Below are 63,246 nucleotides of genomic sequence, written 5' to 3' on the forward strand. Positions count from 1 at the left end.
GTGTGTTATCCACAGGCTGCTATCCGGAAGGAGCTGAACGAGTTCAAGTCCCGCGAGATGGACGTTCATGAAGACAGCCGGCATCTGACCAGGTAAACAAACACACAATCACATGCACGCATGTACACACACACACACGCGCGCGCGCGCATGTATGTATCCACACACGCTCATGCACACTCTCATACACACACACACACACACGCATGCATGCACACACACGCATGCATGCTCACACATACACACACACACACAGGCACACACGCACGCTCACACACACAATGAACAATTGTTAATAATAAATAATAAAGTACTTGATACATAGTTAGTACTGTGCAATGGTGTAGTTCACAAGAGGGAATGCTGTTTTCTTTCATCTTTATCAAAACTCGTAACTAAAACTGATATAACTCTCTCTGATGATTAATGAAAGGGTAAAGCTGTTCCCTCAGATTGTTTACAAAAGGTTGATTGTCTTCTCTCTGATCCTTAAAAAAAACTAAATGCTGTTCCTCTCTGATCTTTAACAAAAGGTAAATGCTGTTCCTCTCTGATCTTTAACAAAAGGTAAATGCTGTTCCTCTCTGATCTTTAACAAAAGGTTAATGCTGTTCTCTCTGATCCTTAATGGGTGGTTGGCGGGTGCTCTGGTGTGGTTTGCTTCTTCTTTCCTATCAAACATCTATCGTCCTTTTCTCCCCTCCTTCTTTTTTATGTTTGTTACTCTCTTGTAACACCTCTAATCTTCTGGCGCTCATATGACCTTATGCAATTGCGAGTGCCGTAAAACCTCTACTAAAACTAAACTAAGATCCTTAACAAAGACTTAATGCTGTTCTCTCTGATCTTTAATGGTTAAAGCTGTTCTCTCTGATCCTTTACGGTTAAAGCTGTTCTCTCTGATCCTTAATGGTTAAAGCTGTTCTCTCTGATCCTTAATGGTTAAAGCTGTTCTCTCTGATCCTTAATGTTAAAGCTGTTCTCTCTGATCCTTTATGGTTAAAGCTGTTCTCTCTGATCCTTTATGGTTAAAGCTGTTCTCTCTGATCCTTTATGGTTAAAGCTGTTCTCTCTGATCCTTAATGTTATTAAAGCTGTTCTCTCTGATCCTTAACAAAAGGGTAATGCTGTTCTCTCTATCTCCCTCCCTCCCCAGGTTCCACAAGCCTTGACCTCAGCTGGACCTAATCCTCCTCCAACTGGCCATAATCCTGTACAGACCTGCCTGCCTCTCTGAGCCCGCGCTAAACCCTGTCCTTGACCCGCCCTCTTGTCTACCGCAGCTGCAGCTGTTCCTGTCCTCGCAGCTGTTGCAACTGTCGTGTCGTCGCAGCTGTCGTGTTGTCACAGTTGTCATGCCATCGCAGCTATCACAGCTGTCTTGTCATCGAAGCAGTTGTGTCGTCACAGCAGCTGCAGCTGTCATGTTGTCGCAGCAGTTGTTGTCAACACAGCTGTCGTGTCGTCACTGCTGTCGTGTCATCACAGCTGTTGTGTCGTCGCAGTTGTCATGTCGTGGCAGCAGTTGCAGCTGACGTCCTGCCTGTCTAAATGAGGTGATCCAGCACCTACTCTTCAACGGCTGGGGTTCGAATCCTCAGGCTCTCAGATGGGAGTCCTGAAGGATTTTCTTCTGATGCCCCTTCTCATCCTAGAATTCTAATGTCAGACGGGATTCCCCTCACCCCCTCTCCCTAAAGCCAGTGGTGCAGTTTTTCGTACAGGTCCCGAACCTGAGACCCCCCTGGATTATATAGTGTGTTATCTCTACATGATGCACGCGGCTGTGAAAGATGTCCGAATGACTCGTGTTGTTTTGTCAGATGTTTCTGTGAGTCCAAACTTTTGTCCCCCGCATTTGTCTGCTGAACATATCTCTGGGACTCTGTGCTACAGATCTTATCAATGATTTCTGGGGGAAATTTCACTTTCTTTGACCTGAGGAAGTGTGGACGTGGTGCGCTGTGGATGTGTCACTGTGTTACTTGGAGGCTTTGAGAATGTCATACCTTGAAGATGTACCCCCCCCCCAGAGTATGTAGTGTGTGTTGTGAGAAAGGGGAGGCAAAGACAGACAGAGAGAGAGAGAGAAAGAAGTTCAAGATAAGAGAATTTTCTTTGTTTAGTTTCCTCCTTTTAAGTCTGAGGTCTAGAGTAAAATGTCAGGCTAGTCTGCGTGTTGGGCATCAATGCATTTCAACCCCATCAAATCCTCCCCCAGCTCAAAGCCTCTTTCTGTATCGTCGCCCAGAATTTTTCTCTCCTTTTATTCCTCCAGTTCAATTTTTTTTTTTCGAGGAATGGTGAACAAATTCCAGCCGAGAAGTAATCAAGTTTTTCAAGATGATTGTTGCAGTGGTTGTGCTTCTGCAACCGAGGGAGGAAATTTAGCATTTAAGTCTTTGTGCATTGTACATCGGTGAAGGCGTGAATGGAGCTATGTACATGTGTGTGCCTGGCGCTCGGTGTGTCACGATTGCTGCGCTCTTCTTGTGGACATGGGAGAGCAGATGCGTGCGTCATCAGTCTCATGGTTGCCTGGGAAACGGCAGAGAGAGAACAAATACAACCTCATAGTCATAACACAAAGCCATCCATTGATATTGCTGTGTTAAGCAGTACAAAAGGTTATCCTTATGACTTTTGCAAGGTGAAGATATCTCATTGATTTGATTTTTAGTACATGAAACACAACCCTATAACAGTGGTCCTTTTAAAGCAAATGCGGTTAATGCAAAAACTACGGTGAACTGTAGAATCAAATTCCTGATTTTCTATTTCTTTTACTTTAGAATTATTTTTTTTAAACTATTTGCACAAACTCCCTTTACCGAAAACCTAGCTTTAAGCGGTCTGCACTGAATGTATTGGGGATTTTTATTGGATACCATACCAGCTTCTAGTCTAGAGAACTGAAAAAAAATTACTTTGGCATTAGTGTTATGACTGTGACAAATATATGAACAATGTTGGGACATGGGATCAGTTCCAGAACAAGATATGGCTGAAATTCTCTGCCTGGTTTTGTTCCTTTTATGTCAGAATTTTGTGGCAGCCAGTACTGGCCTATTGTGCTATTCTCAGTTGTCTTTTCATCACCCTTTCTTCTAATGTAGGTCAAATTAGCCCCTTGCATATTTTTGTTCTCAGAAGGCTGAAAGGAGGGGAGTGGTGGGGTGGAAGAAAGATTCATATAATCTGCATCTGCTCAATGGGTTTGTGTGAGAATTTCATGGTATTTTAGAAGCAAATTGTTTGATGTGAATGAAATCAAAACGTGCACGTTTCTTGGGCATTTCCTCTTTTTTTCTTACTGTCTGTTCAGACAGTCAAGTCCACAGAATGAATTTTACGAAAGGTTTCTCATGCGAGGCTATATATAGTGCAAATTTTCTGTTTCTGTTGATGGCATTTGTCCTCAAGCATTGCTTGTAGATCTCACCGTGGCATTAGAAGGAAAAAGTTACAGTAGAGTCCGCTAAAACCCTACACGGTTTATCGGAAAACTGGGGTAAACTGAAATGAAGAGAATCCGTAATTTTTCTCTCTGCTGTTTAAGCAATATCTCTCTGAACTGTAAACATCTATACCAGAAGGAAATCTGGCAGTCCGGCAGATAACAGTTTCAGTGGACCCCACTGAGTTGCTTTTGCTTTTTCCCAGCTCTTTGGTACTTGTAATGGTAAGTTCATCTTGACAAGAAGAGACGCAATGTCTCCTTCTCCACTGCTTGGCGTAAGTCTCCGTTATACTGGGGTATGTCTCTACCTGTGCTTCCGTCTCTATTTCTGTCTCCATCTGGTCTGTATCTATTCCGTCTCTGTTTTTGTCTGTGTCTCTGTCTCTGTCTTTGTCTTTGTCTCCATCTGGTCTGTGCCTACTCTGCCTGTGTGTACATCCTCTCCTAGGGTTTTCCTCAGTCCCTGGTTTTGCTCAAAACAAAGATGGACACGACAGCTCTTGTGTGCTTGGTGACTTTAAGTAGACAAACTTTTACATCTTTGAGGTCGATTGTTTTTTTAATACACTCTAGGCTATTCCAAGAATGGAAAAAAAGAACTTCTGAACTGCTAATCTTGCCTGTGCAAACTTTTAGCATGTGTAGCATATCAGCATATTTAGATTTTTTACCAGAATGTTTTTTTCACTTTGATTGTAAACATACAAGCAAAAAAATGTAGACAAATGTTTGAATGGTAGCAGCAGAAGTTAATTCTTTTCATAGAGAAACCAGTGGGAAACAGTCGCTGACATTAGCCTGCGATCAGGCGAGTTCGCTGCAACACTGCACGGGTCGAGATAAGCTCCGTGCTGCACACAGATTGTTCACCTATTGTTGTTGAATATTTCTCCCTTCTTTTGTCGACTCATTGAGGGCTCGCACTCTGGTTACTCAACAGCGCTGGAAGATCTTTGAAGACGCTTTGTTTTGGGGCATTTTTAAAAGAAGAAATGCAACTTCGTCGTTATTCACACAGATTTTTTAAAATAATTTTGTTTCCTTTACCTGAAACATGAAAAGGCAGACAACAACATGCATACTATGGAATATGCAAACTCATGTTTCTGATTCATATGTTTTGATGTTGGAAATGTGCGTCAACATCGCCTTTGGTCTGCTGCTGATAGAACATATTATATATAAAATATATATATATATATATATATTATGTGTGTGTGTCACGACGCAATGGAATCAGGCGCTCGTCAATTTTAGGGCACGTGGAGTTATTGGTATCATTATAAAGCTAGTTAATTTGTCTTGCTTGTGATAAAAAAATTACCCATCTATCTTAAATACAAGTGGAGATATTTGCAATTGAAGGAGGTGGTGTCGCCGGTTTTTAGAGGTAGAATTAGCGAGAAAATGGCCACCAAAGTCTGATGTCTTAAATGATAGCTTGAGAGACCTTGAAAACAAATAATTTACATTTTTTGGTGTTTTTTATCAACTTTTTCTTTGAAGTTGTCACAGAAATGTGTTTTTTCAATAGATATAAAAGCTGTTGAACCAAAAAACAAGAATTTGAAAAAAAAATTGCAAAACCAACAGAAAAATGCAGATTTCTCTGATTTCATTATTTTGACGAGCGCTTCATTTCACCATGATGCCTCACATATATGTATATGTCTGCTGCGTCCTTACAGAGTTGGGTTCTAGTTTTCAGCTGTGTGGGGAGGAAGAAGAGCAACGAGGCAAGTGGGTGGGGCAGTGATGCCGTCTTTCTGGTTTCCTTAGTTATTTCCGTGATCTTCTCTAGAAGAATAGTTATTGTTCTAAGTATTTGTTTTTCTGTTATACTCCGTATGAGATATAATGTCTGATAACTCTTTTTGTTTGCCAATGTAAACTCTGTCAACTTTTCGTTATTTTTACAAAATCCCATTGACCTCCCTGGGGGGGGGGAAGAGAAGAGATGTTCAGAATGTACGGAGAACCCTCCACCCACATGTGTCAGGTCCTGTACTTTTTGTGTAGGTCAAGGGGTTCCACAGCTTGTTCTTGGGCTGTTGTAAAGTTCCTAGGTACTTTTGGGAGACATGCTAAATTTATGATCTCTCTTGCATTTAGAATTGTTTTTCCCCCCCATCTCTAGCTAGCTCATTCATGCTTCAGGGTGGTCTCTTCCTGTTCTCGTAATATCTTATGATGGGAGAAATTCATGATACGAACAAATCCCCCATAAATATCTACCATTCATAATAATCATTATCTATGCATGCAAAGATTTATAGTTTGTTGTAGTTGTACTCATTATTATGAATTGTCTAAGAAAAAACAATCGAATTGGCTAAAATGTTTGCACATTAAAAAAATCTCTGTGTCTTCTTGTTGTCTTGAGTCTCATAGTTGTTTTTTTTTACAGATTTTCTTTAATAGGAGAGGTGATTTTTTTATTCACTTGGGATGAAAAGTGTTCAGTTCTCAAGAACTTAGTCTGAAGAATGATCCAGAGTAGTAATCCTTGGTGGGTCTGTGGGAAGTGGGCATGTCCTTTTGTCCTGAGCTACACCCTGACATGGTGAACTACAAGCCACTAAAGGAAACACTTAGAAGTGCTGAAGTCCCTCGCGTGATTACTGAGCTTATGTAGACAGTGGTTTTGTTATCGCACTTTTGGTGGTGCTGGAAAAAGAAAGTTTCGGAAAGAAGATGGGTGTTTGAGGTTTGGTTTCACAATGTAGTAATTTACCAGAGTTGTCTGAATATTTTTAAAAATGTTTTGTTTGTGTGTGTGTTAGGTAGATGTAAGAGAGTTGAGCAAGAAGCGTGTGGTCTGTGCTCACTATGCTGAGAACGACCGCGTGAAGCTGGTTACAGTACAGCCGCTGCTGCCTCGTCCCACAATGCCTTGTTGTTATCGCTGTGTTTCTTTCCGTCATGGTCTTGTTGTAACACAATAGTTCTGAGTTGATTCTCAAACTGTCAATTGTAATGACACTTTTTGAGATGTAAAGAGACATAGAGAATAGGGCTGAGAATGTGACGATAAGTCTGTGCATGTTCAGTAAGCCCTATGTGCGTTGTCCGCAATGAGAATGAAGTCTCGTTGAAATATTTATGTTATGGCCTATTAGAAATGAGAAACTTGAGTGACTCTACCACCACATTACCACTAGCAAAATTGTCACCCGTGCACCATGTATGTTCTATTGGGTTGTAATGAATAAGCTGTGAGGTGTGGACGCGTTGGGTCTGTCCCTCCCCGTTCTTCCATCCGTCTCTCCTCCCGTACGACTGTCTCTGTATTCAGAGACTTGCTGGATCAGGCTTCAGGAGGGTTGTCGCTCCTGCCCCGAGTCTCTCGGAAATCTTTGTCCCGAAAAGAAAAACAAAACATCCTGCCATTCCCCTCTGATGATGAACCATTTTGTCAAAAGTCACAATAAAGATGAAAATTGTAGTACAATGTGGTCGTTGCTATCTTTTTCTGCCGATGTTATCTCATGGGTTTTGTTTGAGAAAATATTTTTGTTTTATTTTGTTCTCTTTGTCACACTTCAGAGAAGTTTCTTGTTCCTGCAGTTGTTCTGTTTGTCTTTTCGTTGATTGTCGGTGACGTCCATAGTTGTGAGGTTTGGCGAGTCACTGGCCTGGTCAACGATTGTCGGTGATTTAAGGAGGTGTGAGCTTTGGTGGGTGGATCAGGGACCTGGTCAACGATTGTCGGTGTATGGTAGTCCTGAGGTGTGAAGTTTGGTGGGTGGCTCAGGGACCTGGTGTAAAACCTTCTCCCCAGTAGTGTCTGTCTGTGTGACCTCTACACCGTATGTCTCACCCTATGTCTTACCCTATGTCTCACCCTTTGTCTCACCCCTGTACTGTATCCCAAGTGGTTGGCGGGTGCTCTGGTGTGGTCTGCTCCTTCTTTCCTACCAAACATCTATAGAATCCTGATCCATCCTTCTTTTTTTGTGTTTGTTACTCTCTTGTAAAGCCTCTAAATTTCAGCACTTTTTGACCTCATTGTGTTGCCAGTGCCGTAAAACTCTTACTAAAACAAATCCTCGGCACTTATATGACCTAGTTGTGTTGCAAGTGCTGTAAAATTCTGACTGCAGGATCAATACTGGGACCATTACATTTTATGATGAGGATACTTTTACTTTTGTTTTGAAGTATTTTCCCAAAGTTTCAACCCATGTACGATACATCCTCCTCGCCTTTATAAGCATGATGTAAACCACAATCGTGTGGGTGGTTGGTGGATGCTCTGGTGCAGTTTGCTCCGTCTTTCCTATCGAAATGAATCGTTCTTATCTCTCTTTCTTCTATTCTTTGTATGTTACTTTCTAGTAACATCTCACTTTTTATATGACCTAACTGTTGCAAGTGCTGTAAAACTCTTACTAATTACTAAAAAAAAATTTTTTAATGACAAATACGTAGTGGCTCCAGATGAGTTTGAAATTGATTTGTTTAATGTTTTGCCACTTGACTAACCACAGACCCTGAAATGTCTTCACTGAAACCTGTTTAGGAAGTGGCTGGGGATTTGAAAGCTTCACGGGGGTAGGTCCTACTTCTTTACTTTCCCTCTGTCGTTCTTGTCTTCCTTTTTTAACTTGCACTTGATGACCCTTATTGAGTGGATGTGCTTCTTTTTGCTCAAACACATGAAGCTAGAACTAGAATGTCAACGACATATGTCCTTGTTCTGTCTTTCCTATCAGAAGTCTATCCTTCTTATCTCTCTTCTTTCTGTTCTTTGTATGTTACTGTCTAGTACTTCATGCAGTCACGAGCGCCGTAAAACACTTACTAAAACTAAACTTATCTGTCTAGTAGTAGCATCTTTAATCTTCGGCACTTACATGACGTAATTGCATTGCAAGTGCCGTAAAATTCTTACTGAAACTTAATGACACGTCCAGCTGCTTGTGGTGATGCTATGTGGGTCATTTAGGAAAATTGGAATTGGACTATTTGGGAATCTCGTTGTTTTTCAGAATGTTGTTGTATTTGTGTTCCTGTGTTGGGGAAAAATTACTGTGGGAGCAGAAGTTTGGAATTTCCTTGTAGTTGCGGGAGATAATCAGCGTTTGTCGTTGCACCTCTTTGTGTATGGTTTGGAGTTCAGATCTTTGTGTATGTGACATGATCAGACAGATGAGGGAGGAGACTTGGGGTTATACCATGTGATGGATGGTTTGGGGTTCAGATCTCGTGCTGGTCACACATGGTGAAAGTGGCTAGGAGCTGCGCTGCACGATTCTTGGGGGCTCGTTTTGTGTTCATTTCTCTCGTTGTTTATTTCTGGTTCATGTAATGAATTACTGGGTTTTTTTCATCTCTTTTTTTCCTGTACAGTTTTCATTTTGTTATCAGTTTGTATTTCTGAATTGTATAGTGTTATCTTGTACATACTTACTTGTGCAACGTTGGACTGTACGCATCATGTGTGGACATGTAGAAGGGACAGCTGTACGTGGGTGGGAGTTTTATGTTGTTGTGGCAAGCCTGAGGGCTGGCTGAGAGAGACGAGGCACTTGTGGCCCACACACTGGTGGGATGTACACAGACTGCTGTTTGAACTGAAAACCCTGATTGTGTTGCAAGTGCTGTAAAACTCTTACTTTAAAACTGACAGAACTGAAAATTTAAGAGTCTCACAAAGCAATGGTTTCTCTCAAATTTTCCTTACTTCACTCAGGTGGGAATGGTTACACAACTATAGACAGTTCAAGTTCTTGTCAATTTTTTCATATTTAGAGTTCTTAACAGACTTTTTGCACTGTACACTTCTTGGAAAGCTGAGAATGTTTCGGATGGCTCTTGGGTCTGCTGGAGTTATAACATAATTGAATAATTGTAAAGCATGCAGAGTTTACTGTTTAGTAAAGGTATGTGCTGTAAAAGTAGGCTATACAAATGCTATTATTATTTTGAAATTGATTTAAAAAGTGATTTTAAGTTATAACTTGTCTTCAAATTGTGCAGTCTCAATTGTATTTAATTTGCTTATTTGTTGAATATTTAGCTTTTGATATGACATAGAGGTATAAAGATATGAGTATGTTCACTTGAATTTTCATTTAATCTCTGTAAAGTTGATTCAAGCCTGACTTGCTCACTCGGTTTTTCCTTCCAACAGCAGCGTGCATCATCATAGGTGGGGCCGTGAGCCAGTTGTTAGAACAAGATATATAATTTGTATATTCTATATATGCAATTGAACATGTTTCATTCTGTTGCTCACGTTGATGTATTATTTCAATCTTCTTTACTTTGTTCTGTTGTTATATGACATTGTTAGCTCCTTGGGGGGACTTTGTTGTTGGGTGCACAGTTGGGAGGTTCGCTTTGGGAGCACGTTAGTAGTTAGATGCGGATAATATGTGGATTCATGGGGCTGATGTGTGGATGGGTGGGCCTAACCCATTGTGTCGAGTTAATCCAACGGTGCAGAGTTGGGTGGTTCGCTCTGTTAACATGTGAGTAAAGCTAGATGGATGTGGATAATTTGTGGATTCATGGGGCTAACGTGTGGATGGGTATGGCTAACCTGCGTTGAGTTAATCCAATGGTGCAGAGTTGGGTGGTTTACTCTCTGAACATTGTGGTGGTAGATGGCAGGAGCTAGTGTGTGGATGGGTGCGGCAAACCAAAAATGTTGATCCAATTATGTGTCCATACGGTAGCTCCAATGTGTCCATGATTTAGCCGAACATGTCAGAGAGGGAATCGTCTAAGTCTGTACTACAACCGGCCTGCGTGAAACTTCTCAACTTTTATCCAATGTTGTGGGGGGGTTTTTGGGGGGGGAGTGTTTTATTTGTCCTTGTTCTTCGAGGTGTTTGTACAGACATAGCAGTGTTTGGAATGCTAAGGCAGCACGCAGTGCTAGGCGATGACACTCTCCAGACATATCATTCTTGTTTTTATATATATGTAAGTACAAACATGTGTGTGTGTCTTTCTGTCTGTGTGTGTGTGTGTCTCTTTCTGTCTGTGTGTGTGTGTGTTTGTGTGGTGTGTGTGTTTGTGTGTTTGTGTCTTTGTAATTGTTTCTATACATACATGAAGGGCTCCATAGCCAAATCGGCTGTCTCCAAAATTCTTGGATTGTGAGAAAATGAAAATATGAATATATAAGTCGTTCTGATCTTATGCAAAAAGATGTCATAGAAAAATGAGAAGATGTGAATATGTTTTAAACAATTAGTTCCATTCTAATGAAAAAAATGATAACTCACACAAATGAAGTAGATTGTAATGAGTTTTGGACTTTGAACATTGTTCATGTCAGAACCAAAGCTGTAGCGAAAAGGGCATTACCGGTGCTCTTTTTTTTTCCCCTTCCTCCCTCAAATCTTTAGATTTGGTGTACTTTTCTGGTTTTGCTTTGGAGCTCTTCATTTATTTTTTAAAATGCGGGTGAGATTTTTTTGTGTATGACTGACGGATTGTTTGATTGTGAAAATGCGTTATTGGTGTGCTGTTTATGTATGGGCGCATGTGTCTGTTCTGTGTGTGCTTGTTTGTTTTTAATGGGTAACTTGGAACACCTATGGCCGAGACTACGGGGTAATTAAAGTCACACACGCACAAACACACACACAGACACACATGCACGCGCACACACACAAACACACACACACACATTTGGTCTTCAGATTTTAGTGGTGCTGTGTGTTGTATGTGTACGGTCAAGTGTTGTACCTGAATCTTGTTGTGTTTTGTGTGTGTGTGTGTGTGTGTGTGTGTATATATTATATATGTATATATATACACAATTCATGTATACACACCTTCAACATACGTGCCTGTACTATAAAGTTCAACACAAAATTCCTGTCAACACGAAAGGATTTCAAATCCCCATTTGTTTGTTTTTTTAACCCTCTTTATGCTATGCATTGCAACTTCCCTTTACGAGATTAAAAAATAAATGAATAAATTCCCTCGAATCTGGATAACATGAATGCATTTTGGTCTGTCCGTGTCCTAGTCTAACCCTACAAGTACGTGAACCGGCACGTGAATCTTACAGGAGAGACAAAAAACGAGTTTAGACCTACTCTACTTGATGCTCTTCTTACAGTGTGACTACTGTGTCAGGGCAAAGCTTTGGCTCCTTCTTTCCTACCATACATCTATCGTCCTTATCTCTCCTTTTTTTTTGGTGTTTGTTACTCTCTTGTAACACTTCTATTCTTCGGCACTTATATAACCTTATTGTGTTGCAAGTGCCGTAAAACTCTTACTCAAACTATAAGCTTTAGCAACACTCTAAATAAGGCCACCTTGTGTAAGAGACATTTCTTTGCCTTTTGAAGTTTAAGCGAATTTTAAAATGTTGGAGAAATTTGGTGCTTTCTGCGTTTAGACAAGGCCGATAGGATTTTTTCCGAGTTCTGGTTGCAAAAAAAATAGTTAGAATGGAGTCGACTTCCCGTTTTTGTTCTTTTCGTTAGTGCTCGATTTAACATGAAGAAATTCTCTGGTCGTGTGAAGTTGGTGTTATCAGGGATTTACTGTATGTGGCATGCGTGTTATGTACATCATGGTTTGTGTATGTGTGTATGTGTATGTATATATATATATATACTTTGGCAAGATTGTCCTGTGTGTTTATACAGTGGCATGTGGTCACTGCGTGGTCTGTGGGCTTCTAGAAATGTCTTCACAAAAGAGAAAGAGTTGTCGTCGGCAATTTGGGTTCAGGTTCAAGTAAATCAACATTACTATTATTATTATGCTGTTCATCTTTCCTCTATGTTTTCTTGATTTAATTTGAGGGGTTTTATTTTATTTTTTTTTGCATATAAGTTAAGTGCCTTTGAACTAAAGAATTCTGTGATTTAAGTCCTTTTAGAACAGAAGAAATGAGATCAGATTTAGCTGTAGGAATTTGGTTGGGTTCTGAAAATAAACTATGAAGGTTGCGGGATCCGGGATGAGGGTAGGGATTCCAGTGCCAGTGCAGTGATTCAGTGAATATATTTGAAAAATAAAAATAGGCTGATAGTATTGCGGTGTGCAGAGAACACAAGAGACACTGGCATCTGTGGTACTGTAGTAGTAGTTATGCACTTTGCCGTCACATGTGGGAAACCAGAGTTCAATTCTGGAGTGGGGAGAATTTTTATCGAGTTCCGTCTCAGTCTTTCTGCTGGGGTGTTGTATCCCTCTCAGTCTGGGTTGGCCGTGACAGTGACCGGCAGGCTTGAAGCCCACCTCCTTAAATGATCTAAATTTCATTGATAGGGGTGTAAAAAACATCTACATAAATGTTTGTTGTTGGGTTTTTTTAATTTAAAGAGCCAAAAAAAGAATGGATGTTAATGTTTGAGTTGGGAGCCGCCCAGGTCTGTGACCACTTATTTGGCAGGTGAGGGGATTACCACCACGATGTCAGAAAAATGGCTTTGTGAGAAACCTGAGTTTACCGTAGCGGAATCTTCTCAAAGACAAATCTCTACCAGCATCTCTCCACTAACGTCGGGATCAGCTTTTGACGTTTTGAGGAAATTGGAGAGAAAAAAAAGCGCCCAAATCAAAACCATGACTCGAGCATTCTTGATCTTTCTATTAAAACTAGGAAGGAAATAATGACACAAAACAAAACTGTTTTGTACGATATCCTTGGATGTCCTAATTATTTGAATACATGTGTAATATTAATAACTAATATCTTTATCTGGAAACTTGACAAATACAGTTGGGTGGTTGTAGAATGGTAGTGAGGAAATGTACTCTTGTCTTGTAGTAGTGTGATTCCAGGCTAGAAGACCAGTAGAAAGCTTTGTAATGTAAGACGCAGACTATTATAATTATAATATTAGTGTAAGGCTTTCATATAGTGGCGGCTTTGCAATGAGATCAATATAAAGTCTTAGGTGAGGATTATTTAGCTGAATATCCCAATCATCGTTGTGGTGTTTGGGAGGGGAGTGGGGGTTTGGTAGCCAGAAAATAAAATATGATCTTTTATGAGTAACAGAGACGTTAAACATGCACGGCAAAAACCAAAGCGATGGACATCAGAACGGATTTTTTCTCCTCATCCTATTCCTGTTCAAATACCAGATTTCCAGACAGACAATTTGGCTGTCTCCAATAACCTTTCCGATTTTCTCAATTTGGCTATATTATCATAGCAGTCATTGCATGCAGTGATTCTTTCCATCAGAAATACATGACTATTTACAGATGTTAGTACTGATGTGTGTGTGTCTGCGTGGTTTTTTTTTTCATTTGGCGGTGTAGATGTTTCAACCTCGAGGACTGTCACCACTGCCAGTTCTTCAAATGGTGAAATTTGCTGAAAGACACCCACAGAGGCTTGGTATCTGCCTAAAATACTCAGAGATGGGGGGAAAAAACGTTCTTGCCATAACTCAGAAACTGTGACTTGCAAAATGCTTTAAAATACTAACAGATAAGATTGCTTATTTAGGGGATTATGAACCATGTCTTGAGTTGTCGTCACCGCACAGTCCAAACTTAGAATTAGAAGCTTCTCCATTTTTCTTCACCTACTCCACCCCCCCCCCCCCCCCCCCCCATGCTACTGCTAGTTTCTTCTTGAGACGTTTTCTGCAGAATTTAATGGCTGGATTTAAAATTCTGTCAAGTCCCCCCTGCATTATAATTACAGCTTCAACCAAAACCATCTTGCTAGATTTCTCTGATAGAAAAGGACCGAAATCTAGACCCCCCCTTTCTGAAACAGAACCAGCGGTAGAATAGGGTCCAATAATGGTCCTGTTGAATTAGTGTTTTATTTTCATATCCCCATCCCCCCCCCCCTCCTCCTCCTTTTCCTTATTTTCCTATTTCATGTCCTTAGCACAAATGTATGCACTGTGATGGCTAGCACACACAAACTATGTATTTATAAATAAAGTACTATTTTTATCAAAGAATCTGATCCTATTATTATCATCAACATCATCCCAACACCATAAATAAATGGTCGCCTTTAGGGACAAGCGGGCTAGTCCAGATTTCGGGGGTTTCCAGAAATCTTGACCTACACCAAACGTGGCCATTGCCTTACCTATAGATGTTTGGTTTCATTGGTGCGTGTATTTGTTTGGTTATAGAGAAAACTCTCCTCGTCTTTTAAAGAAAATGAACAAGGGGCAAAAACTTTACCTTCGATTTTCTCAAGACAGCATTTTTCGGGATAGCCCCCTTGTGCCTAAAAGCGACCAAATCTGCCTCGTTGTTCCATGTGCACTGTGCTATACGTTGAAACAAACGACTGCATTTTCCTTTGACACAGTGACGGGAGAGCGTGTCGTAGGATGTCTGTCTGTGCATATCTTGTATGATGTTTATCACGTATGAGTTTCATTATGATGTAATAATAATAATATTGTTCCTTTGACCCTCTTTTTTATATGATCATCTTCAGGATCCCCCTCCCCCCCTCCCCAAGACATTTTCTTATTGCTTGGAAGAATATTTCTGCCTTTATGAAACTGTGCCCTTGTGTTAATGTGATCGGGAAGTTCCTCATCAATAAATGTTACCTGTGCACATACATTGCTGAGTTTGTCTTCACTGGCTGCTTCCCAAATGTGACAGTTTCAAGTAACCGCACTCCCCCCCCCTCGGCGGTGCCACTGACTGAAGTTGTCTATAGGCCATTCCTATAGGGGGGTTATGCTTTTTCTTTCCTTATCCTTACTATTGTCATTTTTTGCTTTACTTCTTTTGTTTGTTTGTCACTCTCTTGTGAATTGATATTTCTGGGGTGCCTTGGTAGTCGAAGCAGACTGCTGTTGAAGCTAGAGAGGTGAGCAGAGTAAGCCTGATTCCATTTTGGACTTCTCAGTTGACATCCACCCCTTGGCTCTCATATGTTCTTTATTATATTTTATTATAGTAGAGGGTTTTACGGCGCTCGCAATTGCACATGGTTATATGAGCGCCAAGGGGTGGGTGTTGGGTGTCAACAGAGGTCTTTACAGCGAACCTACTGCAACGGCCACCTGGCTAAGAAGAAGACAATCACCTTTTCAAATCACTACATTCTATCTTGTGAGAGGGTTTTCTTCCTATATTACTGTGACACCACTTTTCTCCTTGACGATCAGTAACCATTCTTAGACAGTTTCAACTGGTTATTCTATCTTGTGAGGGTGTTTTCTTCCTATATTACTGTGACACCACTTTTCTCCTTGACGATCAGTAACCATTCTTAGACAGTTTCAACTGGTTATTCTATCTTGTGAGGGTGTTTTCTTCCTATATTACTGTGACACCACTTTTCTCCTTGACAATCAGTAACCATTCTTAGACAGTTTCAACTGGTTAAAAATAGTAAATGTCCCCCATTGACACACTTGCCATTTTGAAAGTGGGCTGCTTTGACCCTGCCTGTCAGAGCCCATCTGTGTCAAGAGGGAAACAACGCCCCAGCAATACTTGACCTCTTCCCAGCAGACAGCAGCAATACTTGACCTCTTCCCAGCAGACAGCAGCAATACTTGACCTCTTCCCAGCAGACAGCAGCAATACTTGACCTCTTCCCAGCAGACAGCAGCAATACTTGACCTCTTCCCAGCAGACAGCAGCAATACTTGACCTCTTCCCAGCAGACAGCAGCAATACTTGACCTCTTCCCAGCAGACAGCAGCAATACTTGACCTCTTCCCAGCAGACAGCAGCAATACTTGACCTCTTCCCAGCAGACAGCAGCAATACTTGACTTTGTTATACCTCGTCCCAGCAGACAGACAGCAATACTATACCTCCTTTCTGCCTGTAACAGCAAAGAGCCCAAACAGTACACCTCCCACACAGCATTTTATTTTGTATTTGTTTTAGTAAAGTTTTTACGGCGCTCGCAACTGCATAAGGTCATATGATTACCCTTGACCGTCATCAGTGACTACAAAGCACTGGCAACAAACACAAGTGTCTTGACTTATTATAAGGAAATTTAATATTACAAATAAATTAATACACAAAGTACAGGTACAATATCTTGCCAAACAGTAACAAACTATGGACAAATTCAAGTAAGAAGTTTTTTTAACACATAATGCATTTCAATTTGATCCATTCCTGTAGAAACTATCAACTATTTGTTCTCACCCTCTGTTGTGCACCAAGGTAAACAAATCCATGAACAAGAAAAAGTGGAACAGAAAAGCAGGAACTTTCGCAACTTGCCTTGGCACAGTGAGCACCACGCAAACTCTCACAAAGGGAACAAAATGTGGAATATCAATTTGTGGAATAACAATTCTTTCTAATATTCTGTGTGTGTGTACAGCATTTGGTATTTGCGAGTGTGTGTCGCGGTGGTGGTATCAGTAGTTCGCGACCCCAATGCTTTCTTGTCCTACTCCTATCTCCATCATTACTTTAGTTTTAGTAGAGGTTTTACTGCGCTCGCAACTGCATAAGGTCATATGAGCGCCAATCTCCATTTTTAATAACCCTGCATATAGTTCATAACAAAGAGTGAGCTTTATGCGACAAGAAAGCACCAGGGTTGCGAGTTGTGGACCAGCAGTATACAAAACTGAGCGTCTACTATGACCACAACAACAAAAAAACACTACTGTACTAACTATAACCATCTCTACAGGAACAGGTAAGAAAATTCTGCAGTGGACAGTGAGAAGTTTCACATGCCCTCAGAACAACCAGCAACCACCCATGCCCAGATTAGATTTAGTAAGAGTCTTACGGCACTTGCAACACAATAAGGTCATACGTGCCGAAGATAGGAGATGTTACAAGAGAGTAACAAACTAATAAAAAGGAGGAGAGATAAAGACGATAGTTGTTTGATAGGAAAGAAGGAGCAAAACCACACACCAGAACACCCGCCAACCACCCACAACCATTACTCCTCTAACATTCCTGCGCATCATGTTTATTTCAAAACCGGAAAGCGATTTTCATCCATTTTAATATTCAGTGTATTTTTATTATCAATCACAAGTGAAAAACATTTCGCTAACAACAGTGAAAAGACTAAATGCCGAAATACAAAATTTTCTAAACTTGAGACCTTTGCTTAAGGACATGGGGAAAAATTTCATCTAAAATGATAGGGGAAAATTTCCATCTAAAATGATAGGGGAAAATACAGAAAAGACAAGAATAAAACCAAATCCATTTGGGTATGTAAATTACTGGTTATGTAGGGACACCAAATACAAATTGAACATTGTAAGGAGCACAAAACCCTCATTCATACATAAAAATGACAAACTAAAAATTGAAATAAATACAAAACATTCATTCTTCTAACCACACACACACACACATCTAATAAAATAGTTTAATTTAGTTTTAGTTTTAGTAAGCGTTTTACTGCACTTGCAACACAATAAGGTCATATTATAAGTGCCAAAGATTTAGAGTTGTTACGAGAGAGTGAGTAACAAACACACAAAAAAGAGGAAAGATAAGGACGATAGATGTCTGAGAGGAAAGAAGAAGCAAACCACACCAGAGTACCCGCCAACCACCCACATACATCAAATGAAATAATAGTGGGGAAAAAAATGGAAGACTGATTTACTCTTGGATAGAAATTGCATCACACGAAACAAGGAGAGAGTGAGTCGACTCAGCCACTTCTACCCCATCTGTCCGGGCTTGCCCCCGGGGCTGGGTGGGAGACAACGTCTCAGCACACAAAATCACAGAGAAATTTTTCACCAACCCCTGAACTTTGACGGTCAATCAGAGTGATACTATCGTACCCGTAAATATTGCGCGCGCACCCCCCCCCCCCCCCCCCCCCCCCCCCCAACCTTTCCACATCAGTTTAAAAAATGCAAAATACATCAAAATATCTTCCGCATGATGTGAACAAACTGTCTTCAAAATGCGTTCCTCATTCGCAAACCGAAGACGGAAGATTGGAAGAAGAGGGGAAAGGTCAGTTCCGGTTCATCTCCAATCAAAGGAGAGTGCATGTTTTCTACACTGTCCATGACTTTCTTTTTTCGCCGAGCCGCCTCACTTGCATCCGGTCAGCGATAGGCCGAGCTTAGTCGAATCCGCAGATCGTAGGGCGCTTTAGGGCCAATCTCGGGCTACGCAAGGCCTTCCACAGCCTGACTTGAGGCCGTGACGGAACGACCGCGGAGCAGATTTTAGGAGGAAGTTCTCGCAACTGCGGAAAATCGCAAATCCACGGAAAACTGTGATCCCTGCACAACTTCCTCAGTAAAAAATCCGGTTCATCTCCAATCAAAGGATTTTCCCTGCACAGGAAAAGAACTCAGGTCTTCTGTGTGCACCAGCGGAGAGCATAACTGCAACACCACAGTCTCAAGGGCGCCCCCCCCACAATGTTTGTTTTAGTAAGGTTTTACAGCACTCGAAACTGCATACGGTCATTTGAGCACCAAGGGGTGGATGTCAACAGAGAAGTCTTTACAGGGAAATCAGACTTACTCTGCTCACCTCTCTAGCCTCAACAACACAGTCTGCTTCGACTATCAAGGCACCCCAGAAATAGCAGTTCACAAGAGAGTGACAAACATACAAAAGAAGTAGAAGAAAAAATGACGACAGTAAGGATGAGGAAAGAAAAAAGCAGCAGTTCCCCCTACGTTGTTCCAGCACAGTTTGAGAATGACACTGGCAAATCAGCCCATTTACAATTCTACTGTGTATAAGAACAAGTTAATGTCCTTTGGGAATGGCCTTCTAAAGATACTTCAGTCAGTAGCACCCCCCCCACTTTGGTTTTGATCATCACACACACTCTCATCAAAAGGGGTTACCCATGAGGCAACGCTACCTGTTCCACTCTCAGTCTCAATCACGCAAATCATTTCACAGCAAATCTTCAACATACATTACAATATTGTACAAAAAAAAGAAAAGAAAACCCAGTCAAGATATGTACAACAACTCATCATGATTACAGGGGGGGGGGGGGGGTACAGGTGAAAGAATTGCTGCCGTCAAGAAGAAAACATGAGCCACCATGTTATCATTGTATCACAAATGTCTTTATGAGGATGAGAACACTTAGTTAATTGACTGCTATACATACAGGAGGGGGAGACATCCCACCTTCCACACATCATCATCATCATGCACACACACACACACACACAGCACAAACCCACCCCAGCAAAGGCAAAATACAAGCAGTAACAATCCTTTCCCCACGACTATCTCTTGGCATGGGGGGGGGGTTGTAACTATAACTTCAGATGCCGCCAAACAATTGCCTGGACAAAAGCACAGCAAGCTTGGATTTCACCAATTTATCCTCCCAATAGAGAAATTAAAAAATCAAGCATAAGCACCTACAATAGTGTGGTCAACCTTCAGCTAACCTGGCCACAAGATAATTATTTCAAGTCAACGTCTTCCAGCCTCCATCAATAGAATCTAGATTATTCTTAAGCAGGTGTGCTGCTTTGACCAAAACTTTTCACATGAGAACCAAGCATGCCAGTGGGTTACAACATCCCAGCAGACAGAGATACTCAATTAAAAGGAAAAAAAAGTGTTCCCTTGCAGACATCAAACATATATTCCGTGACAAGCCTAAGCACTCCGCCATAGGGACTTGTGGGAGACACATCCCAGCACAAAAGAAGAGACACTCACAATGAAATATTTTCCCCACATGGGAATCAAACTGTCCTCTTTGACACACAAACTGTGGCCACTCTGGGAGACCTTCAGGGTTCAAGACAATTGGCAAACAATCTGACAAAAAACTATAAGAGAAGAGTGAATCAAGGAAAAAAAACATGTACAAATCTACTGTAAGGTTTTGATCAGACCCCACGTGTAACCATTAGGCATTAAAATCAATAGAATATGACTAGTAATTGCAAATGTTGGGTACAGAGAAAGTATTCACCAATGTTCCCAGACAGGTAGGCCTATGGTATGCAGACACAATGGCATAGCAGGAGTTTTAACGGCCAATTCAACACCCAACATTATTTAAAAGGCAGGATTATTTCCTTCGGGACCAGAAACAATCACACAACTCAAGGTCTATAAAAACTGGACAGGAGCCCCACCCAGGATTATGCACTTGACTTTGAGTTCAAAGAAGCACATTAACACAAGAAACAAACAAAAAAACATTGAAGAACAAAACAATGCATTTACATTTCAATCAAATTGTGACAATGCTTTTTGCCATTTCCCTGCCGTCAGATTTCTCAGAACCCCAAAACGAACTGCTGTAGGTCTGAAGGGTAACTAGGACTTGAAGCAGCTCACTTCATAGCGCTGACATTTTCATTTCTTTCATGAATCCGTCAATCTGCATGTTCAGTAAAGGTCTACTCTCACATTGGTCGCTCTTAAGCACAAAGAGGCTATCCCGAAAAATGCTGTTTTGAGAAAATCGAAGGCAAAGTTTTTTCCCCTTGTTCAGTTCCTTTAAAAGACAAGGAGAGTTTTCCCTATAACCAAACAACTACACACACCAATGAAACCAAACTTCTCCTATAGGTAGGGCAATGCTCACTTTTGGTGTAGGTCAAGATTTCTGGAAGCTCTCAATATCTGGATTAGCCCGCTTATCCTTACAGGCGACCATGTTTTAACACTGTTGTTGCAGAAAATACAAGTCTAAATGCGTCCAAATCCCCAAGCCAAAGAAGCAAAACAGCCCGCCAGACAGACCAGGTAGAGGAATCATGTTCATCACACCTAACTACTCACTCACGCACACAACTTTCAACCTCATTACCACTTCTTTCCAACATAAAGTAGATATATTGCACAAACACAATAAATTAAGGATCAAGTACCTATCATGTGCATGAGCCATGAGGCTGACAGAAGTTTTTTTAAAACTTACAATGGATGCTGGGCTGATTATACTGCTTAATGGGGTTCAACAATGTGAAGACATTGCTATGTACATTATTACTGCTGCTCAAGTCTCCAAAAAGGTGCAATATATCTTAACTCTCTTCTCTCTCTCTATTACCCACACACACCACCTCAGTCTTGATGCACTAGTTATTACTCAATGGGTCGTTTTCAAACATTGCATAAGATCACACATACAAGGTTCAAGGTACACAGCAGTACGACAACTATGAGACACTGGGCCTCATCCAGAAAATATCGCTATGGGAAATGAGGTCTGATCTTTAGCCCTGGTCGTGCAGGAGTTCAAGGCAATGAATGTACTGATAAGCTCGCCAGCCAGGCTGAAATTGGCGGCACTAAGCAATTAGATCCATCAACAGTCATGATAGCATTGACAGTATTGGTTAAACGACCACAGAGAGGATGAAGGTACCACTTCACACACAATGGATAGACTAAGGGAAGCTGATGTCTCTAGAGGATCGAGGAGAGACAGCAACCTGCGTGGAAAAGCGAGAAGAATATCCAACCAGCTGTTGACTGGCACAATCAGCAGGCAGACCCTTTCATGGATCCTGGAGAGGAGGGCGGAGCAGCTATGGCATTGTACCGCCTGCAATGATGTCTATTCTCCAACCAAGTAAGTAAGTAAGGGAAATACGGGAGAAGTCTCCCACAAAGAGATGTCTCAGAGGCTAAGGCCTCCTTGGTAGCCCAACATCTTGTAGTTGACTTTCCTCTTGACTCGCCTCCCGTCCTGCCCCAGCTGCCCGTCACCTTGCCTCGACTTGCTCTCCGTGGCCTCCGACTGTAGAGATAGAAACACATAACAAGCAGCGTTATTGCACTCCTGTCGCAAGTAATTCTCACAATACCCTATTTTACTCAGAATTAATGATCGCATTACCTCTTTTTCATTCAGGATTAACTTTCACATTACTCTATTTCACTTAAGATTTTACATTCACATTACTCGATTTCACTTAAGATTTTACTTTCACATTACTCTATTTCACTTAAGATTTTACTCTCTCATTACCCTAATTCACTCACAATTAACTCTTTGTTCTGTTTGCATAGTAAAAGAAGTAAGATAACACAGTAACTGTCATTCAGTGCAGGGAAACAATAAGAATGGCTGACAACAACAAAAAAACGGGAAAAGACAAGACGTGGTATTCACCCAGAATCCCCTCACCAAATTAGACAAACACAAACAGATTGAAAAGGAAGGAAAAATTAACTCTGAATCATCTGAGATGTCACAGATGAATACAGAATATTTCTAGACCTCAAAACATTTAAAAAGACCTTGCTGTTCAAATATCATTGTCAACAAGCATATATATTTCTTTTCTAGTATTATTTACTTTGAAAAATTTGGGTCCACTTGGAAAGAAAAAGATTTAAAAGGGAAAGCAATTTTCATCTTGCGGGGCTGATTCTTGTTCAGATCCCCAACCCTTCCGGCCAAATCAACCATTTCAAACCAAGATTCACTAATTTTTGCAGAATTTTTAGCAGATAATGGAGACCCTCCTTCAGTTGCTAGTACTTCTAGTAATCTAGTAATTCCGCAGGTAAAGTGGTGCCTGGTCAACTCACCACTTTGGTGAGCACATATCTGGGGATTTCTTCATGCTCCGCCCACAGGTCTTCCCTCTTCGCCTGCAGCTGAGAGCCGTCCTCAAACTCAATCTGGGGACACAAATACCATCTTCAGATCATTCTGTCTGTTCGAGCAAAGACAAGCACATCCACTTAATACCTGTCACTTAGTACAGGGGAGGAGTAAGACAGAGAATCAGACAGAAACAACAGGGGGAACGTGGAATTTACCCGTGGTACCCACTAACCGCCAACTCCTTCTTATTAAGTCAGCACCTCCCATCAACTCACACACGACTCCGAAAACAACTACCTCTAGATGCATCACATCTGCACACCGTTTGACACATTTTGACTTGCCAATAAATACTGAAAAGTTATGGTGGAATCAATTTAACATGCAAAAATACTTCCGATGTTCACAGCAAAACGTTTCGACAGCCTATCAAGCCAGACTTTAAAACAAAGCTCTTCCTACTCAATTCACAGCCCCCATTTTTTTCTCTGCATCATCCATGTACCAATTCCTTGCAATACACAAAATATATGATTTATAACAACTGTGAACACTTAAAACTCAAATCAGCACAGCACGACGGAACATACATCTACTTACGGTATACACATCCTGTTTGTTGACCCTGCGGAAAGTTGCCCCGTACAAATCGCCATCTGTCCAGCGGATGCGGACGTGCTCCCCTTTCTGTGGCGGGCCATCGCGCACACAGTCCCTCCCCTGTCACGGGACACAAAACATAGCACATGATGAGAATAATTATAACAATAATAATAATAATAAAAATAATAAATGACATTTAAATAGCGCACAACCCCGATTAAAGTACACAGGCTCTGAACACTTTACAATACAATACAACAGTTACATAAAACGTTGTGTTCCTACCAAAAGAAAATCACTCCAAATATTCATCCTATTAATTTAAAAACAGAAATGACTTCAGTTGACATTTGAATGAATCAAAAAATTTAAGATAAAATAAAGCGGTGAACACAGAGCAGTCCAATGATGCAGGTACAATCCTGTTAAAAGGAAAGCCTTGGGATGAGCGAGTGAGAGACACACCTCAAGTATTTATCCACAACATGCGTTTTTCTTACAAATACTCGGAATACTGGGAAAACTTTTTACCTTTAATCCAAAACGCAATGATCTAATCAATTTTTTTTATTTCCCCAGATAGCCTACCAATGAGATGTGTAACAAAAATAGGGGGGGGGGGGCCTGCAGCTGAAGGCTATCTCGTGAAGGCTATCTCGCTTATTGGTGGATCAAATATTACCAATTTTCACACATATAACAAGCATAGTATGGAGTCTTAAAATCCGCAATCAAATTTGAGTAAAAAGTTTCGTTTCCATCAAGGACCTTACAACAAATGGACCCTCCTCTCTCTCTTCGCGGCACCGCGCTCAGCACACCTAGTGGATCATACAAAATGGCGCCAATTATGGTCACCCAGCGCGAACTTTTACAAAGGATATATAGTAGGTCTGGGCAGTGAGCTACAGTATGGGAGGGAATGTGTGCAAAAAAGAGGGGTGAAGGTGGTGGGGCGGGCCTGGGAGAGTACGACGGAAAGAGAGAAAGTAAAAAAAAAGAAAGAGAGAGAGAGAGAGAGAGGGGGGGGGGAGGGAGAGAGAGAGAGAGAGGGAGGGAGAGAGAGAGAGAGCGTGTGAGTGTGTGTGTGTGTGTGTGCGTTAGAGAGAGAGAGACTCCAGCTATGCATCCTTTATGGTTAAAAATCAAGCCCTGCTTCTCTCACCGCAACGTCTTCGGGCAGCAGATCCTCACTGTAGGAGCCATCGTCAAAGTCCACCTCATAAAGCCTGTTCCGCAGCACGTGCACGACCTTGGCCTTGTAATAGCGCTTGTTGCGGTGTTTGGCCAGCACCAGGTCGCCGGCGGTCAGCTCCAGCAGCTCTTCCTGTCGCTCCGTGCGGTGCTGCGTGGCCAGGTGGCGGGCGCACGAGATGTAGATGGGCACGGGCCAGTCGCTGATCTCAAACTTCACCCCCGCCGCGTAGGCACAGGTCACGTGGAAGGCTTTGGTGCAGCGGCCCTGGGAGCACTGGACACATGCCGTCTGATGGCTCACTGAGGGCTCCAGCTTGTGGCTGCATAGCGAACATTTCTGGAAATAGAGGGCAAGGGGGCGGGAACATGACGCCTTCTGTAAGAGGATAGAATTGTGCAATACTGGCCATTCAGTGCAGGGAAAAAGGAACACACACAGACAGACATAATAGAAAGACAGAAAGAAAAGATATAGAAACTACCAGTGACACATCTGCAGCTAAGTCATAAAAAGATAACAGAAAAGATCAAGGACCTACCAGTGGCACTAACCCCCCCCCCAAACACCTACATGTCTAAATCAAATAAAAAAGGTAAACATTGTCACTGTCGCAAGTCATGTAGGAAGCTGAGAAGGTTTTGAAATGTTGTTTGGTTTCTTGGGGAAACTAATCAGATGTCAAGCATATTAGAGCCTACTTTCGAGTATGAACATGTACTGGACAAAAACGTTTAACTACCATCATTCTATTATAATTTATCATTACAACCGTCTCCAGCGTCAAAGAACAACCTTACAGCCCAAAACAGTCTCGTCTCCACATACTAGTTTAGCCCGCTCATATGACTTTATGCAGTTGTGAATGCTGAAAAACTCTTACTAAACAAACTAAAACATACCAGTTTAAAGCGTTCAGCTGTGATCTTGGCAATGTTAATGGGAGCCCTTGCTCGGACGTTCTTGAAGAAAGCCTCTCCAATAGCCAGAGCACAAACAATGTGAGCCCAGCGGCCGTCCGTGGTGGGCTTCAGAGCACCTCCTCGCAGGCAGCAAACAGCGCAGAACTGAAAAAGAAAACATCGACAGCTAGAGACAAGAAAAACAATAATAATGATGGCAAGTCCAACATCCTGAACAACCCAGTACAACACTTACATGCAGAGATGCCAACCTAATATGAAAGCTTTTAGCGAGATCCAAGTAAATTTTAAGTGAGATTTGAATTTTTTTAGTGAGACTGCGTAACGGATGATATATGGTATTCAATAAACCCAAAAATCACACAAGACGAGTCTAGAGTAACAATGCCAAAATGCTTCAACACACGGAAAAAGAGGAGAACCAAATACATGATCGGCGATGGCATAATAGGCCCAAATGACTGATCAAAGCTTTGGCGGAAACAGAAGCGGAATTCAATGATGAGTCTTTGTGATTATTACGACCAGTGTCCTAGTGATTTTTATCCCGAATAAGATCCCGTTTAACCCGACCACTGATTTTTGTGAGAGTACACAAAATCGTTGAGGCGTGAGACTGGTCGTGTTTTCATGAGTATCTCGCCAAAATCGTGAGGGTTGGCATCTCTGTACATGGTCATGCTAGATTCAAATGAAGACAAATGTTTTCAGGTTTACACAAAATCAAATTTTAAAGTTAAAAAAACCCACCATATCATGGGAATCATGGGAATAGAACCTTTTATATATTTTTTTACTAGATGTTCCATCTTACCTGCCTTAAGATCACGGGTGTGGAGGCACAAGGAGATACGAGAGAGAGTGATTAGTTGTTTTTTTTAAACTGAGAAGAAGAAAAGATTGAATGAAGAAGAGAAAAGAGGCAAGGAAGAGGTAGCAGAAGAAGAAAAAAAATAGAAGCATAAGATAAAATTGAACATGAAGATACTGACTGGTTTCCGACCCGGTACATTTTGACATGAGAGGCGAGCACTTCTAGACCACATTTCCTCCCCACAAGATAAGATGATAGGATGGTACTTTATTGTACCTGTGGGAAATGCTAAGATACTCACTAAATTACTCATATTCTCCACAGAACGGCACGCAGAACACAGCCAGTCGGCAGGAGAAACGGACTGTAGCTCACCATAGCAACCTGTAGGGGAGATAAAAAATATACTGAGTGTCAGGAAATGGATTACTTGTTGAAGGGAAGGGACATTGAATTCACAGTGAGTACTTAAGACTGAAAGGGAACACAGTACACAGCACAGCGTTAACGTCAACTTTCTGAACCAATTGGTCTGCTAGTGTTCCATCCTTTAGTTTTAGTAAGGTTTTACGGCGCTTGCAACTGCATATGGTCATATGAGCGCCAAGGGGTGGATGTCAACAAAGAAGTCTCAACAGGAAATCAGGTTTACTCAGCTCACCTATCTAACCTCAACAGCACAAAGTCTGCTTCGACTAACATAAAAAAGAAGTAGAGGAAAAATGACAATAGTACGGATTAGGAAAGAAAAAGCAGCAGTTCCACCTATGTTGTTCCGGCACAGTATGAGCATGACATTGATAAATCAGCCCATAAATAATTCTACTGTGCATAAGAACATGTTAATGTCCCCCTTTGGGAATGGCCTGAAGACACTTCAGTCAGTGGCACGACCCGTGGGGGGCAGGAATGCGCAGAGACATCCTACCCGCCCCCGAGTTGTAAAACCAACTGAACAAACCAACAATCAAGTAAAAAAAGGACAAAATAAAACAGAACAAGACGTACTTGCGTGCACACAGACGCAACACCTGCTACAGGTCAACAAGGCACTGAGACCGTCATCGTCCACCGGGGAGTAGTCGCAGAACGGAGTCTTGTTGGAGGCACTGACGGCAAACGAGGCCTCAGGGGTCATTGGCAGGGACCGGGACGGGATTGACGGCGCCCCCTGCAGGATATCATCACTCGTAAACAGATCCAGTTCGGTCTCCGTCTGATGAGGAAGAAAATCACATTTTAACAAACTTATGTTGTACAATTTTTATACCCCCCCCCCCCCCCCCCCTTTCCATCTCGCATAAACAGATCCCGCTCGGTCTCCGTCTGATGAGGAAGAAAATTACATGCTCTTTTATTTATGTTGTACAAGTTTTATAACCCCCCCCCCCCCAATCACTCGTGAACAGATCCAGCTCGGTCTCCATCTGTTGAGGAATAAAATCACATGCTCTTTTAGGTTTTATACACCCCCCCAACAACATAATTTAGGTAATTTGGAAAGCTGGCTGACTTGACCCAGCCTGTTGAAGCTCAACACAGACAGAGTAGGATATAGAATCCCAGTAGATGGGAACACACACACATACACACACACCCAAAAACACACATACATACACACACAAACACACCCACACACAAACACACCGTGACTGAATCCACGTCTTCTGCCTACCAAGCGAACAGCCTGACCGCGACACCAGTATTAACATGCTATTGTAGTATATTCTAGTAGTAGGAGCTTTACAGCAATTGCAACACTAATACGTCATATAAATACTGAAGATCTAAAATATTACTGGAGAGTTACACATATAGAAAATGTAGGTGATTTTAGAGAAGTACAAACAGGGAATCAGGTTTACTCTGCTCACCTCTCTAGCCTCAACAGCACAAAGTCTACTTCGATTATCAAGATGACACCAAAGACAGAAGAACAAAAAGACTCACGTTGACTCTCTGGAACAGGGAACACACGGTGCAGTGGGGACTTCGCGTGGACATGACTAAGTTGTAGTGGCGCACGGCCTCCTCGTCCGGGGGACTACACTTCCACAACTTGTTGACCGGTCGGGCCCACGCCTCCTCCAGGCCTGAGAACAATGGCCGCTCGCCAGCCAGGTCTGTACACCAGACAGAAGCATAGAAATTGTTTGTTTTATATAGTTTGTTTTTGTTTGGGTTTTTTTGTAAGTTTTACGGCACTCGTAACACAATATGGTCATACAAGTGCCGAAGAATAGATGTGTTACAAGAGAGTAACATACACAAAAAAGGAGAGATAAGGATGATAGATGTTTTAGTTTAAGTTTTAGTCGAGGTTTTACTGCGCTCGCAACTGCATAAGGTCATATGAGCGCCAAAAGATTAGAGGTGTTACAAGAGAGTAACAAACATAAAAAAGAAGAAGGGGAGATAAGGACGATAGATGTTTGATAGGAAAGAAGAAGCAAACCACACCAGAGCACCCGCCAACCACCCATGATAGATGTTTGATAGGAAAGAAGGAGCAAACCATACCAGAGCACCCACCAACCACCCACTTAGTAAAAGTTTGACAGCACTTACAACACAATAAGGTCACATAAGTGCCCAAGATTAGAGTTGTTACAAGAGAGTTTACTTTTAGTAAGAGTTTCAGGGCACTTGCAACACCAAACACAAAAAAGAAGGGAGGAGAGATCAGGACGATAGATGTATGATTAGAAAGAAGCAAACCACACCAGAGCACCTGCCAACCACCCACAGAGCTATTCCATCATAGGTGCTCGTAAAACTAAGCACATAACGCGTCAGTCTTGAAGTAACAATAAGAGGAATATCAGAATCAGAAAGGAAAACCACATCATTAAAGTCTCACCATCAGTCACGGTATTATGCCCTCCTGCTGTTGTAGTTGTTGTTGCGGCCGCAGGGTTGCCCGGCAACTGTGGGTGGCTGTTATCAAGAGGTGACACCTCTTGCAACGCTTCACAGACAATATTTTCTCCCTCGCCACCCAGAGCTGCCGTGCTGTCCTTCGCGGTTTTCAAGTTTCGCTTTTTCGCCTGCCCTGCCGTCCCCGCTTTCTTCTTTCTCTTTTTGTCCGTCTCACTGGAGACAGCAGAGGTCAGCTGGCTCCAAGCCTGGAAAACCACCATGTCACAAAGGTCAGACAAACAGCTCCCACACTCATAAAACGACCATGTAACAAAGGTCAAACACTTGCCTAACTCATAAAACCTTCCAAATATTACAGACAAACACCTCCATACCTCATGCAACCTTCCAAATATTACAATCTAAACGACCATGTCACAAAGGTCAGACAAACACCTCCCTAACTTAACTCATACAACCTTCAAGGTATTACAATCTAACTTCATAGGATACTGATTTTATGGACGCCTCAAATTTCCAATGTTCACAATGTGTCTTCTTTTTTGGATAGTTAAAGATGCCTGAAATATGTAATCATGTTTTTTACACTACCATATCTGCAAGTATATTGTTTCATTTGTAAGCAATATCAAACTTTATCAATGTAATGTTTAATGTACTGTCGAATAACTTTAAAAAGAAATAGAATTATTTTTTCAGTGGTTTTTTTTCTTTCTTAAGAAGAAAGAGTACTTTTAAAAATATGATGTTGTCTTCTGTCCATTACCAAAGACTGTATATACCCGCTTACAAAACAACACAAATGAGGTCTAAAATCTATACTCGCTTATCATACACCCAACATACAGACAGGACCAAGCCCAACAAAGGGGAACGTGTCCAAATAAATATGATCAGACATGCCAGCTAACCCCTCCATAACCATAAATAGATTTCCTCTGACCTCAGAAACTCTCTCAAAATCAAAGTTCAGGGGGGGGGAAAGTAAAAGTCTCCAAACCCCAGTAGATTCAGATTACGTTAGGAAATGATTGAGGCAAATAAACTAGAATTGCAAATACAAGCCAATAAAAATGTGTATTTTCACCTCTTTCACAAAAAGTTGTGCAAATATTGCAAATAAACCTGTGTATTTTCACATTATTAACGATAAGGTCAATATGACCAGCAAACTGAATTCAAGAAAAAAATAGAATTTTACGCAAATCTGATCGGGGTTCTTCCAAAGGAAAAAAAAAAGAATTAGAGGGCTCGGGTTTTATCTGAGTACTCAGCAGGTGTGTATTATACTACTACTAGCATTTCAAGTCATGAAGGCCACAACGAAGTGGAAGAGTGATGGGTTACAAGGCAGGCTTCAAGCTGAAAATTGTTGCATACTCGAAAGACCACAGTAACTTTCCTGCCGGTTTGCAGTTATAGATTTCCAGCACTTTATTTCACACACACCGAGTCTCCTCCAGCACGTAAAAAAAATTCACCCCATATTACACACGCGACCTACAAAAATAGGTCCATTTGGGAGTCAAAGTCAGTCCCTCGTATTATTCATCAGGTTGTGCTATAAGCGAGTATAAACAGTATGGACAGAACAGAAAATCTTTTACCAAGTTCACTTCCTTATCTCTAAACATCTTTTCACCAAATAGCAAGCAAGGAAAAACAACTGTTGCATGCAGTTTCCCTTCTGACATCTACATTGACATAAGAAGACTAGACACTTCCTTCTGAAGCCTACAGTGCAGCCTCTCTATAATAACATTGTCGGGACCCCAAAAAAATGTCGTTATAAAGAGGCAACCAAAAACATTACTTATGATAAAAGCAAAAAATCGGGACCTGGGCCCCATGTATACAGAAGATGTTGTTATATCGAAGATCGTTATAGAGAGGCTGCACTGTATCTTGACAGCCTCATAAACAAACCATGTCTGTTTAGTCATTACTTTATACGTAAGGACAAGTCTGTATCATTGTGATTTTTTACTTGACTCACAGTGAGACAAATGGTGGTATAGCACATTAATATTGGTCTGATGACTGTTATATAAACTGACAGGGTGAAATGGGGATTTTTGTTTGTTAATTAAAAATAAAGCATAAAAGCATCAGAGAGAAACTAAGATGGTTTGTGCCTAGGTCATCAATATACACAATATTATGATAAACCTCCTAAAATACAAATATGCGTAGTCGAAATTGCCCATGAAGGCCACCCATTGTTGAAAAAAGTGGCTGTCTTAAGGCAAGTGGAGGTCTGGGACAATGTCTTTAACCCTATCCGTACCTTGTGTTTTACTATCATATCCATACGACCTGGGAAACTCTGTGCCACCACTTCCAAAGAGGAAATTTACTTGTTAATCCGATCCTCACGCTTTGCATAGCAGTCTATCAAAATGATTTTTTGAGAAATACTGAAAGTTTCAACGAGATCTTCGTATTAGAAGTATTCTAAAATGTGATGAATAAAACCATTACAACCCCGGGGGTACAAAAATGACCCCAGGGCGTACAGATAGTGTTAAAATACATGTTTTTACTTTTTTTTAAACAAGGAGAGAAGTGGGAAGTGGTAGTTTGTACAGGTGGCTGTTAGAGGATGTTCCACTGTACTGGTAAATATCTGAGGTGTCAAGTCTACTTTAGCATGCCAACTGACAGGAAACAAGAGAATGGGTGCTACCTTCCAGTTACACACATGCAAAGCACAAGGCAAAGGGAAGAGAAATAGAAATAATGACACAAAAAACGTATATTGAAACATTTTTAGTTATTTATTTTCTTTTTTTCTAATAGGGAGTACTTGACAGCTTTGGTTTTTTTACCATCAGTTGCCTTGATTTATTTTTTTTTTTTGATTGGGGGGTGGGGGGCAGCAGACTTGTTTTTTTAATTATATTTGAGGAAAATGCCATCTTCTCACTTAGTAAAAATTACAATTTACAACAAAAAAATCTTTAGCGATACACTGTCATACAATGCCAAAGGAGAAAAACCAGGTAGATGACCAACAGGGATATACCTTCAGTGTTCCACCCCTGAAGCTATCCATAAATACAGGACATTACTCGCAGATGCCCCCCACCCCACCCATCCCTCTTTTATCACTACAAATCTAGAAGAAAATTCTGTGACAAGGACCACAAATTATTCACTTCGAAGTATTACCATTGTTAATTCCTATGTTAGCATTTTCAGTAAAATATTAGTACTTCTACTTCCATACAACAAAAGGTTATGCTACAAAGGAATCTCCGAGTAAAAAAGAGGCCAAAGAAGGGAAAACTAAGAAAGAAAGGGAATGTCAACAGAAATTAAATAAAATAAATAATAGCAATCACCACAACCAATTCAAATTTAGACAGTGTCCAACAACACCGAAAAAAGAAAAATCACCACCACAGGAACAATATGAAACAGTAAGAAAATGCCATGGCAACTTTATTGAGGAAAAAAAGAAAAGCACACATGCATACATAGACAAATACGAGAAACGTGCAAATACTGTCACCAAGGAGGTCTGACATAAATGATGGCAAAACATACATTCTACACAGGGAGCGCCACAACATCAAAACACCAAATCCTATATTATTTCACTCAAAGACAAAGATGCTACACAACAAAATGGTTCACCCCTCTAGTTGAGATTGTAAGAAAAATACTGAAGTGTCTATGGTGACAGCTATATTATGCATTAAATATCATTTTTAGCAGGGGACAGACACATCATGCGTACAAATTGAAGCAAAGAATATTTTGAACTGAAAATGTCTCATTTTAGAAACCAAACAGTTTCCTTTGTCAGCGTCAGTTTCGTAATTATGCAAACAAATTTTGGAGGAAGCTCTTTAGATTCTAGAGGGTGAACCATCATGACCAGTGCTATGTTTAGACACAGTCCAACCATCTCCAGAGTTCTCCATGCCCACCCCCACCCCCCCTCTCAAGCTGACACAGAATGTTACATCTTCCAAGGCTAGAAAGCCCAACACAAACTCCAGGCCTTCATGCTTCATTTATTAATCAAATTTATTCATTTGATACCTTCACTGCCAGACGGTTCAGGGCATGTTTTATATCGGCCCTAGAAAAAGGGGTTCTAATGGCCATGTCTTCAAAGCAAAAAAAGCCATGCAAATCTCAAGTCTTCATAGCGAAAAAGCCAAGGCACATTACACAATTTCATGGCAACAGGTCTCATTCCAATTTCATGTCTTCAAATACAGGATAACAGGTTCTCTTCGTAAAAAACACACGTGCAAAACGTGTCTTTGTCAATAAAAGCCTTGGTCAAACTTCATCTTCAAATACAGGGACCATGCAAATTCCAGTGTTTGGAAGAAGGCCACATGCAACCCTCATGGCAACTACTACAAAGGGCTCATACTCCTATGTCACTAGGACTAAAAGAGCCCAAATGGGAGAGGACAGTGTAAGGCCCCATTTACTCTTCCCAGACTAAAGGTCCATGCAACTTTCCCACCTTCAAGGCTACTACAGGTTACTAAAGGATGCAGGGTGCACACAACATTCAACTGTCAACACAACTACACCATGAGGAGGGTTCAACACCGAAAAGTGGTGGGAAAAACTAACACTGAAAATTTTGACAAAATAGCAAGACACCTATACCTTGTTACCTTTGCTCAAGGACAGTTCGTCTAGCAACCCTAGGTCGGACGTGCTTGGAGGAGCAGAGGTCGCAACGTGGTCTTGAACCATAACTAATTCGGGAGGCGTACTCCTCTCTTCTTCTAAGGTGCAAGAAAAACTTTCTGGCATCAAGACTGGAGGGGTACCATATTCCTGCCCAGCCAGAGGGGCTTCTTCATTTGCTGACCCATTACTTTTCACTTTCTTTGGCCCGCTTTGACTCAACTTCTGGGTTCTAGCATGCAATCGTTTTGCTTCGACAGTTTGTCGCAACTGCTCCTGTCCCAGCTTGATTTTTCTCTTACTGTGTTGTTTGGCTTGCTGTGGCGGCAATGTAAGAGGGGGGTAACGACTAGAAGGGGCTACTCTGGTGCTGGTGATGATAGGCTGGGGGATGAGCTGCCTTGAGGCCATGGCTACACTGGGCTCAGGGAAGGAGGGGACTAGGACACGGGGCCGGGGAGAAAGAGAGCTCAAAGGAGTAGTGAGATGGTGGACTGAAGGTGGTGAGATGACCCAGTTGGGGTCAGTGCTGGCCGGGTCACAGAGACAAAGATCTGACGGCCACGAGCTTCTCACCTGTGGGGACAGACGAGGCATCTCGGGGGGCTGGCTGCACGCAGGAAGATCCACGGACTGCTGCTTAGGGGTCGTGTCAGGGTCAGGTTTGGTTTTGGCGGCTTTCCGAGACCTGCTTTTCCCCGGGCGCTTCCCTGTCCCGGCGCTCTGCCCGTGGGATCGAGGGATGCCGACAGCTGCGTAGTGGTGCTCTTCGATGTGGGGGGAGAGCTGTGGGAACAGTTGGTCAGAGGACAACGACGATCCCGTGTGGATGTGGAGATCTCCGAGACCGGGCGAGGCAGACGAGGAAGTCGAAGGGTTAGTGGGGGAGTAATGTTTCATTGGGGCGAGCTGAGTCAGGTTAGATGAGGGATGGCCATCTAGAGACGGCTGTCGCAACTCAGGCATGGATAAATCATTTCTTAGCTCGGCAGAATTAAAAATGTCTTGGTAAGACGACGTAGAGGATAACGAAGATGTGGGGCGGAAGGACTCCAAGGTAGCACACAAGGGATTGTCAATGGGAAGTGGTATATTGTCACCATTAGTCACAGCAGGGGACTGGAAAGGGGTCAGTGTGGGCATTCTGTCACTGAGGGCAGGGGACAGGGACGGGGGGCGGGACTTCTGCTGGTTGACGGGCAGGTCTGGTTTTCCCCTCTGAGGGGTCAACTCAGGGGCAAAGGAATGGTCAGCACCATGCACATCGGTCTGAGGGAACAACAGGGGGGCGCCCGATAAGGGTGTGCTCGACTGCATGCTGACAAGTACGGGTGGTGCCACCACGCCCTGCAAGCTAGGGGAAGAGGTCTTGTGAACAGTGATCACATTGGAGTCTATATTCAGCAGGTGCACGTGATCTTCCTTACTGGAGGAGTTGGAGGAGAGGAGTCCGAGGGATGTGGTGGGGAGACTGTTGGTCCCGACTCCTCCCTGAGCCATCTGCAGCAGAGTCTCAGCGACAGAAACGGTACACTGTGAGGAGGAAGCAGAGACAGTGGGAGCAGCCACAAATCGAGATGCGACCTTGGACAAACTAGCTTTGCCAGCAGATGGTTTGCTCCTCTGGCCGGGGTTCTGCTTCTTCCTCTTGGCAGCTTCAGCCAGCGGAGTGTTCATTATTTCCTGCTGTTGCAAAAGGGCAGTCCGCTGGGCCTGAGCGAGTATCTCTCGTACCCGTGACTCGGTGTTGGAGACACTCGACAAAGTATTCAAGAGTTGCGAAGTTGGTTTCTGATTCCTTTCGGTGCCAACAGAATCCAGGGAGTTTGAGAACACAATGGGTGTACAGTCTGGCCTTGGCAGCGCTGGAGAGATGTTCAAACCCCCACTTCCACGGACCTTGATCACAGTGCTTTGAGGGACACTAGTAGCTACAGTCTGTAGGCTGCCAGCAGCAGAGGCTGGGGAAGATGCAAACGCTTGAGTGGGCGGTGCAGGAGCCTGAACTTTGATCGTGGTAGGAGCAGTTTGAGGCACAAACTGAAAGGCATTCGAATCCTTTGTCTCTTGGCTTGTACTCCCATTGGTCCCGCTCACCAATTGGCCCGGGTTCACAACAATCTGGGGTACAGCCCCTCGCTGACCTATGATCTGACCCATAAACGACTTCAGGGGCAAACTGGTGTGAAAAGTTTGCGAAGGAAAAGCCTGGAAAGCTGACTGAGGCAAGGAGGTGACGACCGTTAGCTGTCCCGAGGGACCCACGACAATCTGGTTCTGGTTGAGTCCAAGCTGTGTGCCAGTCCGACCTACTAAGGTGTTCACAAACTGCTGGGCTGGAGCTGTTTGTACAGAGCCATTCTGTGGCAAGACCCTGAAAAACTCAGATCCAGACTGGTTTGAACTACCATTGAAACCAGTACCTACAGGAGCTGGCAAAGATGTGTTCTGCACTCCACTTATCACAGGCTGCTGACTAGGGGCATTCCCAGGCGCTTGTTGAGATCCCATGTTGTTCCCGGGCATCTGTTGAGATCCCATGTTGTTCCCGGGCATCTGTTGAGATCCCATGTTGTTCCCGGGCATCTGTTGAGATCCCATGTTGTTCCCGAGCATCTGTTGAGATCCCATGTTGTTCCCGGGCATCTGTTGAGATCCCATGTTGTTCCCGGGCATCTGTTGAGATCCCATGTTGTTCCCGGGCATCTGTTGAGATCCCATGTTGTTCCTGGGCATCTGTTGAGATCCCATGTTGTTCCCGGATATCTGTTGAGATCCCATGTTACTCCCAGATATCTGTTGAGATCCCATGCTACTCTCGGGAGAACGGATTATTCTCACATTCATGACAGAAGGCTGGGTGAGATGAGCCTGTGGTTGGGGGAGGAGTCCTGCTGGAGAAGTGACATTTGAGGTTTGGACACAGGGAGCAGCATCTTGCCTCCCATTGGCCATTTTGAGCTGTAGAAAATTCTCCTGTACTGACGGTGGTGCCACCAGTGTATTTGTGTTTTGTCTTTGAAAAGAACCGTTAAGGATAGAGGCCGTGGTGTTTTGACTCGCAAACTGTGGCTGTGAGTTGTTGGTAGAGGGGGGATTGAAATACGAGGTAGCCTTGTTGGAACCAAAACCATTGGACGACACCTGCACCGGAGTGTTTGCGAGATTGTTGGGAGGCACAGGCTGGGAGACACTAGCAAGCTGTATCGGTAGTTGACGACCGTCTGTTAGACTCACAATCTGACCATTTGGCAGCTTAACCAGACCGGCTGTGGGACCTGGCTGTGTTGTTACAGGAGACTTCACACTGGGCACAGCTTTCCCCGCCAGTTTTACCAGTTGTCCAGCACCATCATTCTGCTGCACGGTGGCAGCCACTTTGGTCCTTTCACTCTCGGCCCTCAGAGCCCCCCACACGCCACCCTCCACTTTGGTGGGCTTGGGCATCCAGGAAGGTCGCGCCCCCCACACTTGATGGCCATCGGTGGACTGACCAACCCCAGACATCGGCAACTGGTTGCACTGAGCAGTGTTATGGGGAGAAGCTTGGGACAGCAGCGGCGGGGAGAAATGACCAGCATGCACTTGTGGCTTCTCAACAACTGTCATGGGACCGCTCCCTGGCAGCGACATCGCAGAGCCCACAGCACCAGCCTTACGTACAGAGACACCCGAATCGGCCACAAACGGAAGTTGCGATGGAGTGACGGCAGTCGCGGGGAACGAAGCCAGCGAGGCCGCTTGACTGGCTGAGCTCTGGGGAGGTCTGTGCTGTAGTGTGACCGCACCGCACGGCTCACCCGCCGAACGAAGCAGCTCGTGGGGCTTGAGGCCGCCTCGGAGCAGCTGGTGAGGCTGGATCTTCTTTGGGAGCACCACACCCGCTACAGGTACACCAGACGTTGTGCCAGCCGACTTGTGCTCCATCTGGGCAGTGCCTATGCTGGTCGGGTTGACAGGAACCCCAGAAGACACGGGGATGTTGACCGAAGTCTGAGGGCCCTGAAGAACTGTGCTGCCTTGATATCTTCCACCATTCTCCCCTTGAGGAGTAACACTCTGAGGGGAATTCTTTACTTGACTGGGAACGGGTTTCAGCAACTCCGCTTTCAGTTGTTCCCCTGAAAAACCATTACAGACCTCTTTCTTCACAGATGCTGCCAAGGAAGAATCTGCGGATTCCTGCTTTACTTCACCTCCAGACGGCACTAGGGATTTCATGAACGCCTCTTGAAAAGCAGAGATGCCTTTTGGAAAGCTTGACGGTTTTGATTCTTCAAGAGGTTTCGGTAACTTCAGATACTCATCAATCTTTGAGCGTTTCACAAGCTCGTCCTGATTCACCAAGGCCTGTGGCTTCTGATCCTCCTCCGACTTTGGCGACACACTCGTTGCTGTCAGCGGCACCACATGGCTTTTCACTGGGCTGAGAGAGTTCCCTGCTGCTGCTGTAGGAACCATCACATTAGAGTTCTTACTCTTGGAAGCGCTTTGTTTCCCTTTCTTCGCTGGGACCTCCTGACCAGTCGGACCCTCCGCTGCCTTCTTTTTCCTGGGTTTCTTCTTCGGGGCAGTTTGGCCGTCTCCAGACGAGTCCCCTGAAGGAAGCTGTGGCTTAACTTTTTTGGTGGACTTGTGGGATTTAGATTTGGGAGCATCAGAAGACCCATTGGCAGATACCTCTTTGACAGACTCCGCGGTAAAATCGTCCTTCAGCGGGTGGCGACGGGAGTGAGCTGTACCAGAGCTATTCGCTTCAATCTTTTTCTTGGAAGACCTTTAGATTCACGAAGAGAGAAAAAAAGACAAGGAAAAAAGTGATTATTACTATACACCAATCAAATAAATTTGTTTTGATCAATCATTAAGTTTTCAAAACTTAATTAAAAAAATTTTTTTTTAAATGGGAACATAACATAAACCCCTGCTGTTATTGGACGACTTATTCATCCACAATGCTTACCATTGGCTTATGCAAAGATCATAAATTTTCAAGCAGTAAAACGTGTTTCAAACCACTGGAAAAGTACAAACTGCAGGGACAAGGACTTTTGGTTACACAAAACCACAAAAAAAAGGGTTGCGGAGGAATTCGAATTCATCAGTAAATGTAGAAAATAATCAGAAGGGGGACTTTCAATCAACAGGTTTCCTGCCATGAACTTCCCATCAAATTCAAGGAGTTTTCAAGGAGGTTTCAAGGAGAAATTGTTAAAATTCAAGGAGATTTGGTCAAGAAATTCATGACGAAAGCCTATTAAAAAAAAAACACTTGTCCGAAAGGAATCATAATATCATATTCATAGTTTCGATTTTCCTAGAAAAACTGTTCCCAGGGTGACTGCCAACCCGGCTTCTCAATTTTCAAGGGGGGGGTTCTCATCCATTCTCCAGGGAGAATGTTACATAACGACAGTGCATGCTCCATTTATATATTATATATAATATTTACACACACATGCATGTAGGTACATTGAATCCAGTCAACAACATGATGTCAGTGTGGCACTGGGATACTGTGACTTTTCAGTCTGTTCTAACTTATTTATATTTTCCCCTCATCATATTCGCCTATATAAACTATATACAAATGAATCTTACTTTGAGCCTGAGAAAAGGCCTAGAACAGGAATATCCACCGTCAAGAACCAGTTGGGGTGTCAAGGTTTATATAATAAACGTGAAAGACAAAAATTATTACTCTAGCTCAAAGTAGAGTAATAACATGAATGGCTCAAGTAGACTTATTCAGAGCGAAAGGTGTAAGAACTGTCGGAGGGCAAGATGCAGTGACACTGAAAATCTGCGAATCTTGAACAGAAAGCTAAAATATACAATACATATAATTTACTATCACCTACACAATGAAACGGGAACCCTTTAGTAAAAAGAACACGGCTTAGACGATTTGAGTATGATGGATCCCGATTCCACACAAGGAATGTGCACCAACGCGCCCTTTGCAGAGAGATCTAGAGAGATCATTCCTTCAAACCCCCCCCCCCCCTCCCCCCCGCCTGCATCTTTTTAAAAAAATCAATAATCCTCCCATTCCCGAGTCCTATACTTCGCAGCGCTCAAACTTTACATGAACTTTGGTGAACTCAACCATCGCCGATACTCACAATGTGACGAAAACGCACAGGTTCAATGACCGGTCACGATGGCGAGCCCGACAAGAAGCTTGTATAACTTTCTTTTTCTTTTGTTTTTTTCACACAAGTGACAGCACAGGATAAATGATTTATTTTCATGGCAACACAGCGTTTGTAATGCAGAGCCTGCATGTTACAAATGTGGTGTTATCAGACTACTATAGGCCCTACCGGCAAGTTTCTGGGTGGTAACGAAAGCGAAAGCAGATCTTGATTTTCCCGATCGAGCTTCGGTATCACACATACTTCCACTTGTTGCCGCCATTACCGCATGTGCGCATGTAACGTACTCTCAGGCCGGGAAAGGTCGAATAAATATTATATCACAATCGCGACCGGCAAAAATGAACTCAAGGACGTTATCGGGTTTGGTTTTCAAATATTCAAGAACTTTTATGTATTTGCCTGGGTCTTTCACGGGGCAATTTACAGATTTCTTCAAATTCCCGTTGCACTCCGGATCTCGACGATTTATTCAAATTCCTGGGTAATTCCAGGGGCATGATAGGAAAGAAGGAGCAAACCACACCAGAGCACCCACCAACCACCCACATCCACTTTGTTAGCGAGCTAAAGACTAGACATCATGCCAAACACATGTCGAGGAAGCAGCGTATGGTCACTGGCGAGTGTTTCAACACTATGCAGTCACATCTCGTCGATCGGCAACAACGCTTTACTTTCGCTCCCGTCACAAAACGCCAATCGGCGATGCTTATCACCTAGTTTCTTTGGATTTCCCCCTAAACGCTTGTGATGGCAAAGTGTTAAAGCACCATCAAATACCCTTAGCTCTGGCGCTCTTATGACCTTATGCCTGTGCGAGCGCCATGAAACCTCTACTAAACTAACTCATAGCTAAATAAACCGGTCACAACAATACAGCACATGGAGAATGGCAATAGCATGTTAGTAAAATATAATTATTGTATACACTAGGTGCCATGGAAACTAAATTTCCCCTAGAGGAATAAATAAACGTGGTAAAAAATCAATACCTAAAAGTGCTGGTATAAAAGTTGTTCTCAGTCATCCAGGTCATATATATGACCTGGCTCTATTACCAAAACAAAAACAAAAGAATAAGTCATTAGTAAAAATCTATACAGTTCTTTTAACAAGCCATTGATAATCACACTGGCTCTTGTGATTGAGTGGAGCTGACAATCAAAGCACAGATATATCTACAAGAGACAGAGAGAGACGTCTCACCTGTTGCTGTTCAAACGGTTCCCGTCCTTGTGTCCTTCTGGGTGTGGCGCTATGTCCTTGCCTGCTTTCCACAGCTCGTAACGTTCGGGTTGATACTTCTGAACAAAGATATCCATGGAAATCTTCACACCGTCTTTTCGACAAATACACTGTGGGAAGTAAGCACATGAGGTTAAAAAATAAACTTCAAATGTTGCATTTGCTGTCATAAAAAAAGTTTAAGCTGTAAAAACAAAAACATTTTAATATCTTTGAGGACCATATGCAGCCCCCCCCCCCCCCCCCCAACAAAGACATTCCATTTTCCAGAATATCAAAACACCACAACTTGACACCCCCCCCCCCATTTCTTTAAACCATCATACATTTACATTGTCACAAAACATTCATAAACATATTCAGACCATTCCAGTATCAAAAAGAATGTACCTGCAAAGTCAATTAATAGTTTGCTCTGACATAATAACGGCCATTTAGTGCCAGATAAAAGCAAAACACCATCAGGAACAAGACGGACAGCAAAGTAGTAGGAACTACCAATTACTCAACAGAATTACACTAATACCATTTAAGTCTATTCACCATTTTGTCAGAAGAAGCACAGACCCAAGAGACAACAACAAAGAAATATGCAAGCACTGAAGCCTACCTGCAAACACCTCTTGCCGTACTCTATCCATCGCTCCGACGCAAAGTTTGTTGACTCTGCACAGTTAAACCCATGGTTGAAGCCAGCGTGGTACCCGTATGGAAAGGTGATCATGATCTCACCAGCCTCTTGAGTGATCTGTTCAGTTGGGGAGGACATACACACACTTAGTTGTTTATTGAAGCAGGATAGGGGAACAAGCATATAAATGATGAAAGAGAAGAATAAGACAAACAAACAAATATAAAGTAATAAAAATGAGATCTACAAGTGAAGTCCTTCGAGCAACCTTTTTAAACACTTTTCCACTGATCAGCAATGGTAAGAACCTATCTCACTTCTCTTCCCCTGATCAGCAATGGTGAGAAGTTATCTCATTTCCTTTACCCCACAGGACACCGATCGATAGCATGAGCAGTGTAATATGTGCCACGACATGGTAGAATCAGGCGCTTGTCAATTTTTGGGCATGTGGAGTTATTGATACCATTGTAAAGCTTGTTCATTTTTCTTGCTTTCGATGAAAAAACTACCCATCAATCTTGAGCCAAAGTCGAGATATTTGCATTGAAAAATATGGGGGCCATCTGGTTTCAAAGATGAAATTAGCGAGAAAATGGCGGTCAAAGTTTGGTGATTTCCAAAGCTTGAAAGTACTGGGACACTGACAATTTACCATTTACGTGCGTTTAATCACCGTTTTCCAGTAAAATCCACACAAAAATGTATTTCCAAAGGGACATAAAAGGCGGTGAGCCAAAAAACAAAAATTCGAAAAAAAAGGCCAAACCATTGGAAAAATGAAGCTTTCTTTGATGTCATTGTTTTGACAAACACCTGGTTTCACCACGAAGCCTCACATACAGCAACAAAAACGGAGGATTGATCTCCTTTGAGACATGCACACTTGGTAAAGTTATAACTTCCTTCCTGAAAGGTTTGTTTGACCTTTGAGCACAGATAGATATCACTTTGCAACAACTGGCGGGGAAATATTTTGAAAAATGTCAGGCAGAACTAGGCTTGAATACTTTTTAAAAGTCAAGTATCATCATGATGAGGACTCGGGTGATCATGTGCTAATGTTTTAAGTTTCGATTCTTATTCTTATTTTGATGAACATGTGCAATTGTCACATTCAATTTTCCCAATGTCCTGAAAACTTCACGCAAATCGGAGAGTTTTTGGCAGAGATACAGGTATGGAGTCGGACTAATAACTGATATACCGCCATCTGCTTCCTGGGGCGTGGGGACAAATCTTTTGCACACTGCATGCTGTGTGGGGAAAGTGCGGTTATGAAAATGCTCATCAAGGGCACAAACTTTGAACATTCTAATTAACATATTATCATACTACATCCAAACAAAAGCCTAACTTATGGTATAATTTTTCTTATGTGGTAGTATTAGTACTGTTTGTAAGAACCACTCTAACCTATGCCAAGCTCATCCTCACCTATTTGCCTTTTGCTCCGTAACCGAAACATAGCTTTCTCAACCACCACTGATTGAACACAACTTATATTCTTCAAAAGATGGCCCCACAAGAAGATGCAATAAATCTATACCTGTCTATGAACAAAGCAACAAAATAACTGCAAGCAAGAAGCAATCTTTTAAACACCATCTCGTACTCCTATGGTTGACACATCAAAAGCATACACCACGTTCATTACCCCTCCCCCCAATCACGATCATAAGAGCAAGACAAAGGAGACTATCACACATTTAAAAGAATCTCTTCAGTCTTATGTGGACTACATACCTTATTGACCGGGATAGAATACTTCTTCAATATATGAGGTGATATCATCGACATCTTATGTCGCAGAAATGCAGGGCACTCTGAAAAACTGCTTGGAAAAAAACCTGAGGAGAATAACAACAAAATTCTAAACAAAGAACTATTTAAAGTAATCTTGCCAATGCTTTAGTAAGGACCGTGGCAGAATCAATGTTTTCCAAATGATTTGACAGGAGACACCATTGAGAATTGACTAAGTAACTGTCGTGCAAAAACTGGACTGCTATTTACGATGAAAAGGCTCCACAAAATGCCAAACCCCAGTCCACTTTATTCCTATCGGTTAGAAAAATTTTGCACTCTTCACTTATTCTGCCGACAATATGATTTATCAATAATAGTCACACATAAATGATAAATGAGTCCCTTCTCAGATAGGATAGAAACAAAAGAAAGACCATATTTCAAAACACCACTCCTCATCACAAGCAATAAAAAAAGACTTCATGAGAGAGGAAAGTTAGATTTATGGTCTTCTTTTTGACAGCCTATTCATTTAAAGACCAGTTTCAATAACGATTTTGGCAAAATTCACTGGCATATCTACAGGCCCCTACAATTTCTCCAGAGAGACACAGGTTGGCCAAACCTTTTCTTTAATTTCATGATGTTTTCATAAGGTCTGAATCAACTCACTCAGAGCTGCCTCTACCTCAAATTTCCTATTTCAAGTAGATTCTGGGTCAATTCCAGATATTTTCACCAAAAATCAGGCAATACAAAGACAAAGAAGGACAAAAAAAGAAAAAAAAAGAAAATACACTAACCCAGTATAAGTACTATCGAGCGGAACTTGCTTCTCGCAATACAACGTAATTATTTTTAAAACAAGTGCGAGTGTGGGTGTGCGTAAGTGTGAGTGTGCATGCATATTAACTCTCTGTATTTCATGCCTCAAGGATCTCTAACCTTCTCTACATCATGCCTCAAGGACCTCTAACCCTCTCTCTATATCATGCCTCATGGATCTCTAACCCTCTCTATATCATGCCTCAAGGATCTCTAATCCTCTCTCTATATCATGCCTCAAGGATCTCTAATCCTCTCTCTATATCATGCCTCAAGGATCTCTAATCCTCTCTCTATATCATGTCTCAAGGATCTCTAACCCTCTCTATATCATGCCTCAAGGATCTCTAACCCTCTCTATATCATGCCTCAAGGATCTCTAACCCTCTCTATACCATGCCTCAAGGATCTCTAACCCTCTCTATATCATGCCTCAAGGATCTCTAACCCTCTCTATATCATGTCTCAAGCATTTCTCCAACACATTAAGATCTGCGACTGTCCCATCTTTTCTGTGTCTGCCCACCCACCAATGTTTTAGTAATCAAATAGATAGAAAATTAGTAAACTGGCTTGGAAATTCGTAATATGGCCATGGAAAATGTTCTTCAATGGGGTGTAAAGGACAGGGCTGTAGTACAGTACTGTTAAATTCAACGTAAACAAGTGTGATGATGCAAAAGGGCAGGAATTTTCCAACACCTTGTAAATCTAATCTTTGCCTTACTCCAGACTTTGGCACTTCTAAAGTTTAATAATGTTTTTCCAAGGGCAAAGTGGCAATGAGCAACAACAAAGGCTCAGTGCAAAGAGGGTGCTAATACTGTTAAAGTAAGACAGCTGCACGTGACGTAGTGATGTAGACTGTCCGGGTCTTGTAGTGTTTCTATTATTCATTCCCTATAAACCAGGAAGATATGCAGTGCAGTTGGGGTAGCCGATTTTTGTATAAAATGGAATCAGGGGTGTTAGACTGTATGTTCATAAAAATCGTAACAATTCCAATAAATTCGTAATATCAGGCAGCCCTGCTTTGTCCCAGGCATTTCTTCCACATGTGAAAAAATCTGTAACCCTCCAGTTTTACCTCAAGCAACCCTAACCCTTCTGTTTTGCTTCCAGCATTTCTCTGGCACACACACACACAACAGATATGTGACCTTCCCATTTTGTCCCAGGCCTGTCTTCAACATGACGTGAAAAACCCATAACCCCTACCTCAAACATTTCTACAAAATGCAAACTGATCCTCGACCCTCCCATTTCCCCCTCAAGAATTTCTCCAACACATATTTATAAAGAATTGTAACTCTCCCATTTAGCAACAAGCATTCCACAACACATGCAGAGACTCGACACCCCCCCCCTCCGGCAGTGCTACTGACTGAAGTGTCTTTAGGCCATTTCCAAAGATGGGACATTAACTATGTTCTTATGCAGAGTAGAACTGTAATTGTAGATGGGCTGATTCATTAATGTCATGGACGGCAACAGGGAACTGCTGCTTTTTCTTTCTTCGTCTTTACTATCTTCATTTTCCTCTACTTCTTTTGTATGTTTGTCACTCTCTTGTGAACTGCTCTTTCCTGGGTGCCTTCATAGTCAAAGCAGACTTTGTGCTGTTGAGGCTAGAGAGGTGAGCAGAGTAAGCCTGATTCCCCATTTGGACTTTTCTGTCGACATCTACCCCTTGGCGCTCAAATGACCTTATGCAGTTGCGAGCGCTGTAAAACCCTACAAAAACTAAAACTAAAGAGACTCATGAGTCTCACCTTGAGCCAGTCTTTCCAGCCTCTGTCCGTGCTCCGGCGGTATGGCATACCAGGACTTGGGGGCACCAAAGTGGAGGTAGTTGATGCTGTATAGGTCCATGTCCTCTGTGTGCCAGGCGAAGGTCGTCTTCCACATGCCAAAGTAGAGGTAAGCCGTCACCACACCCTCAATCTTGATGCCATAGTCATCCTTCACGTGGTCCAAGATGGTGCCCAGGCGGTTTATGTTCCAGTAATCCTGGTCGTCATCTGTGATGGAGCCGTTGATGTCAGCTCCGTAGATTGCTTGGCCAAATGTGACGTTTTTCCAGTATTTCCGTTCCAAGTCCTCAAAATCAAAATGATTTGGTGTGCGATACCTGTAAAAGATATAAACAAGTTCAGAAACTCACACTGCCAAGTCAAAACATATTGTGATAGCTGCTAGAATAATGATAAAGTTATTGCTCAATATGTAAAGCTGGATCGAATGAACTACACATTTTTCTTGCAAGAGCCACAATAAATATAATTGTCTGATATGCAGTGTTTCGAGAAATAGGTCTCAATTCATTTGTGGCGAATGAACAGAGGTCCACTCTCTTAAGGTACAATGGCATCATTTTAAAACAAACTTTTATCAACAATAAAGAAAACTTTCTTACGCATCGTTCTAACATCAAATCAAATCAAGAAATGTACACTTCGGCTAGCACCCCCCGGGACGGTGCTACTGACTGCAGTGTCTTTAGGCCATTCCCATAGGGGGGGACATTAACCATGTTCTTATGCACAGTAAAATTGTAATTGTAAATGGGCTGATTCATCAATGTCATGCTTATTATAACTGTGCCTGAACTGCAACAGGGAACTGCTGCTTTTTCTTTCATAATCCTTACTATCGTTATTAATTATTTATTTTCCTCTACTTCTTTTGTATGATTGTCACACTCTTGTGACCTGCTATTTCCAGGGTGCCTTGATAGTCGGAGCAGACTTTGTGCTGTTGAGGCTAGAAAGGTGAGCAGAGTAAGCCTGATTCCCTGTTTAGTAAGGACTTCTCCGTTGATATCCACCCCTTGGTGCTCACATGAACTTACGCAGTTGCGAGCGCCTTAAAACCTCTACTAAAACAAAAAATACTTTGACTAGAACATCTTATTCCATATGATAGGGAAATAAAAAACAAAGAAACAGGTACAGAAAACTTACTACATCTCATTCAAAGTCTAGGATGATGACAGAGGGTAAAAAAGTGGAGGATGGACGTTCAACTAATAATCAACTTGCATGCAAAGATAATCTCTGTCTCTCACCCCCCCACCGGTCCTTTTCAGAAAAACAAAACGCCCAAATTCCATATGTTGTAGCGTAAACTTTTTATCTGAAACATTAACTGGAAGTAAAATGATGCTGTAAAGTTGTAACAGAAAAATGGGAGAAAACCTAGTTGCAAATGACACCTGAACACCCACCAATCCCTTGCATACACTAGAATAAGAAACCTGAACCAGAAGAACCAGACTTATATAATTAACTAGCTGGGTACCCGTTCTAAGGACGGACTCAAAAGAATTGATCGACAAGTCATTATGGAACAGTGAGCACTGCTTGTGAACGGACGCCACACTTGTTTATATGGCGTCTTAGAAGACGGACTTTCCCAAGATTAGATTCAAATGAAACCAATCAAAACCTGAATATTAAACTACAGTGACTTCAGACGCCTTAATATAACTGTGCATCTTTTAATGATTCTGAACCACCGTTAATTTTTTTCAATATTTGAAAGTTAAATGGTTCGGAAGCTTTAGGCGACCAAAGTGACGAACTTTCACAAACATGTTAATATGATAAGAGAAACAGCTCAGACTACAAACCTGGGAGAGTTTGCGAGCTCTTCAAACTCCTTGACGTGCATAGGTTTCTTTTGTACATTGTACTGTGTGTACAAGCCCTGCTGGCCCGTCACAACTTGCTCTATAGGAGCCGGGATCATCAGATCCAAGTTATCGTAGCCAGACTTTCTCGGCACCCACTCTTTGGGGGGTATGATCTGCGAATACAAAACAAAAATCGTTGGAGAAAAAAAATACATTCACAAGGTATGCTAGAAACAACATCTGGGAACTACAAAATGAGTTTTCAACTACTAAAAGCATACTACACAAAAAAGCAAATCAGTAACAGTAACAGTCCGAAATACAGTCAGTCAGCTAAAAGAAACTGGTTGGTATTTTGAATTTACAGTCTCAGCATTCAATAAAGCTGCTTAATGTTGGTGGTTGGTGGGTGCTCTGGTGTGGTTTGCTTCTTCTTCCCTATCAACATCTATCGTCCTTATGCCTGATCTCCCCTCCTTTTTTGTGTGTTACTCTCTTGTAACACCTCTAATCTTCGGCACTTATAATAAATATGACCTTTATAATATGTTGCAAGTGCTGTAAAACACTAAAAAGCTGCTTAAGTTGTCATGATGGCATAAATCAGCACAATGAATGATAATGATCAGCTCCAGCACATACACACTGAAAACAAGGGGAACTTTCTCCACTTGATGTCACTTTAACAATTAAATTATAAAATTTCTCTGTAGACACTATTCACAAAATTAAAACATACAACATTTAGCTCACCTTGGCTAAGCCTGCCCTGTGGGCTCCTTGAGACTCAATATACTTTATGTACTTGTTGAAATCTTTGAATTCATCATATGTAGGCCTGAAGACCATTATCTTGTCAATACCCCCACTAGACGTCTCCATTGTAGCTGATCAGAATGCAACACTCAAAATCTTCTGAAAAATAGGAAAGCAGATTTTATAAACAAAGGGAAAGCACAAAACTGTTTTAAATACTAACATTAAATGAAAACCACAAGAATCAATGCATATTCAAAACAGAACAAAAAATTTCAGACAGCATTCGGCATTATCTCTTGCCACAAACAGGAACAAACATTCTCTAAGGAAAGGTCACATAAACACAGTCAGAAGTTGATCAGAAAAGGAACTCTTCAAGTGAAACCAAGAGGTGGCTAAATAAAGATAAAAAATTTGTACAATGCAGAGCTACCATTCTGGCCAAGTTTTTACAGAGTTGTACTTCTTTCTGACACTATTTCCACAAACCAACAAGTTAATTATCCTAGCAATTATTATACATATATATATATATCATGGTCCCAGGAACTCCAGCCTTCTAAACTTAAAAAAAGAAAAAAACTTGGAGACAGCATTGCTTTTTACTTTTCTCAACTTTTCCTCATGTACTAGGTACCATTCAACAATGAGGACACACGATATATTTCCTACAATAATATATTGCATATTTTTCCCTACTTGTTTCTTGCTTTAGATACGTAAAAAAAAAAAAAACAACATGTCTGTCTTGAACAGAAGCTGAGACATTTGCGAGAATGAGGTGGGGGTCACCTGGTATCAGAGGTTTAAAAAAAAAGCAGAGATAAATAGCTGCTAAAGTTTGGTGACTGCCAAAGTTTGAGAGTCCTTGGAAACTGCAAATTTACATTTGTTGTGCCTTTGATCAACTGTTATTAATGTAAAATTTACCCTAAACACGTGTTTTTAAATGTTATGGAGAAACGGTGTTGATACACACACAAAAAAAAAAAAGGGGGGGGGGGTTGATAAAAATGTCCACTGCACTTATGACTGTCTCCAAGAGAAACATCTTTCTTTTGTTTCTATTCTCATGTCCATTATCTTTGGTAACTGACAACTTATATTAATAGCCATTCAGAAGGCTTGACCACAACCAATTCCAAGTATTGCATAGTTAAATCAAAGAGGTCTGGAAATACACACATGTAGCTATAAAGTACACTGAATTTAAATCATACTTTCTGGAATCTCATCATTGTCAGAGACACACACAGTCACAGCCATCTTATAATGCCATCATTCAAAAATTTTCTTTCAAACCAACACACGAGATAATGCATGTGAAACAGGCGTCTAACCATGTGCTGGGGTTGGGGGATGTTGAATGGGCAGCAAGAACATCACACACAGAGTATAAGGTACACATATTTTATGTTGTATGCATCATATAATATTGTGAGTGTGTGTGTGTATGTGTGTCGCGAAAATCGCATGTCATTAGGTAAGCACTGTATAGAGTCACTCCTTGTGTGTTTTTTAATTTATCTGTAGCGCCTAGCCAGGCGAAACGCCCAGCTGTTTCTTTGTATTTGAACACACACACACATGACATATATGAGGACAGGTTGGCGGAAAACTTTTGTAGCCAATGACCACTATGAGCAGGTTTTGAGACCAACTCATCACGCAAATGACAGAGCCTGGCTACTTTGAACAGGGACTGTTCGGACAGGTTAAAATCTAAAATACAGTCAAAGCTCGTATACTCCCAGATTTTGCAAATATGTACAAAAAGGACAAGTGCTTCCATAGTAATTGCACCTTAACATTGCTAAAACCAACCGCTTGAGCTATACGGTTCTTACCAAACTTTGACATAAATTTTCCCCGCTATAATATAATCAAAGTAAACTGGCTACGATAGGTATAACAGTAATTACACACTCAGTGGCTACTCTTTTCTACACCTATCTCTACGAGCTCAGCCTAATTTCTTCTAGCACTTGGCCCCAATCTGTTCCTGATTTCCACTTATGAAAACATAATTTATTCAAAGGCTTTGGTCAATCAAAAATTTAAAAGTTTTAAATAAATATTTAATAACATCAACAAATGTATTGAAATTTTAGTTGCTCAGAGAAACTTCAAAGGAACAGTGCCACCTCAGCTAGTAGCATTCTATCTGGCTAACTGATGACAAAAAGGCTGGCAACCACATGTGAGGCTTTTATTGCGATTTTGTAAGGATTCACTCAAGTCTACAAGATAGAGGTTTGAGGCGGCCTGAGGATTGACACGTAATGGATTTAAAAAAAAAAAAAAGACATCTCTACAGGGTCCTTATATATCTTATAATAACCAAGCTTCTGATCAGGCAGAAACTTTCAGTTTGATTTTACGTAACAAAAAAACCCAGTAAAATTCTGCTGAACTGTAATTGTTTTTGTAACCTAATAGGGTGTTACCCAACTTGTTATTCCTCTGCACATGTTAACAGCATGACACATAATACCTAGATGAGGCAAGACTGACCAGTTTGTCTCTAACCAATAGTCTCCACCAGTCCACGACTAGTCGAGAGAGCAATCAGTTGAATCAATGCTCTATCCCGTTATACTGTCATCTTCATACTCGTCCCAAGCCCAAGGTCAGTATTATAACGTGATTTGACAGTATTTATAAGAAAAACAAGTGTCAAAGAACAGTCGCCATCAGTACAGGGAACTGCTATGACAGAGATGTGACCGCTAAGCCATGTTTTATTGGGGGGAGATGTTTTATGGCGCTCGTAGCATTTAAGGTCATATGAGCGCGTGGGACACATTAAACATTTTCAGCTGATAGCAAATTTTTTATTTTGCCCGGGTGGCTGCTGAAGCCAACTCTTATCGATTTTAAACCACCAAGGGATCTTTAACGTGAGCAACTTGCACACGGGACCTCCAAGATTTTTCGCCCTTGTCCAAGAAGGCTAGAGGTGTAGATCTTTCTCAGACCAGGAAAATCAGGGGTGTGGGTGAAAGACAGCAGTAAGAAGGAGACAAGGAGTAGCAGTAGAAAGGCTGTAGAAAGAGTCAGGAGTACACACATCCAAGGCCATTAAAACCGTCACAAGTCAAATTTTCAAGAAAATATCAAACCTAATGGCAAAACATCAGATTAATGCCCTTTAAAGATTTTTATAATACCATGTGTAAACAAAGTGGCTATTCTCACCCTGGGTGAGAATAAAAATATGATTGACCGTCGACCTCTCACCCCAGGTGAGACTTGCCAGCGTTGGCTATTCTCACCCGGTGTGAGAGGCCTACAACTGCGCTGTTCTCACCCCGGGTGAGAATAGCGCAGATGGCCTTATGTAAAATACAAAATGTTAAGTTGCACAATAAGGCCATGATAGCTTTCTACTGTATTGTAATACAGAAAGTTTGAGTAAAAACATCAAATATCCCGAAAAGCAATAATTTGCACTAGCTGCAAAGTCAAAATTTGATTCAGTAAGGGCGTTAGAGTTTTCCTTCATCTCATGGAAACACCTGAAGCAGGCCAAAATATTAAATACAGTCGAACCTGCCTTAACAGAAACCTGTATAAAACGGAAACCTGTCTTAAAACGGAATCTCCCCGCTCCCCCATGATATTATTCCTCTTTGATTACCTGCATAAAACAGAAACCTGTCCAACGCGGAAACGGAAAGAAAAATCCACTCCCTTCCGAGGGTTTCACCAAAGACAAAAAAAAGCTTTGCCCGCTCAGCCCTGATTTTAAACAAAACTCGCACGTTTGGTTCCGCTGGCTCTAAACTTAATGGTATGGCCATGCCGCTGGGCGAAGAAGGGGAGTAGGGGTGCAATTTGGGGGTAGATGTTACTCCATCATATATGAGCCCTGAGCAATGCAGATGGTCAGGGTAGTGTGGGTGTGAAATCTCACGACTGCCTGTGAGAGTGCTCGAGTAGGGAGCCACTACGGAAACTTTTCTGGGTAGCCAGAAGCCAGAGGAGTGAAATTAGATTGACCAATGCCTGCTGCCCTGATCGTAGGGCCAGCCGAGAAAAGAGTTCCTAGAATCTTTGTTACAATGATGGCAGTGAGGGGTGGCATTGGTGGGTGGGGCTAAGGGTGAAACCAAAGGAGATGTTCCAACGTTTGTTTTTAATAGGTCAAACAGTGGTCCTATGAAAGACAAGCACTGGTGGTAGTTGGATAGGCCGTCGTTATTCGGACTGGAGTCCGAATAACATTTTTTCATATTCGGACTCGAGTCCGAATAAAAAAAATTCTTATTCGGACTCGAGTCCGAATATGAAAAAATGTTATCGCACCTTTTCTGCCGATCCGATGCCCGCCGCCTCATTGAAACGCCCCACCCCCCATGTTTCCCACTTTCTTTGTTGTAGAAAAAGGTGAAATTGAAGATTAACAGACCACCTGGCACCTGCATATTATGAGCTGTTTATCCCGAAAAAAGTTGTGTTGCTGTGTAGAGCTGAGCATACGGCAACTTTTGATTCCATAGACCAGCGCACAATTCATTACGTAGATCTACGTCAAGACTAGCTTATTATTGTAATAATGATCAGTTGCCGGGGGGGGGGGAGACTGACACGTATGCGACGTTCAACGCCCGGACCGATAGTGCCCCCCCCCCATCCCCCTCCCCGACACGCACACAGCCACACGTGTGCAGCCCGCCCATCCGACCCCGACACACGCTAACGAGCCATCTTTAATTGCTTCTGCTGACCTCTTGACAAATAAACATTTATTAGAAGCGCTATAACTTTTCAGGCCGGCCTCAAATTCATCATAAGATTAAAACTCGGCTCCTGCAAAAAACGCCTTTTTGCCCGAAGTGATCCCGGTCTCTACCCAGCCTGCGGCGAGTCACGAGTGAGGCAGGACAGGAATCCGGAGTCACGAGTCACAGGAAGTTGGAAGTGATGTCATGCTGGACAAGAATCAGAGTCCGAATAACATTTTTTCATATTCGGACTCGAGTCCGAATAATCACTTCGAGTTGGATAAGTAAGACTGCATGTCATTATCAGACATGATAGCAATTGAGAGGTGTGAAGTTTTGACCACTGCTTGCCGATCGGACAAGCGATCCTTGATCCCACCGGCTGTGCCTTTGAACCCCCTCAGAGAAGGGAGGGAAAGTAAAAAAATACCGAGATGGGAAACAGGCGCGGTTCGTCCATAGAGCACAGTCGTTCAGTGCCACCCAAAAGTTTTTAATGGTTTATTGCGAAAAGTACCCACAAACATGAAATAAAAGAAGCCAGAAGAAACACTAGCCAAATATTTATATCAAAACAAGGTCCTCCCTGGCACCGGCAAAAGCGTTGTAAAGCATCTACTATGCCATGCCAAAGTCAACACTTAATAATACTTAACATAATAGGACATTCAACAGTGGCAATCTGACCTATAAATTGCTCTTTCGGACAACCCAAGCGATGACAGCACTCGTAGCAAGTTTGGCGGTACATTACAATTAATAAGACGGCATATATCTCAGATGTGCACCCACGAAACATAGCCCACAGTAGGTAGTCTATAACACTGCTATAGACCACACTATCATGACTATGTCTATTCTATGCCAAAATTACGTTATCCCCGGAGCAATCCAGCAGAGTGCTCAAGTGAATTGTGATTGGTCCATTGTCTTGCCACTATTTTAATGATTCTGTGACCGTGAACCTGAGGGAGGTGAACGTGACATACTTTAGTCACTCTATGAGTTGTGCCTTTGAATTGTTTTTTAGTGGAGTAGTGAAAGTTATTAATTGAGTGTTTGGTTCCAATGAAGGATAAAGAAATTGAAATTCAGCTAACAAACAGATTTACATTGTAGATTCTAGTTCTAGAAATCAAAGCGACAAGTAAAAAGAATGAAAACAAAAGCATTTAATAAGGTCCTCCTTCACCGACTCAAAGATCCTACCATCCCATTTACTTTGCCCTTGACTATCTTCAACCTGCTTCTAAGCTTAGCTGTGCATGCCCACTTTTTAGCCCAACGAGCCGCCCCTGACGCTCCCCCTAAACGAAGCTTGAGTGCCGTGAACATAGCCTCAACTGTCAACAGCGCCTGCAAACTGCATTCAGGGCGCCGTGAACGTAGCCTGCAGACTACATTCACAGCGCCGTGAACGTAGCCAAGCCTAAAGTAAAGTAACATTTTACCTCATAATCAATAGTCAATAGCATAGCGAAACAAAAATCAAAAGCACTGCTCCAGCAAAGACAATAATTGCATTCAACTTGAGTGAGTCACACTGCTGAGTGGAGAGTTGCATTCCGACAATCACAATTATGCCACTCGACTGACTGGACTGGGTAGGATGAGTAGATTCTAGATTCTAGATTCTAGTTGATTAGGCAGGTGATTAGGTTAGGAGATATATCTAGATCTAGATAATCTAAATCTAGATCTAGATCTAGATTCTAGATCTAGATCTAGATATCTAGATCTAGATCTAGAATCTACTACACACTACACATTTTCCACAATTAATATCTCTAGATCTACACTTTTCTCATTTTATGACAATAGTAATTTTTCGGAAATCAACAAACGTAATTAAAAACGTACCAAAAGTCAAAAGAAAAAATGCATGGGGGTCACACGATTCTCCGATTTCTGAGAATTTATAGCAAGACACGAGGTGATCCCCCTTTGAAAGAAGGTCTCACAGCGACAACAAATATGGCGTCGGTGTGCTGTAATGCCGACTATTCTCCCTCAAATGAAACTTGTACTCTCAACTGTTTTTGTTTCCACTAAATAAGCTGCAATTAACATGTATACCGTTGTTTGATAGCACGATTAAATGTTCAAGAGTCCACAAGACCATAGGCATGTGATTTACATGCTCAAAATCATACCGCACCATCAACAAGACCCACGGGAAAGATCAACATCAGGCAGCAACTTCAACGGACGGCATGACACACGGCACGTCCGCACAAAAAGCAAAACACAGAGAGGCCAGGGCAACAACAAAATGAAGCAAACAATACTTATGGTTTTATAAAATATGTTGCAAATGAAAAATACACACATAAATACAAACTTACTGAAAATTTAGTGAAAAGACCATCAGTCGTTTGTCCAAATGATATCCCTGCACGACATTACTGAAACTACGCCGAATCACAAAGTAGACCTAAACAATATTACGCTATAAAAAGAGAGCCATAATCAAATTGAATTTTTATCTCTACCACAAAAATATATTGATATATTTGAGAATATAAGTTTATGAAATAGATTTTAAAATAATCTTGTAACTTGTGAAAGTGCATAAGACTTGTTTATAAAAGTGTATATTTGTCAGCGCATGAATATTGACCATTGTTGTTTTGATTGGTTGGCAAATTATTCTAATGAGAAGGGGTTAAACTTTGGAAAATAAAGTGGTAAATAACTTTACTAGGCCTAACTGCTTATTGTGCGGATGTTCTATTTTTTCAAATTAAATGTAAATGAAACATTGATTTAGCTAACGACTGTTATTTTTATTGAAACCATCAGTGTGTTGATTTTCTTGTGATCTTGAGCAATAGTTTTTGAGCAATGCGCTTCCTGGTTGTGGGTTGACCTTTTTGTGTACAAACAACGTTTCTTTCTCACACACGTGTGTATCAAAACAAAGAGCCGCCTGCAGGCGTCAACTGTGCTGAAATTGTTGTAGCTTTTTGCTTGTTCGCTTGTTTTCTGCTTCCGTCTTATAATTCTGCTGCAGGCAACGTCGCGGTGCAAAGGTCTCTTACTTTACAGATTGCATTTGACTCTGTTGACAAACAAAGGCATGCTTTTTTTGTTGTTGCTTTTTACATCCGCGTCTGGCTAATGAATCAATTCGACTTGAAAGTTATATAACAATCTTTTAATTATTGCAGGCTGTTTCAAATTCTGCATAACCAACACCGATTGAAGCCAATAGCTGTCAATATAAATATTATGTGCGTCGTGTTACGACGATGGGGCAGAATTCTCTTAATTTGCATTAAGAAATAAAAGCAGATAACTTTGGAAACATTTTTAATTATTACCCCCCCTCCCAAACCCCCACGACGTGTTTTGCATGTTTGCTTTTTTCCGGAAAAGGCAGCCACTCGACCTGGATTACCACTTTCATCTTACAAAACGATTAAGGGCTGAGGAAGCATATTATGAGGAGGATTAGAAAGCGAATAATCTATGCAGTGAGTGATTTTTTTTTCAAAATTGCTAAAGTAGCCTAAAGCACCTCTTTGAATTTTAACTTTTCTTGCGAGGGGGGGTATTATTGAGAGATATGGACTACAAGAAAGGACTGTGACTGTACGTAGGCTAATAAGTACAGTATTTGACAAACGGTGTTAATAACAGGCCTACTTGTACTTGTACGTGTAGTACAGTTTCCTACAGCTCTCGTGGTTGAAGGAGTGAGAGTCGCAGTCCGCAGGAGACATACATGTACAAGACTTCGTTTTTCCTGAAGAAAAATACTTCTCACCACCACCAACTTCTTCTTCTTCTTCTTCTTCTTCTTCTTCTTCTTCTTCTTCTTCTTCTTCTTCTTCTTCTTCTTCTTCTTCTTCTTCTTCTTCTTCTTCTTCTTCTTCTTCTTCTCTCTCTCTCTCTCTCTCTCTCTCTCTCTCTCTCTCTCTCTCTCTTCTTCTTCTTCTTCTTCTTCTTCTTCTTCTCTCTCTCTCTCTCTCTCTCTCTCTCTCTCTCTCTCTCTCTCTCTCTCTCTCTCTCTCTCGTGTTTATCTTAGCTTGTGACGCTAAATAATGTTTCTTTAGTTCACCTCGCAGGTTTGTAGATATTGAGAAATGTCTCTGTACCGTAGGCCATATTAAGAGTGAAAATCTGTTGTTGTTTTTTTTAAAGAAAATAGGCCTACAATACAACCTATTTAGGTTCAGCCATCATCGAAGATTCTCTATTGATTTTTTATAGTTGTAGAGGTTTAAGTCCTTCGTAATTGTGGCATGCAGGAGACCTCAGGTCGATTAAATTCCCGAATGGGAAAAAAGTATCGAATATCTCGGTCTTTCCCCTGGGGTGTTGCATCTCTCTCAGCCTGGGTTGACACTGACAGGAATTATACATGTATAAGGGTCGAAAGCCCGCGCCTCCTTAAATGATCTAAAATGTGTCGACGAGAACACAAAAACACTTCTCTATATCTTTTTAAAGCGACATCTACATGTAAATGCTAATTAGGCCTTCCATTAAAAAAAATAAAACGACTTTTTTTAAAAATTACTTTTGATTCCAATTCTACTGGTATTTTGAAAATTAGATCATTTCCATATTTCTCTTGACATTAATTATTTTTTAAAAACTCGTAACATCATATTCATGTATCGAAAGGCAGTACTCTCTGGAATGGAGGGCCCTTTTGCCTAGCGACACTTACACAGTCTATTGTTTTAATAGTCCGTGAGTAAACGTAATAATGAACGTTTATTCACCTATATGAGTCCGAAGAGGGATATTTTGGGTCGGTTTGTGCACTGTCGGGCGATCAGTTTGTGCCACGACAGCCACTTTGCCTTCTCTATCTAGCAAGCAAACCGAGCCGAGCCGACCTGATCGTGCCAAAGGGCACCTGGTCGCGCCCGACTCGTCGCCTCAAAAACCCTTTCTGGGGGTGCCCATTGCGGATGGGGTCAGGTCTGGTCCGGGGCGGTCGACCCACTCGTCGCCTGAAAACAAACGCTTAAAATTTTAATTTTTTTTTGCTGTTGTTGGTATACGGGGTTCCCTTTGGGGGATCAGGTCGGGGTGGAGCGGTTTGCTAGCCACATGAGGGCGCAAAGCAGCTATCGTGGCACAAGCCGATCGCGCCCGAAACGTCGCCTCAAAAACAAACGCGTATACGAGGTGCTCATTGCAGATGGGATCAGGTCGGGTCTGGTGACTCTGGACGGGACGGGTCGGAGACTAGACGCTCTGAGTAAGAACGTATAGGTCGGAGTAGATCGCCCCTCTCTTCCGTCACCTGAAAACAAACGCGTTATACATGTATTTGTTTTTGAGGCGACGAGTCGGGCGTGATCGGCCTGTGCCACGACAGCCGCTTTGCGCCCTCAATCTGGATACGGGGTGCCCAAACCACCCCGACCCGACCCGACCCGATCGCCCAATGGGCAGCCCGTATGAAAAACACATGCGTTTTCTGGCGACGAGTCGGGCAATCTACCCAACCCGACTTGACCCGACCCGATCCCATCCTCAATGAGTGGGTACCTGGTACATGTATCACCATTCTCAGGCGCTACTGTTGTGACCGTCTTGATTGTTGCTCACTTGAAAAAGTGATTATTCCACGTAAATTTTTATTATTATAATTGCAAAAAAATGTTATTATTCTTTCAAGTCTGGCTCGTGTGAAATTAATACATAAGACTAAAATTGTAATCCCGCTAAAATATCACACATTATAATAACAAAGACAAATAGAAAACATTGTTCAATCACAGTCGGGTGCGAACCATTTTTTAAGGGGGGGGGGGGGGGGGGACCTTGGCGTTCAAATGCATACACATTCTGTCTTAAGAATGCGTGTTTAAAGATTTTCAGTTGTTTTACAATTACAAAATTTTAATGCAATATATACATATATAAATTATATATATATATATATATATATATATAATACATGTATATATATAATATATATATATAGATCTATATATATATATATATATACATGCAGCTTGGTTTATATAACTGATGGAATTCATGTCAAAATCCAGTACACGTATTGAAACCAAAAAAAAAAGAGTTATGTCCCTTAACACGAAGTCCGAGGGTCTTATTCCAAGGGTTTTATTCAACTTTTCCACTACGTTGGTTTATAATACAAACTTTTATCCTTGTTATATCGGCACTCTCAATTGGAATTTATTTTTTCTGTTGTCTATGTTCAAGAAATTTTGTAACAGAATCCTTCATCTTTTTAAATTGATACGCAAATCAAGATGTAATCGTGCGTAGCATTATAATGCTTTACATTCTTGCTTTTATATTGCCTGTCCCTCCACTTTTTTTTCCATTTTATAATCTCTTTGAGTTTGATGCACTTTTTTTCCTTTCTGTATTTCACTTTCTTTAAAAAAATTCTTTGGTGTTTTCACGAATAGATCTAAATGGGTTTATGAGCAGTCTGGTGTTTTGTGAGTGTGAGATATGAGTCAGTTTTTCCCGGCGTGCCGACTGACATGCCTTTGGGGGGGGGGGGGGGGGGAGGGGGGTGTTACGGCGCTCGAAACTGCATAAGGTCACATGAGCGCGCGGGACACATTAAGTTTTCAGATGGTAGGAAATTTTGAATTTTCCCCGGGTGACGGCCGAAGCCTACTCTAATCGATTTTAGACCACCAAGGGATCTTTAACGTATGAGATTTTTTGCCCTTGTCCGAGAAGGCTAGGTGTAGATCTTTTCTAACAGTAGATCAGGGCTGAAAGACAGCATTAAGGAGCCAAGGAGTCAGGAAAGGGGGTGAAAGGAGACAATTTTAGAGAAGAAAGTTTTTACGTCGCTACCCGGATTTGAACCCAGGACCTTTGAATGAGAGGCGATCACCTTAACCTCTAGGCCACGAAAGCCCCCCCCCCCCCCCCCCCCACTCCCTTCTCGACGGAAGTGTAATAGAGTGATTATCAAATTTTTATTACTAAATCTAAATCACCTTTTTCCAGCAGGTCGTGTATAAAGAATTTATTATTAAAGTTAAAATGTTAGATCTTGATTTATCCTACGAGTGAAATTGCCAAGTTGTAATCACGAGTTTCAACAAGCGATTACAACTTGCAACTTCACAAGTAGGATAAATCATGGTCTACCTCTACCACCATTTCAAGTGTAATAAATTTGTTGCACAATGGCCGTTATTAGATCTGTGTCGATTTACTTCTGTTTATTAAAATCGAAAAGTATCTTTTTTAAATGGTAACAAAACCCCCGGGGAGGTGCTACTGACTGAAGTCTGTTTAGGCCATTCCCAAAGATGCACAGTAGAATTGTAAATGGGCTGATTCATCAATGTCATGCTCATTATTGTGCTTGAACTGCAACAGGGAACTGCTTTTTCTTTCCTAATCCTTATTATCGTCATTTTTCATCTACTTCTTTTGTATGTTTGTCACACTCTTGTGACCCGCTCTGCCGTCGTAAGGGAAAACGACGAATGGTCCAGCGCAGGTAGCGAGGCAAATTTTTCAGGAGAGGCAAAAACAGTTTTCACTTTATAACTCTTCTATTTTTTACTCTTTCAAGCTGTAATTCACCAGATATCTGATTGAGGTGTTCATAAAGCAGTTTCTAAAGTTTGAATGGTTTAGGTAAAAAGTAGCAAAGTTATTCGACATTCGTCGTTCTCCCTTACATTGCGCACCCGCAGGTGAACCTTGTGAAGTAAGCGAAACGACGAATGGTACGGTTTGTCGTTCTCCTTTACACTCGTGAACGTTTATCGGCGTAGGCGATGGTCAGTTGTGACGCATTAATGACAGTAATAGCTGTGTACTGGTTACTACAAATAAAAATAAGACACATACAAACTAGCTATTATACGTATAAAGTTAGGTGTTTGTTATATCCCAACTGTAACTCGGTAAACGTCCTTCTTTTCCCTTCCCCGCTTGGTTAAATACTAAATACTACACAGTCAGTGAACAAATCAGATGTGCACACAATTTCAACAGCTTGATTTAAAACTGTCTCATTCGGAACCAAAGTTTGGTTTCCATGATACCTCTCTATTGTATTCTCTTCAGAAGCGAGTTTTACTTTTATTTTCGCCAATTGCAAAATTTTCCCTGCACGACCAAAGGAATCAACAATGTTACAATGTCAATAATACGGTCAGATCATTGCAAAGTCACACTTTCACGTAAGAAATGTAACAATCTGACAAAACTTTCACAAACGCTTTCAGGAGAGGTAATTCGGCGCTTTGTGTTTAATAAAGGATTCGGTTGATCGGATCGGAAAACATACCACAAAGTAGAGATCGACAAGGACAGTTTGAATCTGCAAGACATTATTATGCTCGATCGCAACGTCCATCAAGTCATAAAAAATCGTAAAGCAAGACTAAATGTCGCCACAATACGTCCACTTTTTAAGTTGGACTAAGAAATGTACTCTCATAACGCAGTGTCATTAATTGCTTGGTAATTCTATAATGATGTCGACCAGTGACTCGTGCTAGACAAATTGCGGCACAATAACCATCGTTGGGATTTGGGATGTCAAATGACTGGACAGCAAACTAACATGGCGTTAGTCTGTGAACATCTGGTGGACACTAATATGAAATGCTAATAAATTTCTCCCTGAATGCTTTTTTGACCCTCCCATCCCCACCCCTTCCCCTCTGTTCCCATCCGTTTTCCCCTCTCTCTCGCCTGCTCTTGTCAATTCACACATCAGCATAGGCCTAATACGTGAAGACAGACAGAAAGACACACTAAGTGATACATTCTTATAACCCTGGTCTATTCTACTGTGGGGGAGGGGGTGGTGGTGTATTTGTTTGCAAAAAACCTAGTATGTTTGTACTGACGCAACAGTGACCAATTGTCATTCGTCGCCCATGCCGAATTTGCCCAACGGCAGAGACCAGGGGACAATGCCGAACGAGCAGTGATCCTTGACCGATCGACCATTCGTCGTTCTCCCTTACACTGAGCTCTGGCTCGGAACTCGCCAGTGTAAGGGAAAACGACGAACTCTCAATTACGCAACAACGGATGATTAGGATATGACAAAACTTTTTACTCCATCAGATGCAGAATTAGATACTCTATGAAATATATAAAAATACGAAAATCGAAAAATTTTGACCATTCGTCGTTTTCCCTTACGACGGCAGCGCTATTTCCGGGGTGCCTTGAGAGTCGAAACAGACTTTTTGCTGTTGAAGCTAGAGAGGTGAGCAGAGTAAGCCTGATTCCCTGTAAAGACGTCTCTGTTGACATCCACTCCTTGGCCCTCATGACCTTATGCAGTTGCGAGCACTGTAAAACCTCTACTTAAACTAAACTAAAGTGAATGGTAACATGACATGTGAATTAATTGTGCCAACAGTGTTATTTCATGATGAGTGGATGAAAGTGTTCGCTTCCCATTCAAAAGGTTCCGAGTTCGAATCCGGAAACCGACGGAAATGTTTTTCTCCAAAATTGTATCTTTTCACCTCCTTTCCTGCTCTCTAACAATGTTCTGTCGTTTGCTTTCGTCTCCACTTTCTGCC

The 63,246-nt window shown here is 41.9% G+C and overlaps 2 protein-coding genes across 6 annotated transcripts in view; one reads left to right on the forward strand and one right to left on the reverse strand.

The window, feature by feature from the left end:
- The window catches only part of LOC101845131 (phosphatase and actin regulator 4), a gene marked incomplete at its 5' end in the record, with an annotated part of 11,518 nt that extends 7,077 nt beyond the window's left edge, over window positions 1-4,441 (forward strand). The window contains 2 exon segments of the mRNA XM_013089225.2: window positions 16-92; window positions 1,157-4,441. Of these exon segments, the coding sequence (XP_012944679.1) occupies window positions 16-92; window positions 1,157-1,172 (93 nt within the window).
- Window positions 4,442-21,868: 17,427 nt separating this feature from the next.
- On the reverse strand, window positions 21,869-56,989 carry LOC101863626. 5 transcript variants are annotated; one of them, XM_035972910.1, is made up of 18 exons: window positions 56,067-56,989; window positions 48,989-49,150; window positions 48,233-48,408; window positions 46,374-46,732; window positions 43,774-43,877; window positions 42,007-42,144; window positions 41,358-41,506; window positions 36,622-38,767; window positions 33,967-36,501; window positions 29,309-29,573; window positions 28,399-28,571; window positions 27,457-27,664; window positions 26,750-26,832; window positions 25,614-25,778; window positions 24,682-25,050; window positions 23,514-23,633; window positions 22,895-22,987; window positions 21,869-22,097 (listed from the first exon to the last, which is right to left on the reverse strand). In XM_035972910.1, exons 2-18 carry the CDS (start codon window positions 49,115-49,117, stop codon window positions 21,978-21,980), a joined length of 7,332 nt encoding a protein of 2,443 aa, XP_035828803.1. In that variant the 5' UTR covers window positions 49,118-49,150; window positions 56,067-56,989; the 3' UTR covers window positions 21,869-21,977. The 5 variants fall into 5 exon arrangements, with proteins under 5 accessions (XP_035828803.1, XP_005110552.1, XP_005110551.1 ...); XM_005110495.3 differs by having other exon boundaries at window positions 33,967-38,767; window positions 48,989-49,147; XM_005110494.3 differs by having other exon boundaries at window positions 33,967-38,767.
- Window positions 56,990-63,246: the final 6,257 nt, after the last annotated feature.

This window comes from Aplysia californica, unplaced genomic scaffold (assembly GCF_000002075.1).
Source record: "Aplysia californica isolate F4 #8 unplaced genomic scaffold, AplCal3.0 scaffold00900, whole genome shotgun sequence".
NCBI classification, from domain to species: domain Eukaryota; kingdom Metazoa; phylum Mollusca; class Gastropoda; order Aplysiida; family Aplysiidae; genus Aplysia; species Aplysia californica.

Bases quoted from the DNA above. Each gene is read 5' to 3' on its own strand.
- LOC101863626 (XM_005110495.3), bottom strand. From the start codon at position 49,117: ATGGAGACGTCTAGTGGGGGTATTGACAAGATAATGGTCTTCAGGCCT. The intron at 41,507-42,006 runs GTAGGCTTCAGT...TACTTCCCACAG, and splicing joins ACGGCAAGAGGTGTTTGCAG to TGTATTTGTCGAAAAGACGG. The intron at 22,988-23,513 runs GTAAGTAGATGT...TTGTGTCCCCAG, and splicing joins ACAAACAGGATGTGTATACC to ATTGAGTTTGAGGACGGCTC.